Source organism: Elephas maximus, chromosome 22, assembly GCF_024166365.1.
Source record: "Elephas maximus indicus isolate mEleMax1 chromosome 22, mEleMax1 primary haplotype, whole genome shotgun sequence".
Classification (NCBI taxonomy): Eukaryota; Metazoa; Chordata; class Mammalia; order Proboscidea; family Elephantidae; genus Elephas; species Elephas maximus.
In genome coordinates this window covers 38,836,605-38,908,693 of record NC_064840.1, presented here as the reverse complement: position 1 = coordinate 38,908,693, position 72,089 = coordinate 38,836,605, and the positions used below count along the sequence as shown (strand labels likewise).

The 72,089-nt window shown below is 40.4% G+C and overlaps 1 protein-coding gene and 2 pseudogenes across 1 annotated transcript; 1 reads left to right on the top strand and 2 right to left on the bottom strand.

The window, feature by feature from the left end:
- Positions 1–3,082: 3,082 nt before the first annotated feature.
- Positions 3,083–3,570, top strand: LOC126065895 (ran-specific GTPase-activating protein-like; annotated as a pseudogene).
- Positions 3,571–25,220: 21,650 nt separating this feature from the next.
- On the bottom strand, positions 25,221–25,670 carry LOC126065465 (60S ribosomal protein L32-like; annotated as a pseudogene).
- A 19,784-nt stretch (positions 25,671–45,454) lies between these two features.
- Positions 45,455–46,377, bottom strand: DEFB136 (defensin beta 136). Its single transcript, XM_049865488.1, has 2 exons — positions 46,320–46,377; positions 45,455–45,639 (listed from the first exon to the last, which is right to left on the bottom strand). Exons 1-2 carry the CDS (start codon positions 46,375–46,377, stop codon positions 45,455–45,457), a joined length of 243 nt encoding a protein of 80 aa, XP_049721445.1.
- Positions 46,378–72,089: the final 25,712 nt, after the last annotated feature.

Sequence of the window (72,089 nt, the reverse complement as noted above, 5' to 3'; positions counted from 1 at the left end):
GGCCAGAGAGAGGACAGGTCAGGGAGGGCCAGTGGGAGGAGAATTGTTAGGGAGCCTGCTTTGCTGTCTTTAGCTCAGAACTGGCTCTGCCACGCTCTGAACCCTCTGGAGAATGCTATAGGGAGACCCCATGATCTCCTGAGGCTCATGGCACAAAATAACTGTTTCAAGGCTGTTTGTTCATGTCCCTGCCTCCTGGCTAAACAGTTGCTAGGACAAACGAATGTCTAACATGAAGACGCTGACCATGATTAATTTTTGGAAAAATACCAAGTTGCCAGCATTTCCGTCTCTGGACTTTTTCTTGTTTCATCAAATTTGAGGTATCTGTTGTCAAACTCTGTCCTATAGGGTCACTATGAGTTGGAATTGACTTGACAGCAACAGGTTTTTTACAGATTGACAAATTTTAGTGAGTGGGAAAGGAAGGGATGTGTGCATTCAGGGGCCCTTGCTGAGCATCTGAGGACCAGGGTTAATCTGCATGGTTGTTTTAAGCAGGAAGACCCAAGGCCTAAGTAAAGTGCAAACAGTGCCTGGTGATGTTTCTCAAGTTCTATAGCCTCTGACCCTGAATTGGCCACTTATGAGATTTTACCTTACTAAGCCTTCCCGGGTGCTGTAAATGGTTAGCATGCTTGGCTGCTAACCAAAAGTTTGGCAGTTCGAGCCCACCCAGAGAAACCTGGGAGAAAGGCTTGGCACCTACTCCTGAAGTATCAGCCATTGAAAACCCTACAGAGTATAGCTCTACTCTGACACACACGGGACTGCTGTAAATTGGAACCAGTTTGATAGCAACTTGTTTTTAAGCCTTCCCAGAGTGAGGTCTTTGGTAGTTCAGTGGTAGAATTCTCACCATCCATTCAGGAGAACAGGGTTCGATTCCCAGCCAATGTACCTTATGTGCAGCCACCACCTGTCTGTCAGTCGTGGCTAGTGTTGTTGCCATTACATGGAACAGGTTTTAATAGAGCTTCCAGACTAAGGCCGACTAGGAAGAAATGTCTAGTCTGCAAAATTAGCCAATGAAAGCCCTATGGATCACAGTGGTCCCATCTCCAACCAATCATGGGAATGATGCAAGACTGGGCATTGTTTTGTTCTGTTGTGCATGGGGTCACCATGAGTCAGGGCCAACTTGGCAGCACCCAACAACAACGATAAGCCTTCCTAGGACTTAAAATAAGCCACATTCACCTCAAAAAACAATGATGCCTATGTATGATCAAGGTTATATGATGGAGATCAGCTGACGGTCTTGGCCCTAGGCCTGTGCATTTCCGGGGCTGATACATAGCCAAGTAGGAAAGGTTAGGAGGTGGATTTGGAGTTGGGAGAGACTTTAGAGATTATCTACTCCACAGATGACAAAACACCTTGTATGCTATCAATCTCCCTCTTGTTCTCATATATTGCTTGTCGATTATTGGAACATTTTCTTTCTCATCTCAGAACATCCTACAGCAAGACACTATCAAAAGATTAGGGTTGGCCTGTAAGATGTAACCAATTTGCTACCCATGACCTGGTCCAACTCCCTTCCCATATTTTACAGGTGAGGGAACTGAAGCCCAGAGAGGGAAATGGCTTGTACAAGTTTACATAGCTGGTTAGTTGAGGAGCCGGGACTAGAACACAAATCTCCCAACTCTCTGCTCAGTGCTTTTCTCCATAGCCCAGCTCTCATGAGCCTTCCCTTCAGGGAAATAATTGAAAGAGATAATTTTAGGTATCATTGTTCATAATGTTGCTTTAAGTTTTGAAAAACAAAGCTCCTGTATCTTGCATGTAGACAGTTTCAAACTGCAAATGTTGGTTAACATTTCTACATTCAAAGGAATCTCAAACTTGTCATTGAGAACAGAAAACCTTATCCTTTGATGACTGGAACTTTTCTGACATCTACTGGAATATTCAGACATTGCATATTTGCATGCTAACAAGTACATTCTAATACAATACAATCTAACTTATATAAAAAATTTAAACATATGCAATTCTATATGTTATTTATGAATATATATACTTGTAGAAAAAGTATAAAATATCCATGTAAATGATAAACATAACTTCAGCATAGGGGTTACCTCTCAGAAAGGTAGGAATGGAGGGTGTGGTAAGGGTTTTAGTTGTATCTGTAACTATTTTTTTTTTCTTTGAAAAAGAGATCTCAAATAAATTTGGCAAAATATTAACATCTATTAAATCTTGGAGGTGGTCATATTGGAGGGAGTCTTTTTAATTTCATTATCTCTGTTTAAAATGGAGTCCCTGGGTGGTGCAAATGGTTAAGTGCTTGATTAGGGTTGCTGGTATAACCAAAACCAGAGTTGACTCAATGGCAAGTAACAACAAAATATTTATTATATTAAATACTTATTATATGGTATACATTTTATAAGTTATTTAATTGTATGAAAAGACAATAAAAAAAATGTAAAACCTATGAGTCCGGGTTCTTTGCTCTGATGGCAGCAAGACAGTTTAATAGCATGATCGTTCTGGCAAAAGCTCTGGGGATAAGCGCTCTAGTTCCAGGTCTGCTACTGAACAGTGTGACGTTCAGCAAGCCACTTTCTCTCATTTCTAAATGAGACTTTGAGCTAGATGATGCTAAATTTTCTTCCAGTTTTTGCTATGAGTTGAATAAAATTTTAGCAAAAGGGAAAATCCCAACATAAGCTTACTGTGAGGATTAAATGAGGTAATACAAGTACAACTCTTAGCCAGTTTCTAAGGTCTCACTACTTGTTGGCTGTAATTATTACCATTAATAGATTTACTGGAGTTGATGCCAGTAACTGAACAGCAACCAAAGATTCATGTATGGGCTATTTAGGAATGGCCTTCCTGAATAGAGGTGACAAGATGAAGATGGTAAATGCATTGACTAGTTTGTTATTGGACAGGCAAATTCACTCGCTGTTGTTGAAAAATGGTCCATTCCCTACAGGAAGATGTGGCACTGGAACATCAGAATGTTAACGGCACTGAAACTGGGTCATTAACTACCAAATTTTACTGATGAAGGGAACCCCAGGTTGAGCCAATAGTTTCCCTTCCTGGACAAGAAATTAAAATATTGGAGGAAGATGAAGAAGAACTTTTAAAAATGCAGGCAAAATTATACTGTTTTGCCCCAGAAAACAAACTCCCGGAGTGGAAGGAGTGGGGCACCAGTGACATGAAGCTTCTGAGGCCTAAGGAGAAGGGGAGAATTCACCTTCTCAAGCATAGGGACAAGACCCTGAAGATCTATGCCAACCACTACATCACACCACGTAACGCGAGCAGCAACCGGGCGTGGGTCTGGAACATCCACACCAATTTCCCCGATGAGTGCCCAAAGCCAGAGCTGCTTGCCATCCAGTTCCTAAATGCTGAAAATGCACAGAAATTCATAACAAAGTTTGAAGAGTGCAGGAAAGAGATTGAAGAGAGAGGGAAGAAAGGACTGGGCAAAAGCGAAAATGCCGAGAAAATGGCTGAAAAGCTAGAAGCTCTTTTGGTGAAGGAGGAGAGTGAGGAGGCTACTAGGCCAAGGAGAAAGCTGAAGAGAAGCAATAAACAGTCTTATATTATTTTCTTTGCCCTTTCCTTTTTCTTCATCACACCCAAGCTTTTGATTTATTTTTATTCTGTTTTGTTTACAAGGGACTTTATATAAAGCAGTTTGAACTCCAGCATCCAGATTTTTTTTTCTAAGTTTTTATCCTATTGAAGACAGTTTCAGAAAATTCATTCCCCGATCATGAAAGTGTATTGTGTTGTCTTTTCTAAAGTGTAAACACTTATTTATAGTCATCAAAAATAGAGAATAAAAACCACATTTGATAACTATAAAAAAAAAATTATTATGGTAAAATACGTGTAACATAAAATCTGCCATTTTAACTATTTTAAGGGCACAATTTAATGACATTAGTTACACTCATAGTGTTGCACAACCATAACCACTATCTATTTCCAAAACTTTTTCATCAACCCACACAGAAACTCAATACCTATTAGGCAATAACTCCTCCCATCCCTTCATCCCTAGAAGCTTGGGTGTTAATAGGCTCTCAGGGACAAGTGATGAGCCTTTAGGCCTATAAGAAACGGCAGCTGGACCTGAGATCCGTGAATTTAATCAGGGCCCTCTGAAAAGCTGCATACTCAGTGAAAACCAAAACCAAACCAAACCCATTGCCAGCAAGTAAATTCCAACTCATGGGCAGAGAACTGTCCCATAGGATTTCCGAACCTGTAAATCTTTATGGAAGCAGACTGCCACAGCTTTCTCCCTTGGAGCAGCTGGTGGGTTCGAACAGCCAAACTTTTGGTTAGCAGCTGAGCATTTGACTACTGCACCACCAGGGCTTCTTGCTCAGTGAAAGGAGCTAGAAATCCTCTACCCACTAATGAGGGTTATATAGTTTACATAAAGAGAAAATTAGCAAATGAAAATATGAACCTAACAAAACAGACACAAATTAGGTCAAGAGAAAAACAGATGAAAATATAAAAGTGAGGTTAACAGAAATGAAAAATAGGAAGTTTCAATATAGATCCGATGATATTTGTGATTCCCTGTGCTACATCCCCTTGACCCATTTGCTTTAGTGCAGCTGTGGTGGATAATTCCATACACAGTGCCAACATCCTTCCTCCACCACATGCCACATTAGATCTCTGTTCTTCTAACTCTGGGTTTTCACCAACATTGTGAAAAGCCCACCTAGCTTACACATAAAAAAAGCTGAGAAGTTGGTGGGTTTTAACACTTCCAGCAACAACCTTTAACCAATGAGGGCTGGGATTAAGTAGATAACTGTCTCAATTCAGTTGTCCTTTATTTAAACAACCCAACACATGCCCTATGAAGTTCCTCAAAGAATCCACTGCAGGATTGCACCCCAGTTATTCACGGTGGTAACCAGCTCAATAGTGCAAACTTTATTGACTTTTCTGTTTCTCACCCCCCATTTCATCATTTCTGTTCTCTAAAATCACCTTTAAAATAATCCACATGCACTTAAATCCTTCTCTAAGGCTCTGCTTTCAGGGGAACTCAAACTAAGACAAAAGGAAGGATTACAAAGATTGGGGAGAGGCAACATTTGAAGAGATAAAATGTGAGAATTTCCAGAAGTAATGAAAGGCAAATATTCTTAGATTCGATAAACACAAATCCAAAGCAGGATAATCAAATCTGTTCCCAGACACATTGTTGAACATCAACGATAAGGAGAAAAATTTCAGGAACCAGAGTGAAAGGATAGATTAATATACCATGGCTTGGCAATTAGACTGACAGCAGACTTTTGCACAGCTACCAAAAGCCAGAAAATAATGGAATAAAGTGCTAAAGGAAAATGACTGATGACCTAGAATTTTATGCCCAGCTAAATCATGATTTGACAATAAGGGTAAAATAAAGACATGTTCAGACAGACACAGAGGTTATCCATTCACAGACACTTGCTAATTCTCTTTGATGTAGATTCTCTTTGTAGCCATAAGAACAAAATTCAATCTCATTTCCTACAGGCATCCTCTTATGGTTCTGCTTTGGAAGTAGAGGGATAGGGAACAATTTCTTCTTTACAAACTATGCCTGGCCTTTTCACCCCCCCCCCCCCCCCCGGTGAGTAGAGATGTCATCTGGGGCAAGATTTTGGTGAAGAGTCAGTAAAGCTTGAGAACTTTAGTCTTCATCTTCTGGTTCTAGGCTCCCCACTCTCCCTGCTCTCTCCCACTTCCCACCACCCCAGATAGAGTTATATTTTGGATTTTGCTACCCCAAACCAAACCCATCACCGTTGAGTCAATTCTGACTCATAGCGACCCTATAGGGCAGAGTAGAACTGATCTTCCAAGGGCTTCCAAGGAGTGGCTGGTGGATTCGAACTGCCAACCTTTTGGTTAGCAGTTGAGCTCTTAACCACTGTGCCACCAGAGCTCCTGAATTATGCTAGGAGTATAATATGTGTGTCTACTCAAGTTGAAGAGCCTTGCAGAGTTTCTCCTGGGGTGGAGGAACAAACACCTTCATTGCTGTCTGCAGATTGACTTTCCCTTCTCTCCTGGCAGGAATTAAATTTTACTTTGTGTGTGATGAAGCTTTACCCCTTTAGGACTCAGTTTTTCAATCTACAAAATTAAGGGGAAAAAAAAAATAAAAGAAAGTTGGCCTAGATTGAATATTTTTCTGGATCCAACTCTCTGGAGAAAACTTTCAGCTACTCTTCTTGATTCTCTGCAGTGGTAGCTACATTCCATAACAAAACACAGGTAAAAATAAACCTCCTCCACCATGTATACTAGGTAGGCCAAGCTGTTGTCGTGATCTAGGTCACTTCTAGCTTACTCCTGGCTTCTTTCTTCACCTCACAAGAAGGATGAGACAAGGAGGATGAGAATAAAGTTAAATAACAGATTTGTCACAGAACACAAGATATACGTTTTCTTTTCTTTGCTTTTCATTTACGTCATAGGTCGGTGGAACTGAGTAAATGTATTATAGTATTGCTATTTTCTTTAAAAAATTAAAATCTATAACTAGATGAGTATAACGGAAATTCATTTCCATTGTAGAACAAATCAACACATAAAGCGAAAGATCCCCCTGGTAGCCTTTCCCCACCTTTAATTCCAGTCCCCTTCTGTAGAGGTAACCACTTTGTCATTTTGGTGTGTAAGCCCTATATTAAAAAAAAAAAAAAAAAAAGTTTACAAAATAGATACAGATAAAAGGAGCCCTGGTGGTAAATATGGTTAAGCACTCAGCCGCTAACTGAAAGGTTGGCAATTTGAAACCACCCAAAGGCTATGTGGAAGAAAGACCTGGTGCTCTGCTTCCATAAAGACTAAAAAAAAAAGACTACAGCAAAGAAAACTCTGTGGGGCAGTTCTACTGTTACATGGGGTCACTATGACTGAAAACTGAATTGAGGGCACCTGACAGGAACAATATAGGTATTTCTTTTTTGTAGCTTATAATGATACAATCTATACAAATTCCACAATTTTTTTTTTTTTTTTTTTTTTTGTGGGGGGAATCTTTCCATTTTGGTGCAAAGATTTTTATTGTTCTGGCTGCTGCATAGTATTTATGAGTATTGATGTACCAAACTATGATATACTTAAGCACTCTCCTGTTAATTTACATTTAGATTGTTTCTAATTTTTGCAACTACAATGAGCATTCTCTCACATTTCTCTTTGTGTATACCTGCAAGTGTTTCTCTTGGTAGATTTGCAAAGCAGACTTACCAGTGAAGGGAAGGCACCTTTAATATTTCAGCAGACTGTGCTCCAGAAAGAATATATTAATATACACTTTCATAGTGAATGTGTTAAAGTATTCATTTCTTCATTCTTTCACCCAAACTGATTGTTTACAATCTCTTTAATGTTTTTTTTTTTTTCTTTTAGTATCTCCTACCTCTTGTCTCCCTTCTTGCCATCTCCTTCTCTTCCTACATATCACACTTGGACACACTTTGTAGACTCATCTTCAAATTCAAATTCAAGCCATAAAATTACACAAATATATATCCATATGGTTAGAAGTCATGGAGTAAAATATAAACATATGCAAGAGTTTGTAAAATCATGAACACAGGTCTTTATATGCAAACACAGTCTTCTTTCCAGTCAAGATAAGACTACACTGCTCGGAATATTTAATTTCCCTGTTGTAGGCAACTGGATATGTAGCCTCACAGATCTGGACAATAATACAACAACTTAACAGCTTCTCTCCAGCCTTCCCACCCCTCACTGTACCAAGGAGACTCGGCTATAATGGCTGTGCTTGGGGTCAGATGTCCAAGAGAGTGTTGACAGGTCTGGGGGGTAGATGGTGACCTTAGAGGTGGTCTTTGGGAGTGGGAGGAGAATGTTAAACCCATGATTGCAGCATTGCTGGTGATATGATGGAAATGTGCTGGAGCCCAGAATTACCTGGGGGTGGTGTCAGCAAATTAGGGTAATTAAAGTAACCACAAGGGGCCCAAGTTATCATCATGACTGGGAAGAGAGGAGGGTAAAGTAGCTCAGCTTGAGGGAAGGTACCCCAAATGGGGCACATGAACCATTGGCTTGCAAACCTCCTTCCTCTCTTTTTGTCACCCCCAACACACTATGGGTGGGATGGTAATGACCTTCCATCCTCTGCTCCTGCCAAGGTTTCTCACCTTTCTCATATATCTCAGGCTTTATGCGGTGGGATTCCTTCCATAATAGTTTAGTAAGTGCATATTATGAGCCAGGTACTTTGCTAGTCCTGGAGAATACAAAGAAAAATAAGTTGCTGTTTCTGCCTTCAAAGAACTCATGGTCTGGTGAAATTATAATTCTAGACTGTAAGTCTCTCCTGCTGTGAGTCTTTTGGTGCTGTGTTTGATAGTTATGGTCTTGGTTCTGCTGATCCAGGATGCTCTTGATATCCACTATAGATAATTTCTTTTATACGTCAAGTAAATCCATGAAGGAGGGGAGCACCAGAGAGACCCACAGTGGAGGGTAGGACTCCTGCTTTCTAAAGATGGCAGACATCTCAACACTAACCTAGATCAGTGGGATAGGCTGGTCCTTGTCCCCGATTCCCCTTCAGAGTTGGTGAGGAGAGGCTGGAGTCTGCAGGACTCTGCTTGGAAGCCTGGGGACATTGGCAGGTTGTACAGAGTGTAATGGTTGCCCTCGTGGATGATCTCATTTGATCCTCACCACCAGAGAGGGAGGTGGAGCAGAACTTCTTATACCTGTTGGTGATGAAGAAACTGACCCCTAAAAAGGTGAAATGACTTGCCTAAGATTGCACAGCCAGGAAGTGAAGAACCCAGGTCTCTAGACTTGAATTCTGGCTCCCTGGCCATGGGCCATGTTCATGGGGACTTGGAAAGCCTACCCCACACAGCAGTGCCTCCTATGTGGAGAAGGCCAGACGCTCTCCAGGGCATGCTCTTGGGCCTCAGACCCCTGTCTACATCCTAAGAGAGGGGTAGACAGAGAAAGTCACATTTATACCCTACTCAGCAACTATTAAAAAAAAAAAAAAAAATTTTTTTTTTTTTTTGCAAGTATTAGGGCCTGAAAAATAAATAATTTTTTAATTTATTTTTCAGGCCCTAACAGTTGCATCTAAATGCAACATGGTTAAAAGCTGTAAAGAAACATTAAGAACAGATTTGAAGGAAGGTGGGATTTATGGGCTGTTTATAAGTACGTACAAGAAGCCCTGATAGTGCAGTGATTAAGGGCTCAGGCTGCTAACCAAAAGGTCGACAGTTCCTCGTAAACCCTATGGGGCAGTTCTACTCTGTCCTATAGGGTCGCTATGAATCAGAATCGACTCGATACCAATTGAGTTTATATGTACAAAGTCTATTTCAACACTAGTTGATGAAGCTGGCTTTTTTCCTAAATAAATGGTCTGAGCCTTTTGAGATCTGAAGTCCTCAGATTCTTTTTACTTATTTACTGAACCACTGATATCCTAATGACAGTAACAGACACATAACTGGTACCATATGTTCAGATCTGAGGGGCGCTAACCTGAGTAATGTCCTACTGGAGCGTGTCTGGACTGGGAAGAGTAGAGAGGTGGGTCCACATCAAAATTTTGTAAAAGAAATTTAGGATTCTATGTCAAGTGTAATAGGTAAAACCGAATACAAACAAGCAGGCCAGAGGTAGGACTAACACCAGGTATGGAGCCAGGGATTTTGAGTTGGCTCACGCAGAGGTTTGAGTTAGGTATGAGATTTGAGATGAGAGGAGAGGGTCAAAAATAATAGCAGAGAGGACTCCAAGGACATTGTCTTAAAGTGTTTTGAACTGTGGAGTACAAGTGCCTTCTATTTTTGCTACCCCCAGCAAAGTGTGATAGACTGGTTCTGTTGACCAGTACTGTCGCCAATACTCATTATTACCATTAAAAAAATGGTATTTTAAGAAGGATGTGGCCATTACAGGAAGCTCCTTAGGTGGTGCAGATGGTTTGCACCCAACTACTAACCTAAAGGTTGGCGGTTTAAACTTACCCAGTGGTGCTGCAGAAGAAAGGCCTTGTGATCTGCTTCTGTAAAGATTGTAGCCAAGAAAATCCTATGGAGCAGTTCTACTCTGTAATACATGGGGTTGTCATGAGTTGGAATCAACTCGATGGCAACAGGGTTTTTCTTTTTTTTTTCTGGTGGTCATTACATATGTGGTCTCACTATCTGGAGAAATGTCAGTGCCCAGGGGCAGCACCAGGGCCTGCACAGTTCTTAGCACATGATAGCACTCTGTCGATATAAGTAGGAGGCTCTGCATGGTTATCACTCCAAGCCTTATGCTCTCAGGCCTTGTGGAGACAGATTTTGGGAGCCAGTCTTATTTTTCCTTGCTTATCTGACTCCCTAAATGAGGGAGAAAGCTGCTTCTCTTTGAGTAGCCAGATTCAGGAACTGCTATCCAGAACCAGAACCAGAAGGTCCAGATCTTATTCTGGAACAAGCTGTGTTGTCTTGGGTAAGTCATTGGGTCACTCCTTTCTCGATATCCACAAATACAAAATGGGGATATAAAAATCACTCAATTTATGGAGCTACACTGGGAGAAATAAAGTATGTTAAAGTTAGGATATGGAATCATAAAAGCCTAATAAAAATGCAGGAAGCTCTTTGAGGTATTTAGAAGTAGGTGGGGATGAATGTGAAATCTAGGTAGCAAAGGGGATAGGAAATCGGTCTGAGGTCTCTTCCTGCTCTTTGGAGTTACTGTCTGACTATCTTTTACAAATCCAACCACTAAAAAAAAGATGCAGCGAATACCTTAGAGATGACTCACTGCCAAAAATAGACAGATGATGTTACTGAACTGATGTTACTGTACTGATTGTTACTGAACAGAGACACTCAGAGTCTGAATAAAGGTTTTTTGTTGTTGTTTGCCATTGAGTTAATTCTGACTCATGGTGACCTCAAGTGTGCAGAGTAAAACTGCTCCATAGTATTTTCTGGGCTGTGACCTTTTGGAAGCAGATTGCCAGACCTGCCTTTGAGGCACCTCTGGGCAAATACTCCACCCATTGGCAATCTTGGGGTGCAGGAGAGGCACAATGTAGTTCTCCCCTGATGTTCGACAAAAGTTTACTTCTTCATCCAGCTATCTCCAAAGTTGGTAGGCTGGTCAAGGAACCTGGACTCAGGGAATTGCAGTGTGTGCTGAGTCCTTTCTGTACCCAGGAAGCAGAGGAGGGTTGGGGGTGGGAGAGGAGAGGGCACACATGGGTCCTATGATCAGCGTGGAGGAGTACAGGAGCTGCTTTGGGGTCACAGAGTCCAGCAATCATACATACACCCAGAGGGTGCTGCAGTGAAACTGGTGGGGCTGAGGGAGCCAGGCTGAAGCTGAAGCCTCCACAAGACCACCAGAGACCATGCCACCAAACTGACCTAGGTAAAAAATAAATAACATTAGTTGAGTCTTACTGCATGGCAGGCATTCTGTACTAATTTAGTAATTTATTTAACCTATCTCAGGCCTCTAAGATAGGAACAATTTTGTCCCCATTGCTTAAGGGCCTTGAGTATGTCTCACCTGAATTTAGAGATCACCTTAAGAATAGATTTGACACTTTGAACACTAATGACTGAAGACCAGATGAGTATCAAGGACATCATACCTGAAGAAAGCAAAAGGTCATTAAAAACAGGAAAGACCAAAATAGATGTCAGAAGAGACTCTGAAACTTGTTCTTGAACATAGAGCAGCTAAAGTGGATGGAAGAAATGACGAAGTAAAAGAGATGAACAGAAGATTTAAAAGGATGGCTAAAGAAGACAAAGTAAAGTATTATAAAGAATCATAATGACCTCCAAAGACCTGGAGTTGGAAAACCAAAAGTGAAGAACATGCTTGGCATTTCTCAAGCTGAAAGAGCTGAAGAAAAAATTCAAGACTTGAGCTACAATATTGAAGGGTTCTATGGGCAAAATATTGAACAACTCAGGAAGCATCAAAAGAAGATGGGAGGAATACACAGAGTCACTGTACCAAAAAGAGTTGGTGGACATTCAACCATTCCAGGAGGTATCATATGATCAAGAATCTATGGTACTGAAGGAAGAAGTTCAAGCTACAGTGAAGGCATCAACGAAAAACAAGGCTTCAGGAACTGACAGAATACCAATTGAGATGTTTCAATAAATGGATGCAGCAGTGGAGGTCCTCACTCGTCTATGCCAAGAGATTTGGAAGACAGCTATCTGGCCAACCAACTGGAACAGATCCATATTTGTGCCCATTTGAAAGAAAGGTGATCCAACAGAATGTGGAAATTATTGAACAATATCATTAATACTGCATGCACGTAAAATTTTACTGAAGATAATTAAAAAACGGTTACAGTAGTACATCAACAGGGAAATGCCAGAAATTCAAGTCAGATCCAGAAGAGGACATAGAATGAGGGATATCATTGCTGATGTCTGATGGATCTTGGCTGAGAGCTGAGAATTCCAGAAAGATGTTTACCTGTGTTTTATTGACTATACAAAAGCATTTGACTGTGTGGATCATTACAAATTATGGATAACATTTTGAAGAATGGGAATTGCAGGGTACTTAATTGTGTTCATGCAGAACCTGTACATAGACCAAGAGGCATTCGTTCAAGTGAAACAAGGGGATACAGAGTGGTTTAAATCAGGAAAGGTGTGCGTCAGGGTTATATCCTTTCATCATACTTATCTGAGAAGCTGAGCTATATGAAGGAGAACTCAGCATCAGGATTGGAAGAACACTCGTTAATAACCTGTATTATGCAGATGACACAACATTTCTTGCTAAAAGTGAAGAGGACTTGAAGTACTTACCGATGAATATCAAAGACTACAGCCTTCAGTATGGATTGCACCTCAACATAAAGAAAACAAAAATCCAATAGGCATGATATGGAGGAAATATAGAAGTTGTCAAGGATTTCACTTTACTTGGAACCACAGCAGTCAAGAAATCAAACGATGGGAGAGTGGAGCCAAGATGGTGGACTAGTCAGACACACCAAGCCATCCCTCCACAACAAAGACCAGAAAACCAAGTAAAAGTGATACAGCCACCAATCCTGTAACTATGAACTTTAAACAAAAGCCACTGAGAAGAAGAAACTGATCAAAAACTGAATGAATAGAGATACGGAGTGGAGGTTCCCTGTTGACCAGCATGGCACAACGCAGCCATCTTGAGGTAAAGCCAAAAACCCCACACAAACAGCATGGAAAGACATCTTCACGGAACTCCAAAAAGATAGAGGAACAGCACTGACACGCCCAGAGAGAAGCAAGGTTCAGATTGATGGCTGCGGCTCAAGGAAGTGCCCAGACACTTACATGGTAATCGGAGGAGTATACTCCTACAACCCCCACCCTTCTGGTGAATGGTGGCAAGAACTGTCCCACCTCAGCAGCCTCGACTGTTGGGGCCCACAGTACAACCCTCCTCATTACGTCTACCTAGATGCATCCACCCCCTCCTCCCTTCCTTGTCTCTCTCTTCCCACCAGCCACACCCTGCTGCACTGCAGCCAGGTGACCCGGCCCTGTGCCCACACCCGCTCCCTCCCTGCTGGTTCTGACCCATTTCCTTGCAGCTGAGTGTCCTAGCCCAGGCCCCTCCCTACACACCAGATCCTGCTGCCCCACAGCTGGGTGACCCAGCCCGGCATTCCCTCCCTCCCTGCTGGCTCTGTGCTGCCAGGCAACTTGGCCCTGAGCCCATTCCTCCCTACCAGCTCTGCCCTGCTGCATTATAGCTAGCAAACCAGTCCTACACCACTCCCACCCTGCTGCCCCACAGCTGAGGAACCCAGACCATGCCCCTTCCTTCCTGCCACCTCTGCCCCACTATGCCACAACTGAGCAACCAGCCCCACACCACTCTCCCTTCCTCTGCCGTGTTGCGCTATAGCTGAGCCACCCAGCCTTGTCCCCCTCACCCCCACAGGCTGAGCATGTTGTACCACAGCTGAGTGACCTAGCTTTGCATCCCTGCCTCCCACCAGCCCTGTACAAATGCTGCACAGTTGGGTGTCTGGGCCCTGTGCCCCACCCAACCCACAAGCCCCACCCAGCTGCATCACAGCTGAGCAATCTGCCCTGCCAATGTGGACAAGGTGGTGGGAGCTATTGTGCCTACAGATGAGCAAACAACAAAGCATGCCCAGCCTGCCCACCCAGAGATATAAAAACAAAAAATCAGAACAAAAAACCAACTTACCATCAATACATAAAGAAAGTAATACCTGAATGTCTTGGATACAGCAGACAATATCAAAACATACAAAAAAGCAGGACAAGATGGCTCCAACAAATGACCAAAATAAAGAATCAGATGACCTTCTGGTAGAAGAAAACGCAGTGGAAATACCTGATATGAAATTCAAAAAAATGATATTTAGGGCTTTCCAAGAGATTAGGAAAGGGATTAAGGAAAACACAAACAAAACCAAAGAAAAAACAGACAAAATCAAGGAAAACACAGACAAAACAATAGAAGAATTCAGGAAAATAATGCAAAAACAAAATGTCAAAATAAACAATTAGAAATCATAGAAAAACAGCAACTAGAAATTCAAAAGATAAAAAACAAAATTTCAGAAATGGAAAACTTAACAGAAGGTTTTAGGAGCAAATTTGAAACAACAGAAGGCAGAAATAGACTGAACACAAATCCATAGACGTCACCTTGTTTGAGGAAAAATCAGAGAAAAGAATGAAGAAAATCTAAGAATTTTGTGGGACACAAAAGTGAAAATTCGCGTGTGATCAGAATTCCAGAACGGGGGGAAAATGGAAAACACAGAGAGGATTGTTGAAGATTGCTGGCAGAAAACTTCCCTAATAGCATGAAAGACGAAAAGCTGACCATCCAAGAAGCTCAATGAAAACCATATAGGATAGACTCCAAAAGAAAGTCACCAAGACATATAATCACATTTGCCAAAACTGACTATACAGGTTACATACGTCAAAACAACCTGATACTGGTACAATGACAGACACATTGACCAATGGAACAGAATTGAAAACCCAGATGTAAATCCACTCACCTATGGTTAGCTGATCTTTGACAAAGGCCCAAGCTACATTAAATGGGGGAAAAGACAGCCTTTTAAACAAATGGTGCTGGCAAAACTGGATGTCCATCTGTAAAAAATGAAATAGGACTTATCTCACACCATACACAAAACTAATTCAAAATGGATCAAAGACCTAAATATAAAACCTAAAACTATAAAGATCATGGAAGAAAAAAATAGGGACAACACTAGGAACCTATATATGGCATAAATAGGCTACAAACCATAACTAGCAATGCAGGAACACCAGAAGATAAACTAGATAAGAAGGGTCTCCTAAAAATTTAACACTTATCCTCATCAAAGGACTTCACCAAAAGAGTAAAAAGAATCCGCAGACTGGGGAAAAAATTTTGGCTATGTCATATCCAACAAGAGTCTAATCTCTAAAATCTATAAGGCACTGCAACACCATAACAATAAAAAGACAATCTAACAAATGGACAAAGGGGATGAACATACCCTTCACCAAAGGAGATATTCAGGTGGCTAACAAACACATGAGGAAATGCTTGTGATCATTAGCCATTAGAGAAATGCAAATCAAAGTCGCAATGAGATACACTCTCACTCTAACATTTCTGGCACACACACACACACACACACACACACACAAAACCAGAAAATAACACATTTTGGAGAGGTTGCGGGGAGATTGGAACTCTTGTGAACTGCTGGTGGGAATGTAAAATGGTACAACCACTATGGAAAACCATGTAGTGCTTCCTTAAAAAGCTAGAAATAGAAATGTCATGTGATCCTGCAATCCCATGCTTAGGAATATATACTAGAGAGATAAAGTTTTCACATGAATATGCACATGCACACCTGTGTTCATTGCAGCATTATTCACAATAGCAAAAAGTTGGAAAAAATATAAGTGTCCGTCAACAGATGAACGGATAAACAATGGAATACTATGCAACGATAAAGAACAATGACAAATCTTTGAAACACCTCACAACACGGGTAAGTCTGGAAGACATTATGCTGAGTGAAATAAGTCAATTACAAAAGGACGAATATTGTATGAGACCACTATTATAAAACTGAAGAAAAGGTTTACACACAGAAAGAAACAATCTTTGATGGTTACCAGGGATGGGAGAGGGGAAATTACTAACTATATAGTAGATAAGTGGTAACTTTGGTGAATGGAAAGACAGTACACATTAAAGGGGAAGTCAGCACAATGTGACCAAAGCAAAGTCATGGAAACTTCGCTGACACATCCAAATACCCTGAAGGACTGCATTACTGGGCTGAGGGCTAGGGATCACGGTTTCAGAGGACATCTAGGTCAATTGGCACACATAGTTTATTAAAAAAATGTTGTATATCCTACTTTGGTGAGTAGTGTCTGGGGTCTTAAAAGCTTGGAAGTGACCATCTAGGATATGTCTACTGGTCCTATCCTGTACGGAGCAAAGGAGAATGAAGAAAACCAAAGATACATGGGAAATGTTAGTCCAAAGGACTAATGGACCACAAGTACCAGATCCTCCACCAGCCTAAGCCCAGAACAAGTAGATTGTGCCCGGCTACCACCACTGATCTCTCTGACAGGGATCACAATTGAGCATATTGGACAGAGCCCAACAAAAATGTACAAAAAAATTCAAATTCACAGAAAAAAGACCAGACTTACTGGTCTGACAGATACTGGAGGAACCCCAAGCCTATGGCCCCCAGTTACCCTTTTAACTCAAAACTGAAGTCACTCCTGAAGTTTACCCTTCAGTCAAAGATTACACAAACAATAACACACGTGAGGAATGTGCTTCATAGCTCTATCATGCAAATGAGATCAAAGGAGCAACATCTGCCCGAAATCAATGATAAGAAGGCAGGAATGGACAGGAAAATGGGACAAATGGAAACAGGGAAACTGTAGTGGAGAAGCAGAGAGTGTTGACACCTTGTGGACATTGCAACCAATATCACAAAACAATTTGTGTATTAATTGTTGAATGCAAAACTGCTCTGTAAACTTTCACCTAAAGCATGTGTGTGCATGCACACACATGCACACACACACACACAAAAGAAATCAAGCAATGTGTTGATTTGGGCAAATGTTGCATAAGACCTCATTCAAGTGTTAATGTGCAAAGATGTCACTTTGAGGAGTAAGGTGCATCTTACTCAAGCCATGGTGTTTTCAATCACCTCATATGCGTGCGAAAGCTGAACAGTGAATAAGGAAGACAGAAGAATTTATGACTTGAAATTTTGGTGCTGGCAAAGGATACTGAATGTACCAAAAACTGCCAGAAGAACGAATAAATCTGTCTTGGAAGAAGTACACCCCCACTGTTCTTTAGAAGCGAGAATTGTGAGACTTAATTTCACGTACTTTGGAAACATTATCAGGAGGCACCAGTCCCTGGAGGAGGACATCATGCTTGGTAAGGCAGAGGGTCAGTGAAAAAGATCAAGACCCTCAACCAGATAGACTGGCACAGTGGCTGCAACAATGGGCTCAAACACAGCAACAATTTTAAGGATGGCATGGGAGCAGGCACTGTTTTGTTCTGTTGTACATAGGGTCCCTATCCTATAAGTCAGAACTGACTGGTGGGCACCGAATCACAACAACATCTTAAGGGCACAGGCTTAACGTCACTTGGCTGTGGAGAGCCAAGTGCCCAGCTCCAGAGTCTTCCTCTTGACTTATTCCCTCCTGTGGGTGGACAACACAAGCCTCATTCTGGCTGGAGGAGTAACCAGCATCCCTGAAGCTTAGGACAGACCAGACTGGATAATGATACTCTCGGTGAAGCCACCAGAGAAGTGACAGGACCTGGCAGAACATGACTGTTTCTCTGGTGAGCCATTTTCAGCATAAGCAGGTTCTCCTGTGTGCGGCAGTGCCCCTCTCCTCCACCAACAGTCCCACGGGAACACTGTAACCAAGGGGACCGAAAGGCAGAAGGGAAAAGAGACAGAAACAGGACACCTGAAACTGGACAGTGAGATCTAAATTGCTTTGCTGGAATAAAAAATGTACTCTACTGGACTGACGACAACGTGGACAAAAATAAATTGTCAGTCGTTGGCAGCGTGTGGGGTCAGGACCAGGACAGGTACTTGCCCTCAGAAGGGACGAAGTGAGCTTCCTTAGGCGCTTAGCTAAACGGTGGCTTCCAGTTCCAGCAGCCAAATGTGCAAGTGCAGCAGCCTAGGAGCGCAGGGGAGCCAGACATTGCAGCCACGAGCAGGGGACAGAGCGGGCTAGTGCGGCAGGAATTCGAAAAACAAGGCCAGGCCTTCTCTGATTTGAAGGCTGCAGTTGACACCGCACAGAACCCCAGCCTGTGCCAAAATAACCAAAGCCCGGCCAGCCGCTGCCTCCGTGCTCACACTCTGGGCCCTTATTCCCAGGGAGGCCTGCGGCCTGATAGTGAGCTGGGCCTGCAGCAGCAAATGAAGTCATCTGTTTTGGTGCCAGGGAAAGGAAGGGCTGGTGGGAGCAGGCGAAGGGGCTAGGAGGCTACCACAGCCCGAGATCTGTCTGCTTTTCCCAGGCAGGCGCCACGGTATGGAAGCCTTTTCCTTATCTGGGGAATGCCCATTGCTGAAGAGGAGCAGGAGTGGGTCCCTAGGAGGGTGGTGCCCGAGGAGCGCCTGCATACTTGTTAGGAAACTAGGAAGTGACAGTGAGGTTTTGTTGAAGTTTCAGGGGAAATTTGTAGGTCTTTTGCACATCTTGTGCAGCTGATGTTTTGAATGATTCAATCAGTGATCTGATCACTCGTCTTTGATAATGTACAGAAGAAGAAAAGAATCTAAATGACATTTGAAACTGTGAACTCTTTGCGTTGCACTAAAGGCGCTTTGGTCATTTATCACTGTCTTTGAAGGAGCCCTATGCAATATACAAGTTTTCTCTCTGGACCTCAGCAAAAGTTGGGTTTCAGGACACATGTTTATGACGGGAGATGTGGCACACTTTCTAGTGTCAAGTAAATTTTTTTTTTAATTGAACATACAAAAGATTTATAGCCTAGGAAACCCTATGGGGCAGTTCTACTCTGTCCTACAGGGTCACTATGAGTTGGAGTTGACTCGACAACACATAACAACACACAGTCTTGAGTATACAGACTGATGATTTTTTACAATGTGTAAATATCACCTAGATCCAGATATAAAATCGTCTCTCTTGAGTTTCTTCCGAATCATTATCTACCCCCCACTAGAGGCAACCACTAGCCTGACTTCTGTCATTATAGTTTTGTTTTTTCTTGAGATTTGTATGAATGAAATCATGCAGTATTATTCTCTTTTGTGTTTGACCTCTCTTTCTCCTCATTATGTCTGGGAGATTCACTCATATTGTTGTGAGTAGCAGTAGTTCATTCTTTCTCATGCTAGCGTATTCCATTTTAAGAATATCCCACAATTATTTATCTATTCAACTGTTGATAGACATTTACCGGTTTTGGCTATTAAGAATGAAGCTGCTATGAACACTCCTGTACATGTGTTTTGATGGCCATATGGACTAATTTTGGTTGGGTATATGCCTAAGAGTGGAATTGTGGGGTCTTAGGGTAAGAGAGGGTCCCTGGGTGGCACAAATGGTTAAGCACTGGACTACTAACAGAAAAGTTGGCAGTTTAAACCCACTCAAAGATGCCTTGGAATACAGGCCTGGTGATTTGCTTCTAAAAGGTCACAGCCTTGAAAACCCAAAGAGCGGTTCTACTCTGCACACTTGGAGTTGCCATGAATCAGAATCGACTCAGTGGCAACTAACAACAGCAGGGTAAGCAAAGGTCCCTGGGTAGTGCAAAAGATTTGTGATTGACTACTAACCTAAGTTTGGCACTTTGAATCCACCCGGTATTGCCTGGCTATCTGTTTCAGTAAAGATCACAGCCAAGAAAACCCTGGGGAGTAGTTCTACTCTTTAATACGTGGGGTTGCCATGAGTCACAATAGACTCTGTGGCAACAGGTAGGGTAAGTGACTATTCAGCTTTATTTTGCTAGTTTTCCTTAAAAAAAAAAAAAGTGTTTACCAAACCCACCAAACCAAACTCACTGCTGCTGAGTCTATTCCAACTCATAGCAACCCTATAGTGCAGAGTAGAAGAGACCCATAGGGTTTCTACAGCTGTAAATGTTTATGGAAGCAGGCTGCCACATCTTTCTCCTGAGGAGTGGCTAGTAGATTTGAACCGCTGGCCTTTTGGTTAGCAGCTGAGTGCTTTAACCATTGCATCATCAGGGCTGTAACCTGTTTGCCTTCCTCAAAAAATATATGAGAATTCCAGTTGTTCTGTATATCCTCAATGCTTGGTATTGTCAGTCTTTTTAATTTTAGCCATTCTGGTGGGTTTGTGTTGATACCTCACTCTAGTTTTAATTTGTCTTTCCCTAATGAATAATGGAAAACCCTTGTGGCATAGTGGTTAAGTGCTACGGCTGCTAACCAAAGGGTCAGCAGTTTGAATCTGCCAGGCATTCCTTGGAAGCTCTATGGGGCAGCTCTACTCTGTCGTATAGGCTGGCTATGAGACGGAATCGACTTGATGGCGCTGTTTTTTTTTGATGAATAATGAAGTTTGCATGTCCTTATTAGTCATTTGACTTTTGTATCTCCCAGTGTCACTTTTAAAGTTTAGGTTCTGGTTTAAATTTCCTTTGGATAAAAGAGTTTTTTAAATTCATTTTCTATAATTGTGGTAAATGTTTGTAACAAGAGTTTTCCATTTCAAGAAGAATAAAAAACTGTTAAAGGTACTTATATAAGATACAGTTGTGAAAGTAGTATTTTTTAAAAGTGGTTTAGCTATTCATATAGCCACATTTTAAAAAGGCACTAACACTTTAAAAAAAATTTTTTTACTGTGCTTTAAGTGTAAGTTTACAAATCAAGTAAGTCTCTCATACAAAATCTTATACACACCTTGCTATATACTCTTAGTTGCTCTCCCCCTAATGAGATAGCACACTCCTTCTCTCCATCCTGTTTTCCAGTGTCCATTCAGCTAGCTTCTGTTCCCCTCTGCCTTCCCATCTCCCCTCCGGACCGGAGCTGCCCACATAGTCTCATGTGTTTACTTGAGCTATCATTTTCTATCTTATAGTCCAGTCCAATCCCTGTCTGAAGAGTTGGCTTTGGGAATGGTTCCAGTCTTGGTTTAACAGATGGTCTGGAGACCATGACCTCTGGGGTCCTTCTAGTCTCAGTTAGACCATTAAGTCTGAAAAAGGCACTAACACTTTTAAAGGAATAAGAAGAGATGGGCTACAAATTGCAGGCAGCCTTCAGAATTCCACCAGCAGCTGGGAATGAAGATATTCTTTGAGGTAATAAAACAGAAAAGAATTTAAAATTGGGCTACATTTTTATTTTATTGTGCTTTAGGTGAAAGTTTACAGAGCAAATTACTTCCTCATTAAACAATTAATACACATTGTTTTGTGACATTGATTGTCAACCTCGCAATGTGTTAGCACTCTCACCTTCTCAGCCTTGGGTTCCCCATTCCCATTTGTCCAGCTATCCTGTTCTCTCCTGCATTCTCATCCTTGCCTCTGGGCTGGTGTGTTTACTGGGAGTCTCGTATACATAGTTGAACTATGTGTGTTATTGTTTGTTTTATAGGCCTGTCTAATCTTTGGCTGAAGGGTGAACCTCAGGAATGACTACAGAACTGAATTAAAAGGGTGTCCAGGGGCCATACTCTCGGGGTTTCTCCAGTGTCTGTCAGATCAGTAAGCCTGGTCTTTTTTTGTGAATTTGAATTTTGTTCTATATTTTTCTCCTGGTCTGTCCAGGACCCTCTACTGTGATTCCTGTCAGAGCAGATGGTGGTGGTAGCCAGGCACCATCTAGTTGTGCTGGACTCAGTCTGGTGGAGGCTGTGGTAGTTGTGGTCCATTGGTCCTTTGGACTAATCTTTCCCTTGTATCTTTGGTTTTCTTCATTGTCCCTTGTTCCAGATGGAGTAGATGAGTGGAGTATCTTAGATGGCCTCTCACAAGCTTTTAAGATCCAAGACACTACTCATCAAAGTAGGATGTAGAGCATTTTCTTTATAAACTTTGTTATGCCAATTGAGCTAGATGTCCTGGGCTGCATTAGTTTGAAGGCAGCTCAATTCTTGAAAGCAAAGAAAATTTCAAGGCTAGAGCTTGGTGAAGTTTTTGGCACAAATGGCAAAGGTCTTCCCCAGAGGTAACAGGATTGGTTTGTATCCAGAAGGTCATTCTGGAGTTGGCATTATGAGCTAGGTGGTTTCTCACTGGCATACTCTATTTAATGTCTTTAATTTTTTTAAACCAGTGTTTGTATATATTATCTCAACCACTGTCAAGTGTAAATCCAAGCAGGAAGGGCAGCAGAAGGGCAAGGCTGCACTGCTGGCAGGATCTGGCTCAATCCTTCTCTCCTTGAGGAGAAGGAGAAGTCTTTGATTAGTGGAGCATAAGGGAAACTGAGTCCGGCACTAGCTAAATCTCTTGGAATGTACTGAAAGGCAATCTTGGAATTCTTGGCCAGACAGAGAAAAACGTCTTCCTCGCCCTTAAGTGTGGGATACAACGTTTGAATGTACAAAGCAAAGGAGTCAGAAATAGTTGGAAGCTGAATGACACAGCAAAAACAGGTCCAGAACCCAGAGCAGCTAAAGCAAGAGCCTCATACTTTCAAAGGGGTGCCTTGGGATGTTGATCCCCTCCTCCTTGGGCTGGTCCTGGGACAGCTGGAGCTCTAACCAGTTGCCTCCTGCTGCTAGGAGCTTCCTGGGGGAACTGGGAGCAGAGTTCCATGAGGGCAAGGTGGTGGTCCTAGGGGAGCAGGTTTTTCCCCACCCTGTGAATCTGCAGAGGGAAGCGTGATGGCCCAGATTCAGTGCTCTTGCTCTGTGTGCATGTGTACAGCACAGTGGGAGAGGCACTCAAACCCAAGAGTCCTACTGCAGAGCTCATCTTCCATTACAGGCACATGGCCCATGGAGCTGCTGGGGGAAGTTGTGCTGCTGGTGGTCAAGGACCATGCTCTTCTGCCCAGGTGTGGCTGGTAGAGGAGAGGGCGGTAGAGCAAGGCTTTAGGTGGGGGAGTCCCGGCAGGGTGAAACTCTAGATAGTGGCTCTGGATTTGCCTTCATATTTTCCAGCTGCTTTTGTTCAGTTGCAGCTGATGTGCCCTTCAAGTGACATCCTAGCTAGTTGAGGGCAACTATTCTCAAATTAGAGTTTCATCATTATTTTGAAATGCTTTATATGGCCTCAAACTTGATTCTCATTATTCTAAACTATTTGAACATTGTATTTGCCAATGAAAGACGAGGAAGAGCTGTTGATTCTTTGTATGTAATTTTGATTGTTGCAAACTTACGAGGGACTGTAAAAATGGTTTAAGTTGATTTTTATTACTTACTCTTGTGAATAGAGTTTCTTATAGTTGGCTACTATTAAAAATTTGAGGTGCTCACCATTAAATTCTATTAGGAGTTGGCTATGGTTGTTTGAAGTATAAAAAGGAATATGAAAACCTTATGTTCAGAAGTAACATCAAGGTTTTTATTAAAAAATTTAGAAGATATTAATTGAAAGTTTTACTCCAACTCCTGAAGATTCAATATTTATTACCTTTCCTAATTACATTCCTAGTTTGTGCTTAAGTACTCAATGTTTTGAATTTTTGTGCAGCAATTTTTGATTTCAGGTAGTCTATTATTTTTATATGGCTTTTGCTGCTTTCAGGTAGAAAGATTACGAAATAGTTTTTCTATGTTTTCTTCTAGTACCATTATGAATTCTTCTTTTCATCTTTAAATCTTTGATCCATTTAGAATTTATCCTAGCATATCGCATAAAGTATGGGTCCAACTTTATATTTTTTCCAGGTGGCTTTCCGGTTTTCCTGACACTGTTCATTGAATACTCCTTGATTTAGATGGCCTCTTTTTCATTTCTAAATGCCCATTCATATTTGACTCTATGTCTTGACTTTAGTGATCTATCTAGTCAAATGGCATTATCACACTGTTTTAATTATTAAGACTGAATAACATGTTGAACTTCTGTAAGGGCTACTTGTCATTACTCTTTATCTTCAGAATTTTTAATAATATTTCTTACTTTTAAATATTTTCATATGATCTTTAGAGTTAGCTTGTCTGATTCTAAATGTTTTCTATGCTGTTAATGGGATCACATTCAAATCTATAGGTTGATTTAGGGATAGTTGATGTTTATCATATTGAACTTTCTTATCTAAGAACATAGTAAACCCATTTGTTCAAGTTTTGAAGTTATTTTCTTGTAGGTATTTGCACATTCTTTGTTAAATTTACTTGTATGCATTTTATTTTTTGTTTGCAGTGGTATACAGGGTCTTTTCTCTCATTATATCTTCTAACTGGTTGTTGTTCGTATTGGCCAAATCAAACCCACTGCTGTCGAATGGATTCCAACTCATAGCAACCCCATAGGGTTTCCAAGGCTGTAAATATTTATGCCACATCTTTTTCCCACCGAGCTGCTGGTGGTTTCGAACCACTGACCTTTTGGTTAGCAGTCGAGTGCTTTAACCACTGTGCAACCAGGGCTCCTTATTTGTGTTGGCAAACCTTATAAAAAATAAAGATAAATAACTATCTGGCTGTATTGTTTTAGGATTAGAAATAATATATAAGAAAGCACTTACCACATGTCTTGGAACATGTCTCTTCTAACCTCTTGTCAAATAGATTCTGAGTGTAGGCCTTACGTGTTGCTATCAATTTTTATTATCAATGAGTAGATTCAGATTCACTTAACAGCTATTGAACTTGTATGGTGTGCTAGCATTGTGCTAAGCACATCGACTTCATTTTGGTTTGTAATGCAATTATTATTTTTTCCTTTACAGATGAGTAACTGAAGTTTGGAGGAGTCCTTGAGTGGTGCAGTTAAATGCTCAACTAGTGGAAAGGTTGTGGTGTGATCCCATCCAGAAGCACCTCAGAAGACAAGCCCAGTGATTTGCTTCTGAAAGGTCACACCCTTGAAAACCCTAAGGAGTAGTTTTACTCTGTACGTATGGGGTCGCTATGAGTCGAAATTGGCTCGATGGCAACTAACAACAACTACTGAAGTTTGGAAGGCTAAGTAAATGCCTTTCTTTTCTTTCTTTTTTTGAGTTTTTATGGTTTTATTTAGCACAAATAAAATTTGCAAACAAGCTGTCAACCTGCCATTGGGATTGGTGACTCTGGTGGCCAGATGGGCTGTTCTTTCCACGATGGCTTTGTAGTTCTTGGAGAATATATTGTGAGAAATCTCAGCACAGTAAGGTTTGTTGCGCATCATCAGCACTTTCAGCTCCTTGACATTGTGGACCAGCAACCTAAGGAAGCCACTGGGTCCCACGTGCTTTGTTTTCTTGTTGTTCCCATAACCAATGCTGGGCATCAAGACCTGGCTCTTAAATCTTCTCCGCACCCTGTTGTCAATACCTCTGGGCTTGCAACAGTTAGGCTTAATTTTGACATAATGGTCTAATTGGTCCTCTTTTTGACAGTTTTTGGCTTCATCAGAGGTCTGAGGTCAGCCATGATTATAGTAGGAGACAGCTGTGACTTCTGTAGGCAGCTTTGAGGAAGAGAGAGGAAGTGCCTTTCTTAATATCACTTAGTGACAGCAATGGGCCAGAGCCCAGGTACACTGCATCTAAGTCTGTAACATCTTTCAATGCTGTACTCACTGACTCTGCTTCATATTTGCTTTTCCCTGTTTTGCTTTCCAAGTTTGTTTCTTTCCTTTTATATACACTTTTAGGTACAATTCAAGAAAACACACTCCAATTGATGTGCCTTATTACCTTATTTTTGTTAGTGATTTCCATTTTTTAAATAGTCAAAATAGATTTCCTTCACACAACTGGCATAAATATGCTCCCTCCCTCCCCACCCCAGTCACATCAACATAAAATTTCCTCTCTCTAGCTTTTTTTAGCCTCTACTGTCTGATAGATTTGTATCCAAGCTGACCCTTTTCCAGCTTTCTAAATGTCCCAAAATTTGTTAAAATATGCCTTTATAAGTGGAAAGTGGAACAAGTGGTAGTCTTGGCCCTGGGAAGACACACAGAATGGGAAACCAAGGACAAGGGAAGAGTGTGCAATTTTGTTGCCTCCCAGGGTTTCCCAGGGTGGGGAAAATAGGCAGGCTGCTCCCCCTTGTGGCGGAAATAGGAACTATAACAACTAGCCGTTTCAGCCCCAGGGATTTGGACTTCCCTCTTCCTTTCATTCTTACCTGTAAAAACTGTTTTATGTAGGGGAGGAAATCCTTGACAAGTGAGGGAGAGCTCGAACCTAGAGCTTCCAAAGACTCTCAGAGGCTTTTCAATGACTTGAGTCCCTTTTGGACTTTCATCTAACTTCATTTAATTGTGGCCCGATTTCTTTCTAGTCCTACGTAAATTTGCATGTGCCGATTTTCCAAAATAGGCAATGTCAACATGATTTTTAAATTTTTTAATTGTGGCCCACCATTTTGCAGGCTGCTTTCCTTAAATACATGTGGTATAGGGTATGAACCTCTGCGGTGCCTCTCAGAAGACCTGGAATTTAGTCTGATTTCTGGCTTCGCTAGTAATATGATCTTGGGCAAACCTTTTCCCATCTCAACCTCAGTTTTCTCATCTGCAGAGGTGATCCCTAAGGGTCTTTCCAGATCCAGGCATGTGTGTGTTTATGTGTGTGCGTATTTGCTGATGAGGGATCTGCCTTGGGCGGCAGGTTTTCTTGGCTGCTGCCTCACTGGCCTACTTGGGGCTGCTTTCCTTAGGTCAGACCCAGCAGTGGTAGGAGTGTCCCCTTGGTATAGCCCCACTCAGCTCTGTGTCCTGTTTCAAACCCCCCCTCCCCCATTAGGAGATTCACTGCTGTTCTTGAATTATTTTGTGCCCTCTGACTCCCACTTGCTATGTGGTTAAGGCCACTGCTTTAACTTCTCTCTATATTTATTTCTGTAAGTGGCCATGTTCTGTAAATGCAAGTTAGAGAACATTCCGGAGAGTGGGCGGTATTGTGCAGAAAGCGTAGCACAGAAGGACTCTGCCTTTATTAATATTTCATTTTTTTTATTGATTGCCAATTTTGTGCTCAGCTTTGTGTTGGTCTTCGGGACCTCAAAGGAAAGGATTATTAAGTAGGACTTTAGAAAAGATGTAGACTCTGAGCAGAAGCGCTAAGGCTGCAGGAAGGTAGAAAAAAGGGCCACAAATTCACCAGCTGCTCCTTGGAATCTCTATGCAGTTCTACTGTGTCCTATAGGGTTGCTATGAGTTGGAATCCACTCTGACGGCAAGGGGTTTGGTTTTTGATTTGTGCCACTTGGTGGTAGCAAAGAGTCATAATCCATAAGGGATGTTTTATGCAGCGCCCACAAAAGAAGCAGGCGCTGGGTTTGGGCTGGTGAGAATATTTAAACTGGTGGCACAGTGGTAAAGAGCTCAGCTGCTAACCAAGAAGTCAGCAGTTCAAATCCACCAGCCACCCCTTGGAAACCCTGTGGGGCAGTTTTACTCTGTTTTTTTTTTTTTTTTTTAATAGGGTCACTCTGTGTCAGAATTGACTTGATGGCAATAGGTTTGGTTTTTTGGTTTATATGGTAGTTTATGGTAATTTATTTATTTTTGTGGTTATTTTAAAATAGTCCTGGATTAGTTTTGCTTTGTCTTTTTTTTCACTTTCCTTGTTTTATTTTATTTTTTAAAATAATTTTTATTGTGCTTTAAGTGAAAATTTACAAATCAAGTCAGTCTCTCACACAAAAAAACCCATATACACCTTGCTACACACTTCCAATTACTCTCCCCCCAATTAGCGCTTCTGCTCAGCGTCTACATCTTTTCTCCCTCCACTCTCTCTTTTCATGTCTTTTCCGCAAGCTTCTAAACCCCTCCCCCCTCTCATCTCCCCTCCAGGCAGGAGATGCCAACATAGTCTCAAGTGTCCACCTGATCCAAGAAGCTCACTCCTCACCAGCATCCCTCTCCATCCCATTGTCCAGTGCAATCCATGTCTGAAGAGTTGGCTTCAGGAATGGTTCCTGTCCTGGGGCAACAGAAGGTTTGGGGGCCATGACCACCATGGTCCTTCCAGTCTCAGTCAGACCATCAAGTCTGGTCTTATGAGAATTTAGGGTCTGCATCCCACTGCTCTCCTGCTCCCTCAGGGGTTCTCTGTTGTGTTCCCTGTCAGGGCAGTCATCGGTTGTAGCCGGGCACCATCTAGCTCTTCTGGTCTCAGGATGATGTAGTCGCTGGTTCATGCAGCCCTTTCTGTCTCTTGGGCTCATAATTACCTTATGTCCTTGGTGTTCTTCATTCTCCTTTGATCAAACTGGTGCATCTTAGATGGCTGCTTGCTAGCGTTTAAGACCCCAGATGCCACTCTTCAAAGTGGGATGCAGAATGTTTTCTTAATAGATTTTTTTATGCCAATTGACTTAGATGTCCCCTGAAACCATGGTCCCCAGACCCCTGCCCCTGCTACGCTGGCCTTCGAAGCATTCAGTTTATTCAGGAAACTTCTTTGCTTTTGGTTTAGTCCAATGGTGCTGACCTCCCCTGTACTGTGTGCTGTCTTTCACTTCACCTAAAGTAGTTCTTATCGACTATCTAATTAGTGAATACCCCTCTCCCACCCTCCCTCCCTCCACCCTCTCGTAACCACAAACAAGTGTATTCTTCTCAGTTTAAACTATTTCTCAAGTTCTTATAATAGTGGTCTTATACAATATTTGTCCTTTTGCAACTGACTAATTTCACTAAGCATAATGCCTTCCAGATTCCTCTATGTTATGAAATGTTTCACAGATTCCTCACTGCTCTTTATCGATGCGTAGTATTTCATTGTGTGAAAATACCGTAATTTATTTATCCATTCATCCATTGATGGGCACCTTGGTTGCTTCCATCTTTTTGCTATTGTAAACAGTGCTGCAATGAACATGGGTGTGCATATATCTGTTTGTGTAAAGGCTCTTATTTCTCTAGGATATATTGCAAGAAGTGGGATTGCTGGATAGTATGGTAGTTCTATTTCTAGCTTTTTAAGGAAGCGCCAAATCAATTTCCAAAGTGGTTGTACCATTTGACATTCCCACCAGCAGTGTAGAAGTGTTCTAATCTCTCCACAGCCTCTCCAACATTTATTATTTTGTGTTTTTTGGATTAATGCCAGCCTTGTTGGAGTGGGATGAAATCTCATTGTAGTTTTGATCTGCATTTCTCTAATGGCTAATGATCGTGAACATTTCCTCATACTGTTAGCTACCCGAATGTCTTCTTTATTGAAGTGTCTATTCATATCTTTTGCTCATTTTTTAATTGGGTCATTTGTCTTTTTGCAGTTGAGTTTTGCAGTATCATGTAGATTTTAGAGATCAGGCACTGATCAGAAATGTCATAGCTAAAAACTTTTTCCCAGTCTGTAGGTAGTCTTTTTACTCTTTTGCTGAAGTCTTTGGATGAGCATAGGTGTTTGATTTTTAGGAGCTCCCAGTTATCGAGTTTTTCTTCTACCTTCTTTACAATGTTTTGTATACTGTTTATGCCATGTATTAGGGCTCCTAACATTGTCCCTATTTTTTCGTCCATGATCTTTATCGTTTTAGATTTTATATTTAGGTCTTCTATCCATTTTGAGTTAGTTTTTGTGCATGGAGTGAGGTATGGGTCTTGTTTCATTTTTTTGCAGATGGATATCCAGTTATGCCAGCACCATTTGTTAAAAAGACTGTCTTTTCTCCATTTAACTGTTTTGGGGCCTTTGTCAAATATCAACTGCTCGTATGTGGATGGATTTATGTCTGGATTCTCAATTCTATTCCATTGATCCATGTATCTGTTGTTGTACCAGTACCAGGCTGTTTTGACTACTGTGGTGGTATAAAAAAATGTGGTGGTATAATAGGTTCTAAAATCAGTTAAAGTAAAGTCTCCCACTTTGTTCTTCTTTTTCAGTAATGCCTTATTTATTCGGGGCCTCTTTCCCTTCCATATGAAACTGGTGATTTGTTTCTCCATCTCATTAAAGAATGTCCTTGGGATTTGGATCAGAATTGCATTAAATGTACAGGTTGCTTTTGGTAGAATAGACATTTTTATAATGTTAAGTCTTCCTATCCATGAGTAAGGTACGTTCTTCCATTTATGTAAGTCTCTTTTGGTTTCTTGCAGAAGTGTACTGTAGTTTTCTTTGTCTTTTACATCTCTGGTAAGATTTATTCCTAAGTATTTTATCTTCTTGGGGGCTACTGCAGATGGCATTGATTTGGTGATTTCCTCTTCGATGTTTGTTTTGTTGGTGTAGAGGAATCCAACTGATTTTTGTATGTTTATCTTGTATCCCGATACTCTGCTGAACTCTTCTATTAGTTTCAGTAGTTTTCTGGAGGATTCCTTAGGGTTTTCCGTGTATAAGATCATGTCATCTGCAAATAGAGTTACTTTAACTTCTTCCTTGCCAGTCTGGATGCCCTTTCTTTATCTAGCCCATTTGCTCTGGCTAGGACTTCCAGCACAATGTTGAATAAGAGTGGTGATAAAGGGCATCCTTGTCTGGTTCCCGATCTCAGTGGGAATGTTTTCAGGCTCTCTCCATTTAGGGTGATGTTGGCTGTTGGCTTTGTATAAATGCCCTATATTATGTTGAGCAATTTTCCTTCTATTCCTATTTTGCTGAGAGTTTTTATCATGAATGAGTGTTGAACTTTGTCAAATGCCTTTTCTGCAGCAATTGATAAAATCATGTGATTCTTCTCTTTTGTTTTCTTTATGTGGTGGATTACATTAATTGTTTTTCTAATGTTGGACCATCCCTGCATACCTGGCATGAATCCCACTTGGTCATGGTGAATTATTTTTTTGATATCTTGTTGAATCCCATTGGCTAGAACTTTGTTGAGGACTTTTGCATCTACATTCGTGAGGGATATAGGTCTGTAATTTTCTTTTCTTGTGGTGTCTTTACCTGGTTTTGGTGTCAGGGATATGGTGGCTTCATAGAATGAGTTTGGTAGTATTCCGTCCTTTTCTGTGCTCTGAAATACCTTTAGTAGTAGTGGTGTTAACTCTTCTCTGAAAGTTTGGCAGAACTCTGCAGTGAAGCCGTCCGGACCAGGGCTTTTTTTTTTGTTGGGAGTTTTTTGATTACCTTTTCAATCTCTTCTTTTGCTGTGGGTCTATTTAGTTGTTCTACCTCTGTTTGTGTGAGTTTAGTTAGGTAGTGTGTTTCTAGGAATTCATCCATTTCTTCTAGGTTTTCAAATTTGAGCATAGTTTTTCATAATAATCTGATATGATTCTTTTCATTTCAGTTGGGTCTGTTGTAATATCTCCCATCTCATTTCTTATTCGGGTTATTTGCTTCCTTTCCTGTTTTTCTTTTGTCAGTTTGGCCAATGGTTTATCAATTTTGTTAGTTTTTCAAAAAATCAGCTTTTGGTCTTGTTAATTCTTTCAATTGTTTTTCTCTTTTCTATTTCATTTAGTTCAGCTCTAATTTTTATTATTTGTTTTCTTCTGGTGCCTGTGGGTTTCTTTTGTTGCTCTCTTTCTATTTGTTCAAGTTGTAGGGATAGTTCTTTGATTTTGGCCCTTTCTTCTTTTTGGATGTGTGCATTTATTGATATAAATTGGCCTCTGAGCACTGCTTTTGCTGTGTCCCAAAGGTTCTGATACGAAGTGTTTTCATTCTCATTGGATTCTATGAATTTCTTTATTCCATCCTGAATGTCTTCTATAATCCAGTCTTTTTTGAGCAGGGTATTGTTCTGTTTCCAAGTGTTTGATTTCTTTTCCCTGCTTTTCCTGTTGTTGATTTCCACTTTTATGGCCTTATGGTCAGAGAAGATGCTTTGTAATATTTCAATGTTTTGGATTCTGCTGAGGCTTGCTTTATGACCTAATATGTGGTCTATTGTAGAGAATGTTCCATGTGCACTAGAAAGAAAGTATAGATGGTAGCTGTTGGGTTGCTTTGTCTTTTTTATGTTGTTGTTGTCTTGTTTGCTACAATAGTTTTGAAAATTTTTTGGCTAGAGAATAAAATGTTGTTTTTTTTGATTCTTGGGGTCTTAAAGTTTTGCCTCATTGCTTCTATGAAAAGAACCAAGAAAGACCCAGCCTAGAAGACAAAGGATGTCCCCCCTCTTTTGGCAAATACCTTACCCCTCTCTATTTTCCCTTTCAAAGTGACACAGATGAGAGAAATACTTCCTGAGGCATAAAGTATTGTTTAATTTGAGCAGGCATATTTGTTTTGATGGTCATTTGCTTTGTGACAATTTGATTTCATGTTATCAAATACTCTAAGGGTAGATTAATTTATTTTAATAAGAATAAAAAATTTAAAGTTGCCAGATGAGGCTACCTTTCACTTTAACAATTCATAGACCACCACTTGTAAGCATCAAACTGATCACTGATATGTGCAGCATATTTGACTTAATTGGTTTTGTGTAATTTTCAAGTTTAGTAGTGTTTCATCTCATATTAACCTTTTATAATACAAAAAAAAGGCTTTATCAAAATTAAGAGACTCTATAAAAAATTTTTTTTATGAACAAATTACTGTGCTCTGGTGGCTCAAACAGTTAAGCGCTCCACTGGTAACTGAAAGGTTGGCTGTTTGAACCCACCCAGCAGCTCTGAAGGAGAAAGACCTGGCGATCTGCTTTTGTAAAAATTATAGTCAAGAAAACCCTATGGTGGGGTCTTAAATGCTTGTGAGCAGTCATTTAAAATACTCCACTGGTCTCACCCCATCTGGAGCAAAGGAGAATAAAGAAAATCAAAGACACAAAGGAAAGATTAGTCCAAAGGACTAATGGACCACAGCTACCTCAGCCTCCACCAGACTGAGTCCAGCACAACTAGATAGTGCTTGGCTACCACCAATGATAGCTGAGACAGGGATTGCAATAGAGGGTCCCAGACAGACCTGGAGAAAAATGTAGAACAAAATTCTAACTCACAAAAAAGGATCAGACTTACTGGTCTGACAGAGACTGGAGAAACCCCAAGACTATGGCCCCCAGACACACTTACAGCTCAGTAATGAAGTCATTCCTGAGGTTCACCCTTCAGCCAAAGATTCCAAAAAGACATACCCATAAAATAAAACGAGACTAAATGGGCACAACAGTCCAGGGGCAAGGGTGAGAAGGCAGGAGGCAACAGGAAAGCTGGCAATGGGGAACCAACGGTTGACAAAGGGTGAGTGTTGACATGTCGTGGGATTGGCAACCAATGTCACAAAACAATATGTGTATTAATTGTTTAATGAGAAACTAATTTGCTCTGTAAACCTTCATCTAAAGTACAATAATAAAAAACAAAACAAACCCTATGGGGTTGTTTTACTCCGTCACATGGGGTCTCTATGAGTGAGAACTAACTCGAAGGTACCCAACAACAACAATAACATGAACAAATTTGGGCCCAATTTGCCTCAGTTCATTGGCTCCAGAAGTGATATTCCTGGCTCCCTAGGTTTTGACTTAGATAAAATATGTTTTATAAGAAATATAATATTTATTACTGTTTATCAACAAGGTGGAAACCCTGGTGGCATAGTGGTTAAGTGCTAAGGCTGCTAACCAAAGGGTCAGCAGTTCAAGTCTGCCAGGTGCTCCTTACAAACTCTATGGGGCAGTTCTACTCTGTCCTACAGGATAACTATGAATCGGAATTGACTCGATGGCACTGAGTTTGGTTTTTTTTTGGTTTTTTGATCAACAAGGTGGTACATTTAGGACATCTGTGTTCTTAACACTGGGCCTCTTGTCGGAATTATGCTATAATCTCTTAACAGGTCAGTCTGTGTTTACTATTCACCCCTTACAATATATTGTCAACAAAAAAGCCAGAGTGATCCTTTAAAGACATGTCAGATCATGTTGCTTTGTAACTGGTCCCCATCAGAGTAAAAGCCAAACTCCTGACCATGTGTTGCACAGTAGAACTGCTCCATAGGGTTTTCTTTAAATCTTTACAGAAATAGATCACCAGGCCTTTCTTCTGTGGTGCCACTGGGTGGGTTTGAACCACCAACCTTTAGGTTAGTAGTCAAGGGCAAGCCATTTGTGCCACACAGGGTCAAAGGTTGGCAGGAAAGCACAAATCTAACAAAAAAAATTCAGACTGGAATAAGTGTAAGGGTGTGTCCTTAGATTAAAAAGAAAAAAATAAATGCCATAAGTATCTATTTTGGGAGGATAAAGAGTAATTATAGCATCTGAGAAAAAGAGTTAGTGGCTTTTGTAGACGGAAAATTCATATTATTAATCAATGATGTGATTCTCACAAAATGAATTTGATTTCAGGCTACTGTAATGGAATTTTGGAATCTGCAACCGGCGAGATGAGGATCCTGCTTTCTGTGTGCTGGACAAGAAGGCCTGTGATATTATGCTCAGGACACTATGCTTTAACACAACTTAGAGTACAGCAGAAAAGAGGAAAACCCTCAATGAGATGGATTGACAAAGTGGCTGCAACAATGATTTTAAGGATGGCTCAGGACCGGGCAGCGTTTCGTTCTGTTGGACATGGGGTGCTATGGGTCGGAACCAACTCAACTGCATCTGACAACAACAACAGAGTACAGCAGGGAAGGACCTCTGGTGGTGCAGTGGTTAATAGCTTGGCTGCTAACTGAAAAGTCAGTGATTTGAACCCAACAGCCCCTCCACAGGAGAAAAGACCTGACGCTCTGCTCCTGTAAAGATTTCAACCTTGGAAACCTTATGGGGCAATTCTACTGTGTCCTGTAGGGTTGCTATGGGTCAGAATTAACTCCAGGACACACAGTAATAAGAACAAGAGACCAGAGACTGTGTATCTAGGGTGATGGTGTATCAAAGTGAGGTCAGTGGGACTGTGGAAGTGGTCTTCCCCTCTCACCCCCAGGGTATTTTATCACTGACATTGTTTAGATACTGGCATGTGGTGATAATATAAAGTACACTGAATTTTAGTTGATCTTATGATTGTTTTTAAATTCTCTTCAGACAACGTACCCCCTTATTGCCTGCCCACAGAGCAGACTGCTCCTTCTTCCCCTCTCCCCTCTACAGGACACTGGCCCAGGGGCACTGTATGTACCTGTGGAGCCTCCAAGCTAGTCATGAACTAGTGCTGTCTAGACTGTCTTCAGGCTGTTTTTAAGACATTGTCCTCAACTGGGAGAACCATGGCACATCCAGTCCTACTTCTTCATTTTGCAGAGAGTTGAAGTGATGTGCCCAGGGTGATGGAGATGGTCAGTGGGTGGGTGGGGGAAAACACAGCTTCCAGGCTCTCAGGCCAGAGATTTGCTTGTGAGTCATGTGGCTTCCTTGAAGGAGGGGTGCATTCATGGCTCAAGGAGACATGCCATCTATGGGATTCATCTCCCCAGCATCATCTCCCCAGTAGCTGGACCACAAAGCTCTCCTCTCCAGTGATCCGTAACTCTAGGGGTAGAGTGCAAATCTGCGTCTAGGGGGGTTCTGGAAGCACTGGACCTCGATCCATTGCTGTGGTGCAGTGAGAACACTTCACAAGAATCAGGAGGCAACAGGTTAGTTCCAACATTAACAGTAGCAACAACAATAATAATGATTACTACTTATTGAGTACTTGCTGTTGTTAGTCACCATTGAGTTGGCTCCTACTCATGGCTACTCCACGTACAACAGAATGAAATGTTGCTCCATCTTGTGCCATCTTCATGATCATTGGTATGCTCTGGTCCATTTCTGTGGCCACTGTGTATTTTGAGTACCTTCCAACCTACGGGGCTCATGTTCCAGCACTATGTCAGACAATATTGTGTTGTGATCCATAGGGTTTTCATTGGCTAAATTTTCAGAAGTAGATCACCAGGCCTTTCTTCCTAGTCTATCTTAGTCTGGAAGCTCCACTGAAACCTGCTCACTGTGGGTGACTCAGAAGTTATTTGAAGTCCCAGTGGCCTATATCCCAGCCTCATAGCAACATGCAAACCACCACAGTATAACAAACTGACAGATGATGGTGGATTGAGTGCTTACTTATTGGTTAATACTTACTGAGTTCTTACTATATATACAAGCTCCATGTTAGGCATTTTTTAGCTCACTCAAGCCTCCCAACAATCCTATGTAGTGATTTCTCTTATTATGCTCATTTTAAGGAAGATCAAATTGAGGCTGAGAGAGATTAACTAACTTGTCAAGTTCACTCAACTAACGAGTGGTTCAGGAAGGGCTGGGATTTAAATCCAGGCTATATGACCCCAAGGCCCTCTTTTTTTTTTTTTATAATTTTTATTGTGCTTTAAGTGAAAGTTTACAAATCAAGTCAGTCTGTCACGTATAAGCTTATATGCACCTTACTACATACTCCCATTTACTCTCCCCCTAATGAGTCAGCCCGCTCCCTCCTTCCAGTCTCTCCTTCTGTGACCATTTTGCCAGTTTCTAACCCTCTCTACCCTCCCATGTCCCCTTCAGACAGGAGATGCCAACACAGTCTCAAGTGTCCACCTGATACAAGTAGCTCACTCTTCATCAGCATCTCTCTCCAACCCATCATCCAGTCCCTTCCATGTCTGATGAGTTGTCTTCGGGAATGGTTCCTGTCCTGGCCAAGGCCCTCTTTTAACTAATATGCAGGTTGTCCTTGGTCCTGGATGGCATCACAGGCCTCTGTTCCCCCAAGCCAGTCATCCAGGGGTCACTAGGAGCTCTGTGAGTTCCTTGCTCCATGAACTGCTGCCACTGCCTCTAATGCATCCTGTCACCAAACATTTCTTAAGTCCCACATCATGTGTTCTGCAGTCACAGATAGGGCATCAGCTATGCAAAGATGGGGGAGAAGCAAACTTTGTCCTTAGAGAACTCACCACGGGCTGGAGAAGAAAGGCAAGGTATGACAATGATATCCCAGAAGATCAGCTCTAGGGCAAGACATTCCCTTTAGCTAACCTGGGGCCATCAGAACCCAGTATTTATTAATAATTACTTTCTTTGTATTCTCCAAAGATTCTGCTTTACCTTAGAGAGGATGGGCCAAGAGAGGAAGGAGAATCTTCATTCCTGGAACGAGAAGGCTTTAAGCACTCACCTGAGCAGGCCTTCATTTATAGATGTGAAGGGGAAACAAGATGTTCTCCTTCAGTTAAGGCTTGTAGGATTGAATTATTTTCCATCTTCCTTTGAAGGACATGGAGAGCAAAGTAAAATGACTTTGGTTGAAATTAATCTCTTGCTCTTTTTCAGAATGACCAAGGCTTTTAAACTTGTAGCAGGAAATTACACAACTGAGAGGAATTTTGTGTTCCTCTAATTCCATACAGAATGGAGCAAGGAGGAAGAAAACCACAGGCGTGCTCAGACAATCTTAGGTGGATCTCCTGAGGGGCTCTTCATGGTCCTCAGGATTTGAAGTAAAATTAACCCAGCAAATAGAACTTCAGAAAGTTGATTTGACTAGTTTCCCCCAAAGCAATTAGGTTGTAGTGATCAACGTCCCAAGATATTTGCTTGCAAAGTCAGAAAGCTAATTTATTTCTTGTGTGTGGGGGGTCTATAAAGAATATTGCTCAGTGGCAGGAGGCCAATTGTAGATGGCAGGGCCTTGTGAATACAGATGGAGAATAAAAGAGGATTTGGATATTCTCCAAGGGATGTTCTGTCAAATCTAATAAATGCCATTCTCCAATCAAGGGAAGTTTTGGTTTATAGAACCAGCAATGCTATTGGATAGTCCTTGGAACACCAGGAAATTCATACTCTTGCTTGCCTTTCTCCAGGCTTATCAAGGGCCATCAAAATATTGTTCATACCTGTCAGGACTCTAGGGGTAGCAGGCTAAGCATAAAAGGGTCAGGGGAAGGGGAAGCCCCTTCAGAGGTAGCCCAAAGACCAATTTTTTATCCCTCTGGAATGATCTATGGAGTCCCTGGGTGGTACAAGTGGTACCAAAATTTGGTTGTTCAATCTACCCAGAGATGCCTATGAAGAAAGGCCTGTCAATCTACTTCCAAAAGATCACAGCCTTTGAAAACCCTATGGCAGCTCTACTCTGCACATATGTGGTTGCCATGAGTCAGGATCCACTGAATGGCAACTGGTTTGGTTTGTTTTAGTTTTGGTAATGACCTAACCCCAGGTCAGTCAATGGAAGGGTCAGGTTTTTTTTTTTTTTAACTTCTCTTTCTTCTCTTATCTAGCCTGCAAGCCTGAGGAGAATTAAGGTACGAGCTTATGGGGAAATTCAAGCAGAAGCTGGAAATTGCCTGCCCTGGATACTGTGAAAGGAATTTTTTGGACTCAGTTTAAACTGTAAGATCCTTTCAAAATTCCAGTCTATGGGTTTAAGTGTCTGTACCTTGCGATCTTATTTGAGAGGTCCCAATTCATGTTTTTAAAATCTGATCCCACTTTCTGAAACTTCAGGTTAGCCCTTCCACTTCTAGGGTTAGCAGGGGCCTGGGAGAGCCCAAGTGCTTCATTTTACAGACCATGAGACAGCGATAGAGTGGCTATACCAGTCATTGGAAATCCTGGTGGTGTAGTGGTTAAATGCTATGGCTGCTAACCAGGAGGTCAGCAGTTCAAATCTACCAGGTGTTCCTGGAAACTCTATGGGGAAGTTCTACTCTGTCCTACAAGGTTGCTATGAGTCAGAATCGACTCAACAGCAACAGGTGTGTGTGTGTGTGTGTGTGTGTGTGTGTGTACACCAGCCATTTACTAGTGGTGTGGTCTTGGGAAAATTTCTAAACTACTCTGAGAGTTATCTTCTACACTTGCACTTTAGGCCTTGAAATATTTTAGAATATCAGGGCTTTTACTTCAAATTTTGAGAATATAACTGGAAGGGCCAGGGATCCTTGTGAACGCTGAAGTTCATAATCAATTCCTCCTTGTATTCCCCACTGGCACTGGATCTGGTCTGAGTTTAGAGGTCATGACTCACAGGAGCCTGAGATCTGAAAGAGTCAAATCGCTGCTACTTTGGCATGTGGCTGTCGGCATTGCCTGCTGATTTCTAGGGGTAGTGCTACTTATGAAATGTGCTGCATTTGGGGGTGGTTGTTTTTGGAGGGAGTCCCTGGCTAGTGTAAATGGTTAACAGCTTCATGGCTAACCGAAAGGTTGGAGGTTCAAGTCAACCCAGAGGCACCTTGGAAGAAAGGTCTGGCGATCTACTGTGGGTAAAGAACAGAGAACACTAACTTGTTCTTAGAAAGACACCACAGATTCAACCAACCATTGAAAACACCATGAAGCACAGTTCTACTCTGACACACATGGAGTTACCATCAATTGGAATCAACTCCATGGCAACTGGTTGCTGGTTAATTTTTGGAGGGAGGGTAAGGAACTGCCACCCCTACCAGCTCTGTGATGGTGCAATTGCTGTTGTCCTTAGAAGTCTTAGATCTTACAGATGCCTGGGCTGTGTAAGATGAGCTTTAATTTCTTGTTATTTGAAGGAAAAAACACTTCTCCTCCCCAAACCAAACCACTAACAGATATAGAAGACACTATTGTTTGAACACATTGATTTAAAACTACTTCATGTTTTATGGAGTCAAAACCTCTCTGCTGGTGACTTGTGGAGAAGACCTAAGCAATGGAGGCTGCCGCTGAGCTTTGTAGGTGTCAGACCACACCTGGACCTGTAAAGTTTATGCCTAGCAGACCTAGGTAGAACTCATTTCTGCACTCTGTGGTAACTCTGGAGGGGAAAGGAAGCAGGGAAGCCTCTGTCCTGCTGTGGCTGACTGTACTTTCCAACAGGCCAGGCTTGAACTTTGGGGTCTGCTTGTGGCCCACCAGCCATGTGACATTCAGTTCAGTCTTCTGGGATGTTTGGTCATGCACCCAGCATTATTGTGGAGATGTGTGGCTCCCTGCCAAAGGCTTGTCTGGGGAAACTTAGGAGGCTTCTGCTCTTATGCTGGAATTCTGAGCATCCAAGAGTAGGGAGTAGCTAGCTTTGTAATAGACTTCTTTCTTTCTCAGAGCCGGACACAATCTCAGTGATGGCTGACATCAAAATGATCTCAGGAGAGACAACATGGCCCTGTTCTGTTGTGCAGAGTTCTGGTTCCATGATCTGATTGTTCCTACCAGTTCCCAGACCCATCACATGGCCTTCTTAGAAGGACATGAGTCGTTGGATTGAAGGTCCACACTACTTTTGTATGACCCTATCTTTACTGTGGGTAAAAAAGACAGAACACTAATAGGTTCCTAGAAGGATACCATAGATATAATGCTTAATGCAAGAATGTTCCCTATCTTCTCTCCTCTCCTCTCTGACCTCCACTCACCCATCCCACTAAGACCACTTTTTGTCAGCCTGGATTTTGGTGGTTTTGAGATGCAAAATTGGAATTGGGTGGTAAGAAAAGATGGGAAGAGTCGGGAAGGTTAAGTTAAGCTGGGAATGATAGCCAAGAGAAAGGTCTCTGTTGGTTGGCCTGAGGAAAGGAGTCTAAAATTTTAGGTACAAAGTCTGAGCTACTTTTGCATATGTTAACATTGAAAGGTGGAAAAACTGATTTTGGCCAGAGTTGCTATGGCTCAAGCTCTTTAGTGCAATTTGAGAGACATGGAGTTGGATTCCTCTGTGAGTATTATTTGGCAGTTGATTGCACTCTTTTTAAATATGTGACTTGTGTAGAGACTGGGCTAAGTGGGAGCTCAGAATTGGTGGATGTGACGCTTTCTGCTTTCTTTCCATTTGGCTGACTGTTCCAATGGACTAATTTTCCTATAATTTTCTTGATGCTTCCACTCAAAGCAGACCAGATTTGCAATGTACCCCACATCTCACCTCCACCTTGAACTCAGAATCCACTTCCCCATGAACAATTATAATATCTGTCAGATTGTGTTGTAACTTTTTTTGGTTTGGTTTGCTCTTCAAATGCTCTCCGATCATCTTGAATTTAGTGACCACCTTATATTTCTTTGGATGTGCTCCAATGGGAGTCTGGGGAATGCCCAGTAGCCAGAAAAATGTTAGTGTTCACAGAAAAGATTGGTTCATTTGAAAATCTTCTCCTGGGCTTGGAACTCCTCATTGTGTATAAGACGATGTGGATAAAGAAGATACCCTGCGTCCCAAGAGGAAATGAAACTTGCTTATTTATAGCCTGTGCTAGGTTGAATAGTGTCCCCTCAAAATTCAGGTCTACCCAAAACCTTAGATTATGACCTTATTGAGAAGTAGGGTCTTTGTAGATGTAATTAGTTAAGATGAAGTCATACTGAATAGGGTTGGCCTTAAATCCAATGACTTGTGTCCTTATAAGAAGGTCATGTGAAGACACAGAGATACACAAAAACAGGGAAGAAGGTAACGTGAAGATGGAGGCAGAGATTGGAGCGATGCTCCTTCAATTCAAGAAATGCTAAGAATTGCTGGCAGCCACAAGAAGCTAAGAAGAGACAAAAAAAGGATTCTTCCCTAGATCATGGCCCTGTTGACACCTTGATTTGGGACTTCTTGGGTCCAGAACTGTGAGAGAATAAAATTTTGCTGTTTTAAGCCACCCAATTTGTGGTAATATGTTATGGTAGACCTTGAAAACTAATACATAGCCAAAGCCTTAAACCTCAAAGTTTGTGTCTGGGGGTGGTAATCTGAGTCTGATTCTGTCCCTGAGATCTGCTTTCCCTTTGTATGTGTGGATGACTCTTCTGATTCCTACTGTCACCACTGTCTGGCTTCATAGTTCGCTGTTTGTCATTAATACTTTTCCCCAAAGGCAGAAATAATCCTTCCTTTTCCGTCCTGGAACCTAGCTAACACAAAGCCAGAACATCTAAGCCAGATGACACGGAGCCAAGCATATTACATACCATTGTCTCATAGATTCTGTATTTAATCCTAATATGAATGTATGATATCAGTAAGAGTTTTCAATATCATTCAGATTTCCTGGTTTCAAATAACAGACATCAATTTGGATATTTTAAGCCTCATAAAGCTTTTTTTTTTTTTTTTTGAAGCTTGGAATGTGGTCATAAACCAAGGGATCTTAGAAGTGCCATGTTGCCTGAAGTGTCATGGTCCTGAAACATTCTGCTTCACTGGATGACTAGGTTCTCCAATGGCACCCATGTAGTGGTGTCATTCTCTCAAGTCAAATTTCTTGGGAGAGATGTGTGATAAGCCTAACTCATGGACTTTCCCCATGGCTGCTCTGGGATATGGCGAGCAAGGACTGGCCTCTTTGGCTCCCTCAGAGGGAGTGGCCACTACCTTTAAGGTTACACCCAATGGAACCACAAGCTGAATATCAATATATGATGGCTTTTATGTGTGGTAATTTAGTACTTTTATTTGCTTTGTTTTTCTTATTTTGATTTACTTGGATCTACAATCAACACCTATGGACACAGCAGTCAAAAAATCAAATGACTTATTGCATTGGGCAAATCTGCTGCAAAAAACCTCTTTGAAGTGTTAAAAAGCAAAGATATTGCTTTGAGGACTAAGGTGTGCCTGTCCCAAGCCATGGTATTTTCAATCACCTCATATGCATGCGAAAGCTGGATAACGAATAAGAAAGACTGAAAAATTGATGCCTTTGAATTATGGTGTTGGCGAAGAATATTGAATACACCGTGGACTGCCAAAGGGACAAATAAACCTGTCTTACAAGAAGTACACTCAGAATGCTCCTTAGAAGTGAGGATGGCAAGACTTCATCTCACATAGTTTGGACATGCTATCAGGAGGGACCAGAAGGACATGTTGTCAGAAGGACATCATGCTTGGTAGAGGGTCAGTGAAAAAGAGGAAGATAATCAATGAGAGGGACTGACACAGTGGCTGCAACAATAGGCTCAAACACAGCAATGATTGTGAGGATGGAGCAGGACCAGACAGTGTGTCATTTTGTTGTACCTATGTACAACAGGGTCGCTATGAGTTGAAACTAACTTGATGGCACCTAACAACATTTGTTTTGTATATGGGTTGTCAGCAAAAATAATTTTGGATGGCTGAGCTGTGCTGAAGAAAGTCAAAGATAGTGTCATGTGTCTATGCCCCATTTTAAAATTTAGACCAGCACCTCACCTAAGGCCAATGCAATCAGTAAGGAAAGAGTAGTGATTTTTAGCCTTTTTTGGGTTGTGGACCCTTGGGAGAATCTGATTAAAGATTTTCCTCCAGAAACACTCTCATGCATAGGCATACACAGGCATATCCATTTTGAGGACCCACTTAAGGCCATCCATGGACTCATTGGAGTACATAAACTCCAGTTAAGAGCTCCTTTTAATGGGGAAAGTGAATCTCAGTCATTGAGTCAGAACCACAAGCCTCAGCCTTCTTCTTCTCCTTGAAAGTTTTCTTACAGTGCTAATTTTAATGATTCTGCTTTCTATTTTTCTGGAGAAAGTGCCAGTTTTCTTGGATGGGGAGCATGAGGTAGAGACACAGGAGTCAAGCATGTGTTTTACTTACAACTTGAGGGTAGCTAACTAGTGTGTTTATCTGTTTTCTTTCTGGCTCTTTCCTTTCATTCTCCCTCCTTAAGAAATAAATATGGGGAGCCTGAACGGAGGAGACTAAGTTAGTCTGTCTTGAAAGACTAGCGTGTCCTGGAGTACACTGAGATTCATAGTAGTCCTGATGGTCATCTTTAATACTGGCAAAATATAAAGAATCCATTTTGTTTCCTCTATTTTTTAGTGCTCCAGGAAAAACTACAAAACATATTAACTCCTTCCCTGACCCCTTCCCTCCTTCACTGATCCAGAACACTCAGATAGGCTTTCATCATGTAAAGTTCTGCCTTTCCTTCTTTTTCTCTTTTGCCCTGCCAATTCAGAAGGTGCTCCAAAGCTGACCTTTCTCAGGTTGATGGTGATAATGTAATTGGTACAATGGTTCCAGTGCCTAATGGGGGATTTTAATCCCAATGAGAGAATTATTAATTAAGATGAATTCCCCAACTTGGAATATGGGGAGGAAGACTTCTGCCTATGTGTTAATCCTAGAGGAAAATCATGAGTTAGGAAGGATGGTGACAGCCAGGGAAATAAACAGCTAAGTTTAGTTAGTAATGTAGTGTTATTGTTCTCTGAGAAAGAATAAACTAGGAAAGGCACGCTTCAGGCTTTTCCCACTCTTATCAGAGTGAATTCCCATAGCATCTTCATTGTCAATTTCTGCATTAGGGTAGATTAGGCTGTAGTAACAAACAGACCCAAACATGTAGTGGCTCAACAAAATAGTTTACTTATTTTTTTTCACTTAATATCCAGGGAGGTCCCAGGTTAGTGGGGGATATGTACTCCACACAGTGATTCAGGAACCCAGGCTGGGTAGTTCTGCCATCGTCAACTTTTGGCATCCAAAGTTTGATTGTGGAGGAGCACACCTGGGATATTTTTGTGGACCAGGCCTGGAATCCATCACTTCTTCTCACACTCCACTGGAAAGAACTAAATGACATGTCTATACCTAACACCATCCTTTCCACTAGTAGTTGAGTGCTTAACCCTTTGCACCTCCCAGGGACTCCATAGCTTAACACTAAAGACATTGGATCAAGACTGCCTGGTTTCAAACCCAATACTAGCTAAGTTTTATGAGCTATGTGACCTTGAAAAAGTTTCTCAATCTGAAAAATAGGGGAAATAATAGATTTGTTGTGAGGATTAAATTATTTAATTTATTTAAACCACTTTAAGAGTGGCTGGCACATGGTAAGCTATTGTTATTCTGCTCACAATGCACTACACCCTCTGGCCTGTGGACTTGAATCAGTTGAATTTGAGGTTGAAATAGGAATCAGTGGTTGAAGACAGGAGCCCAGTAGCACAGTGGTTAAGTGCTATGGCTGTTAACCAAAAGGTCAACAGTTTGAATCCACCAGCTTCTCCTTAGAAACCCTATGGGGCGGTTCTACTCTGTCCTATATGGTAGCTATGAGTTGGAATTGACTGAATGGCAATGGGCTTTTTTTTTTTTTTTTTTTGGAAGATGGGAGGGCAGAAAAAAGAATAAGTGATGCATTTCACCACAGCGCTCCCTTTCCAAAATACTTATGGAGTTTTGTCAGTAAATTAGTTAGAATCTGGCTATTCACTACCTAAGGGGAAAAAAGAATCAAACTCGTTGCCATCAAGTCGATTCCAACTCATAGCGACCCTATAGGACAGAGTAGAATTGTCCCATAGGGTTTCCAAGGAGCAGCTGGTGGATTTGAATTGCTGACCTTTTGGTTAGCAGCCGAGCTCTTAACCACTGTGCTACCAGGACTGAGCTCTCAGACCCTCACAAACAGATTGAAAATTGTCCTTTTAGCCATTCACATATCCTTTTAATTGGCCCACCACATTTCATTGACATGGGGGGGGATATTTTCTGTCTTTTTCACACAACAAGATAATACATTGTGACAGAATGCAACCCATTTCCAACCAGGTTTGCAACCGAAGAAACATAAGCCCTTACGTGTAGTACAAGCGCGAAATTCTACTCCATCATTTCCAAATAAACCATTCCCTGAAAGGAAAAAATAAAAACAAACAAAAACAAAACAAAACAAAAAAACATGGAAAAGAAAAATCAGTATTCAACAGCCTGGGAGAAATCCTAGCTCTGGCCTTTCTCCCTGGTGGATGACTTGTTATTTTATGGCTTATCTTCTGTGCCTCAACCTCTCATCTCCTATCTCATCACAGTGAAGGTGATTGAGTCTAAGTTTAATCAGAGGAACCCGAAGTAATTTGAATGGCTGAATAGTAATATGTGTATCATAAAGTTGGCTCCCCTTTCTCAAGCTTTGCCAGGGAATTCAGACCTTCAAGATGTAGCAGCAGATGAGCAAGAAAGGGGCAGAAGACTTCTCACCTACGGCCCATCCCTAGCCTGCTGGTCCATCTCATATTGGTGTCTCCTTCACTGAACTTGTACTCACAGGGCTTGGAGTCCATGGGTGGTGCAGAGGGTTAAATGCTCAACCACTAGCCGAAAGGTTGGAGCTTCAAACACACCCAGAAGCTCCTCAGAAGACAGACCTGGATATCTGTTTCTGAAAGGCCACAGCCTTGAAAACCCTATGGAGTAGTTCTATTCTGCACACATAGGGTCATCATGAGTCTGAATTAACTCTATGACAACTGACAACAACAGTCCTTGGGGGACTAACATTTTCCTGTTCGGACCTATGTCTTCCATCTTACCTGAAGGAAAAGAGATCATCAGGAGGAAGAGTGCTAATCCAGAAAGACAGAGCTTCATCACTGAGGAAGACACAGAGTCTGGAACTTTCTGGGGATGGTTGTCAGGGAGGCTCCTTTATAGAGCTGCACTAAGATGGGTGGGGCCTAGACAATGGCTTCACTGTGCCTGGAAGGGCAGATAGTGGAGATCACAGGGTTAGAGGAAGAAGAGTCTCTGGGTGTCAATCAATTCTATCTCCTTTTCTACAAACCATGGGAGATGAAGGGACTTGGCCAAGGCTAAAAATGTGCCATTGGCAGAACAGGACTAAAGACCAAGCATCCTCATTTGGAGGCCTGAACACTTTCTTCTATAACTTCAAATGTATTTTATATATAAAAATGGCTGAAAAAGAGTCTGCTGTGTTTTTCCTTTCCTTCGGAGGTCCACTGAGAGAACAGGAGCACAGAGACTACGTTATAAAACACAGGCTTAATTCAAGGCTGGAAACTTTTCAATAGGTTATAAGCAAGAACTTCTTGAAACATTCCAAGAAACAAAGGGATTCAAGGTGTCAACTGTTTGCCTGACCAAGAGTAGATAAGTGCTCAGAAGTAGTTGAGAAGGGATAGCTTCCTCTTCCAGGGGCCAACTTATTCACTGTGGCTGAAGGCAGATGTTGCCGGGAATGGTTTATCCAGAAAAGTTCACCGATTGGCTTTGTTTTTCAAATGGCTGATGCAAAAAGTGGGCCAGAGTTTGAGACTTTGAGGGCTGTGGGAGAGGTTCTGTGTTAGGAAGGGGTGGGTGGTAACTGGCCCCTGGTCTCAGGAGAAGAGCCAGGTCAGTGCTGATTCAAGGTTGGATGCCCCGGTGTCATTAGTGGAGCTGAACGATGCTTCCCTGGGGGCCTACAGGGAGACAGTTCTTGGGAAGGGTCATTAGGCCTGTCCCCCTTGGGGTAGTGGTGGAGGACTGAGGGTGGAGAAGACACTAACTTTGGTTTTACCCTGACCCTTGAGGCAGGCTTTTACCCAAATGGTCCATGACCAACAGATCCTGAGGCTGTAATGGGGCAGTAGAACATAGTTTTGGTGGTTACACCCTGCTTTACAGTCATGCACTCTTGAATAAATTATTTAGAATCTCTAGCCTTAGCTTCTTCTTCTGAAAAACTGGATTGTAAGAGGATTGTTTGAGGATAAAATGAGATAAAGCACTAATCCTGGCATATATTAAATAGCTGTTATTATTATTAAATTGCATCGTTATAGCTGTTTTTTTCTCTTTTACAGCTCCTCTCCAAATGCCTTCTTAGTGAATGTAAAATATTGGTGGGAGAGTTTTATTCTGCATTCCAACAATGTTTCAACTGCTATGGGTTGGAATGGGGGTGAAGCAGAGATGATGGGATATTAGATATTATTCAGGGTTAGGTCAAGTCTGAAGATTTCCATAAATGACTCAATGGAAGGTTCCCAGGAAACTCTGCATTGGACATGTGATTCACGTCCATAGAGCTCAGACCTTATCCTGACCACCTGTTACTGTCAATGTGACATGGGGCTCAATGGGGTCACCTCATTCTTTTGGAGTTGGAGACATCAAGGCTCAGAGAGAAAAATGAGCTTGCACAAAGAAAGAAGCAAGCTCTGGACTGTGCTGGGTCCAGTATTCGGGCCTCTTGATTCTGAGTCCAAAACTCTCTCCATATATTTTAAGTTGTTCCATCATGTATTGGGAATATGGGAAGTATGCACTTAATATTTTCTAAATGAGTTGGAGCCCCTTCTTGTACATAATTCTAGGAAGGCAAATCTAAAATGTGGTTGGAGGTCAGTATGCGTTCAGGACAGATCAGTTCCTTTCCACCCATGTATGTCCTTGTTGGTGACCCACTGACCCATCTTCTTAGCAGGAATTTCTCTTAACTGTGCTGAATGTTCCCAATACTTGCTGAGGTTTTATTGGGAAAAGCTGCACAGAAACAAAAACTGCTTCATGTTCTTCCCTTTAGTGTTGCTCTGTTGTTGCTCTCTTCCTTTATCTTTAGTTTCCTAGAATTCTTATGCTCTTTTAATTATGTGTAACTTCAAGAAAAAACATTCAATACAAATGATCTACTATGCTAGTGAATCACCTTGTTGAAGGAGAATCCCCCTTTTTGTCTTTTTTTTTCTTTTTTGTGCTTTAGGTGAAACTTTACAGCTCAAGTTAATTTCTCATTCAAAAATCTATACACAGATTGATTTGTGACATTGGTTACAATCCCTACAATGTGACAACATGCTCCCCTTTCCACCCCGGCTTCCCTGTGTCCATTCATCCAGTTTCTGTCCCTTCCTGCCTTTGTATCTTGCTTTTGGACAAGAGTTGCCCATTTTGTCTGGTATATTTGACTGAACTAAGAAGCACAAACTTGCTTGCTGAAAGTGAAAAGGACTTGAAGTACTTAATGATGAAGATCAAAGACCACAACCTTCAGTATGGATTATACCTCAACATAAAGAAAACAAAAATCCTCACAACTGGACCAATAAGCAACATCATGATAAATGGAGAAAAGATAGACATTGTCAAGGATTTCATTTTACTTGGATCCACAGTCAAGGCCCATGGAAGTAGCAGTCGAGAAATCAAACCATGCATTGCACTGAGCAAATCTGCTGCAAAAGATCTCTTTAAAGTGTTAAAAAGCAAAGATGACACTTTAAGGACTAAGATGTGCTTGGCCAAGCTGTGGTGTTTTCAATCGCCTCATATATATGTGAAAGCTGGACAATGAATAAAGAAGGCTGAAAAGAATTGATGCCTTTGAATTATGGTGTTGGTGAAGAATATTGAATATACCTGGGACTGCCAGAGAAACAAACAAATCTGTCTTGGAAGAAGTACGGCCAGAATGCTCCTTAAAAACAAGGATGACAAGACTTCATCTCACGTACTTTGAACACGTTATCAGGAGTCGCTAGTGAAGGAGATCATGCTTTGTAAGGAGAGGGTCAGTGAAAAAGAGGAAGGCCCTCAAAGAGATGGATTGACACAGTAGCTGCAACAATGGGCTCAAGCACAACGACGATTGTGGGGATGGCACTGGACCAGGCAGTGTTTCATTCTGTTGTACATAGGGTTGCCACGAGTCAGAACTGACTCCACGGCACCTAACAACAACAACAAGAACACATTCCTCACATGTGTTATTTACATCCACTAGTCTGATAGTTTCTCGAGTGCATTGAATTTATCTTTTGTTTTTTTCATGTGCGATTGTGCCTGGCTTTTATTTCACTTTTAAAATTAAATCAGTAATAAAATCTAAAACTTAATACACATAAAGAAAAATCAAAACATTGTATATATAGCTTAATGGTTCTTTTTTTGAACACTATTGTTGTTTAGGTGAAAGTTCCCCCATGTGTCTGTCAGTTTGTCTTACTGTGGGGGCCTGTGTGTTGCTCTGATGCTGGAAGCTATGCCACCAGTATTCAAATACCAGAAGGGTCACCCTGCTCAGGTTTCAAATGAGCTTCTAGACTAAGACAGACTAGGAAGAAGGGAACGGTGGTCTACTGCTGAAAAGAATTAACCAGTGAAAAGCTTATGAATAGCAGCAGAACATTGTCTGATATAGTGCCAGATGATGAACCCCCCAGGTTGGAAGGCACTGAAAAGATGCCTGGGAAAGAACTGCCTCCATAAAGTAGAGTTGACCTTAAAAATGTGGATGGAGTCAAGCTTTTGGGACTTTCATTTGCTGATGTGGCATGACTCAAAATGAGAAAAAACAGCTGCAAGCATCCATTAATAACTGGAATGTGGAATGTATGAAGTATGAATCTAGGAAAATTGGAAATTGTCAAAAATGAAATGGAATGCATAAACTTCAATATCCTAGGCAATAGGGAGCTGAAATGGACTGGTACTGGCCATTTTGAATCAAGCAATCCTATGGGCTACTGTGCTGGGAATGACAAATCGAAGAGGAATAGCGTTGCATTCATCATCAAAAAGGACATTTCAAGATCTATCCTGAAGTACAATGCTGTCGGTTACAGAATGATATCCATACACCTACAAGGAAGACCAGTTACTCTGACTATTATTTAGATTTATGCACAAACCACTAAGGACAAAGATGAATAGAAGACTTTTACCAACTTCTGCAGTCAGAAATTGATCAAACATGCAATCAGGATGTGTTGATAATTACTGGTGATTGGAATACAAAAGTTGGAGACAAAGAAGACAGATTGATAGTTGGAAAATATGGCCTTGGTGATAGAAATGATGGCGGAGATCGCATGATAGAATTTTGCAAGACCACTGACTTCTTCACTGCAAATACCTTTTTTCATCAACATGAACTGTGACTGTACATGTGGGCCTTGCCAGATGGAATACACAGGAATCAAATCAACTACATCTGTGGAAAGAGACGACGGAAAAGCTCAATATTATCAGTCAGAACAAGGCCGGGGCTGACTGTGGAACAGATCATCAATTACTCATATGCAAGTTCAAGCTGAAACTGAAGAAAATTAGAACAATTCAAAGAGAGTCAAAGTACAACCTCGAGCATATCCCATCTGAATTTAGGGACCATCTCAAGAATAGATTTGACACATTGAACACTAACGACCAAAGACCAGATGAGTTGTGGAACGACATCAAGGACATTATACATGAAGAAAGCAAGAGGTCATTAAAAATGCAGAAAGAAAGAAAAGACCAAAACGGATGTCAGAAGAGACCCTGAATCTTGCTCTTGAATATCGAGTAGCTAAAGCGAAAGAAATAAATGAAGAAGTAAAAGAACTGAATGGAAAATTTCAAAGGCCTGCTTGAGAAGACAAAGAAAAGTATTATAATTACATGAGCAAAGATCTGGAGGTAGAAAACCAAAAGAGAAGAACACGCTTGGCATTTCTCAAGCTGAAAGAACTGAAGAAAAAATTCAAGCCTTGAGTTACAGTTTTAAGGATTCTTGGGGGAAAATATTAAATGATGCAAAAAACCAAACAACAACAACAACAAAAAACAAACAAAAAACCATTGCTGTTGAGTCGATTCCTACTCATAGTGACCCTGTAGGATGGAGAACTGCCCCATAGAGTTTCTAAGGAGTGCCTCGTGGGTTCAAATTGCTGACCGTAACCGCTACATCAACAGGGTTCCCAATGAAGCGGGCAGCACTAAAAGAAGGTGGAAGGAATACACAGAGTCCCTATGCCAAAAAGAACCGGTTGACATTCAACCCTTTCAGGAGGTAGCATATGATTAGGAACCCATGGTACTGAAGGAAGAAGTCCAAGCTGCACTGAAAAAAAAAAATTTTTTTTCTGAAGGCATTGGCAAAACAAGGCACCAGGAATTGACGGAATACCAATTGAGATGTTTCGACAAACGAATGCAGCACTGGAAGTACTCACTCATCTATGCCAAGAAATTTGGAAGACAACTACCTGGCTAACTGACTGCAAGAGATCCATATTTATGCCTATTCCTAAGAAAGGTGATCCAACCGAATGTGGAAATTATTGAACAATATCATTAATATTGCACACAAGTAAAATTTTGCTGAAGATCATTCAAAAACAGCTGCAGAAGTATATCAACAGGGAACTGCCAGAAATTCGAGCCATGTTCAGAAGAGGACGTGGACCCAGAGACATCATTGCTGATGTCAGATGGATCCTGGCTGAACGCAGAGATGTTTACCTGTGTTTCATTGACTATGCAAAGGCGTTCGACTGTGTGGATCATAACAAATTATGGATAACATTGCAAAGAATGGGGATTCCAGAACACTTAATTGTGCTCATGAGGAACCTATACATAGATCAAGAGGCAGTTGTTTCCACAGAACAAGGGTAAAGGTGTGCATCAGGGTTGTGTCCTTCCACCATACTTATTCAATCTGTATGCTAAGCAAATACTCTAAGGTGGACTATATGAAGAAGAAAGGGGCATCAGGATTGAAGGAAGACTCATTAACAACCTGCATTATGCAGATGACACAATCTTGCTTGCTCATAGTGAAGAGGACTTGAAGCACTTACTAATGAAGATCAAAGACCACAGCGTTCAGTATGGATTACACCTCAACATAAAGAAATAAAAAATCTTCACAACTGGACCAAAAAGCAACATCATGATAAATGGAGAAAAGTTTGAAGTTGTCAAGGATTTCATTTTGCTTGGATCCACAATCAATGCCCATGAAAGCAGCAGTCAAGAAATCAAAAGATGCATTTCTTTGAGCAAATCTGCTGCAAAAGACCTCTTTAAAGTGTTGAAAAGCAAAAATGTCACCTTGAAGACTAAGGTGCTCCTCACCCAAGCCGTGGTGTTTTCGGTTGCCTCGTATGCATGCAAAAGCTGGTTTGATGAATAAGGAAGACTGAAGAATTGATGGCTTTGAATTGTGGTGTTGGCAAAGAATGTTGAATATTCCATGGACTGCTAAAAGAATAAACAAATCTCCCTTGGAAAAAATACAACCAGAAGGCTCCTTAGAAGCAAGGATGGCGAGACTACGTCTCACATACTTTGGACATGTTATTGGGAGGAATCAGTTCCTGGAGATGGACATCATGCTTTGTAAGGTAGAGGGCCAGGGAGAGGAAGACCTTCAACAAGATGGATTGGCACAGTGGCTGCAACCATGGGCTCAAGCATAACGATTGTAAGGGTGGACCAGAATCAGGCAGTGTTTTGTCCTGTTGTACACAGGGCTGTTATGAATTGGAATTGACTTGATGGCACTGAACAGCAATAACAACAGGTGAAAGTTTACAAAGCAAATTAGTTTCCCATTCAAGAATTTATACACAGCTTGTGTTGTGACACTGCTTATAAACCCCTGAATATGTCAGCCCTCTCTCCACTTCCTCTCTGGGTTCCCTGTGTCCTTACGCCCAGCTTTCCTGCTCCTACCTTCCTTCTGAACTTTGCTTTTGGGCAAATGCTACCCTTTAGGTCTCATATAGTTGATTGTTCTGAGTATACATTCCTCACTGGTGTTATTGTTCAATCTATAGACCTCCCCCTCCCCCCCATTGTATGGCTCTAATGTGATCCCCAGGAGTGATTTCATTTCCAAGTTTGAAGGGTATCTAAGGGCCATAGTCTCAGGGGTTCCAGCAGTCTCTGTTAGACCAGTAAATCTGGTCTTGTTTATGAGTTTGAATTTTGTTCTACATTTCTCTCCCACTCTTTATATGACCTACTATTATGGTCCTGGTCAGAGCAGTAGGTAGTGGTAGCTGAGTAACATCTAGTTCTTCTGGTCTCAGCCTAGTGGATGCTGTGGTTCATGTGGTCCATTAGTCCTTTGGACTAATTGTTTCCTTAAGTCTTTGGTTTTCTTCACTCTTCTTTACTCTGAATGGGAAGAGACCAATTGTTTTATCTTAGAAGGCTGCTTGCAAGCTTTTAAGACCTCATTTGCTATTCAACCAGGTAGGACATAGAACATTGTCTATATGGATTAAAAAAAAATGATATGCCAAATGACCTAGGTGTCCCCGGAGACTATGGTCCTTAGCCCTCAAGCTAGTATCTCAGTCCCAGGAAGTGTATGGTTACTGCTAAGAAGTTTTTATGACTTTGTCCCCTGTGCACACTATTGCATACATGGGTATATTTGCAACATGTACATGTATATATGTACATAGGTGTACTTCCATATGTCCTTCATTCCCTGTTCAGCTTACACATCTACCTTTGTATATACTTGTACATTATTGTTATTACTGTTGCAGGATTGTATATATATCAGTATTTACTGTTGTTTCCTGTTGTTCTTGGGTACCTTTCAGTGTCTTCTTTACCTTGATTATGTTGTGCTGACTTCTCCCATATTGTGTATTATCTTTCCCTTCACCAAAGTTATTACGTTTCTACTACCTAGTTGGTGGTTTTCCCTCTCTTTCTCTCTCGTTCCTGGTAACATCAAAGAATATTTCTGTCTGTGTGAAAATCTTTTCTTGACTTTTTATAATAGTGGCCTCGCACAATATTTGTCCTTTGTGATTGACTTATTTTACTCAGCATAATGTCCTCCTGGCTCATACATGTTGTGAGATTTTTTGTTGATTCACCATTATTCTTTAAATTTCATAATATTCCATTGTGTGTATGTACCACAGTTTGATTATCCATTCATCAATTGATGGACACTTAGGCTGTTTCTGTCTTTTTGCTGTTGTAAATAATGCTGCAATAAACATGGGTGTGCATATGTCTATTCATGTGATGGCTCTTATTTCCCTAGGATATATACCTACCCAAATATATACCTAGGAGTGGGATTATTAGATCATATGGTATTTCCATTCCTAGCTTTTAGAGGAAGTGCCATATCATTTTCCATAGTGGTTGTACCATTTTTACATTCCCACCAGCAGTGTTTGAGGGTTTCAATCCCATCACAGCCTCTCTAGCATTTGTTTTTTTTCTTTTTTTTGATCAGTGCCCTTATTTCCAGTGTGAGATGGTATCTCATTTTAGTTTTGATTTACTTCTCTCTAATGGCTAATGATAGAGGGCCTCTCTTCATGTATTTGTTGGCTGCTTGGCTGTCTTTTTCGATGAAGTGCCTGTTCATGCCTTTTGCCCATTTTTTAAAATAGGGTTGTTTGCCTTTGTGTTGTTGAGTTGTTGGAGTTTTCTATAAATTTTAGAGATTAAACACTTGTCAGATATGTTGTAGCCAAAATTTTTTCCCTGTCTGTGGGCTCTCTTTTTACTCTCTTGGAAAAGTCTTGATGAGCATAAGTATTTGATTTTTAGGAGGTTCCAATCATCTAGTTTATCTCCTGCTATTTGTGCTTTTTATGTTTGGTAGTCTATTTATGCCATAAGTTAGGACTCCTAGATTTGCGCCTATATTTTCTTCTATGATCTTTATAATTTCAGGTTTTACATTTAGGTCTTTGATCCATCTTGAGTTAGTTTTTTTGTATGGTGTGAGTCCTGTTTCAATTTTTTACAGATGGATATTTAGTTTTGCCAGCACCATTTGTTAAAGAGACTGTCTCCTCCCCCATTTAATGGATTTCAAGCCTTTGTTAAAGATTAACTGTCCATAGGTTGATAGATTTATTTCTGGGTTCTCAATTCTGTTCCATTGGTCTATGTGTCTTTTGTTGTACCAGTACCAGGCTGTTTTAACTATCATGCTGTATAGTAGGTTCTGAGATCAAGGAGTGTGAGGCCTCCTACTTTGTTCTTCTTCTTCAGTAATGCTTTACTTATGTGGGGCCTCTTTCCTTTCCGTATAACGTTGGTGATTAGCTTTTCTATATCGTTAAACAATGTTGTTGGAATTTGGAGCTGGATTGCATTATATCTGTAGATCACTTTGAGTATAATTAACACTTTCACAGTGTTGAGTCTTCCTATCCATGAGCATGGTATGTTTTCGATTTATGTTAGGTGTGTTTTGGTTTCTTGCATTAGTGCTTGGTAGTTTTCTTTGTATTAGTCTTTTATGTCCCTAGTTAGGTTTTTTTCCCAAATATTTTATCTTTTGGGGGGCTACTGTAAATGGTATTGTTTTCCTGATTTCCTTTTCAGAGTTCTCTTGGTTAATGTAGAGGAATCCGACTGATTTTCATATGTTAATCTTGTACCCCACCACTTTGCTAAACCCTTCTATTAGTTCTAGTAGCTTTCTGGTAAAGTCTCTGAAATTTTCTATGTATAGGATCATGTTATCTGCAGATAAGAATATTTTACTTTTTCTTACCAATTTGGATGTCTTTTATTTCCCACCTTACCTTATTGCTATTGAATAAAAGTGGTGATAAAGGGCATCCTTGTCTAGTTCCTGTTCTCAAGGGGAATGCTTTCAGTCTCTCTCCATGAGAATAATGCTGACTGTTTGTTTTGTGTATATGCCCTTAATTATGTTTAGAAATTTCTCTTCTATTCCTACTTTGCCGAGAGTTTTTATCAAGAATGGGTGTTGGACTTTATCAAATGTCTTTTCTGCATTGATTGAGATGATCATGTGATTCTTTGCCTTTATTTTATTTATGTGGTGAATTACATTGATGAGTTTTTTAATATTAAACCATCTTTGCATACCTCGTATGAATCTCACTTGGTCATCTCACCTGATATGCCATTGAATTCTATAGGCTAATATTTGGTTGAGAATTTTTGCATCTATGTTCATGAGGGATCCAAACCCAAAACCTGTTGCTATCGAGTCAATTCCAACTCATAGTGACCTTATAGGATGGAGTAGAACTGCTCCATAGGATTTCCAGGAGCACCTGGTGGGTTCAAACTGCCGACTTTTTGGTTAGCAGCTGAAACTTAACCGCTGTGCCACCAGGCTCCTCATGAGGGATACTGGTCTGTAATTTTCTTTTTTAGTGTTGTCTTTGGCTGGCTTTGGTATCACGGTTATGCTGACTGCATAGAATGAATTTGGGAGTACTCCTTCCTTTTCTGTGTTCTGGAATAGTTTGAGTACAATTGCTATCAACTCATGGCTGAATGCTTGGTGGAGTTCTTCAGTGAGGCTGTCTGGTCTGGAGCTTTTTTTGGGGGGGAGGAGTTTAAAATTTTTTTTCTTATGGTCTTCAATTTCTTCTTTTGTTATGGGTCTGTTTAAATCTTTTTCTTCAGTTTGCATTAGTTTAGGTAGGTAGTGTGTTTTTAGAAATTTGTCCATTTCTTCTAGGTTTTCAAATTTGTCAGAGGACACTTTTTTTGTAGTATTCTGTTACGATGCTTTTTATCTCAGTTGGTTCTGCTGTAATGTCACTCATTTCATTTGTTATTTTGGTTATTTGCATCTTTCATTCTTTTCCTTTGTCAGTTAGGCCAATGGTGTCTATTTTATTGATCCTCTCAAAGAACCAACTTCTAGTCTTGTGGATTCTTTCTATTGTTTTTCTGTTTTCTATTTCCTTTATTTATTTATGACTATGGGCTTCATTTGCTGCTCTTTTTCTATTTGTTTGAGTTGTAGGATTAGCTATTTATTTTGGCCTTTTCTTCTTTTTTGATGTGTGCATTTAGTGCTATTAATTCTCCTCTGAGCACTGCTTTTTCTGTGTGCCACAGATTTTGGTATGTTGTGTTTTCATTCTTATTTGAATCTAGAGTTTTTTTTTTATTTCATTTTAAATTTCTTCTATTACCCAGTGGTTTTTAAGCAAGGTGTTATTCAGTTTCCATGTATTTGATCCCCCATGCCCATTCTGTTTTTGATTTCTAGTTTTATATTCAAGATTGGAGGAAGACTTGTTAACAACCCGCATTACGCAGATGACACAACCTTGCTTGCTGAAAGTGAAAAGGACTTGAAGCACTTACTAATGAAGATCGAAGACCACAGCGTTCAGTATGGATTACACCTCAACATAAAGAAAACAAAAATCCTCACAACTGGACAAATAAGCAACATCATGATAAACAGAGAAAAGACTGAAGTTGTCAAGGATTTCTTTTTACTTGGATCCACAATCAACAGCCATGGAAGCAGCAGCCAGGAAATCAAAAGATACATTGCACTGGGTAAATCTGCTGCAAAGGACCTCTTGAAAGTGTTGAAGAGCAAAGATGTCACCTTGAAGACTAACGTGTGCCTGACCCAAGCCATGGTATTTTCAATCACATCATATGCATGTGAACGCTGGACAATGAATAAGGAAGACTGAAGAATTGATGCCTCTGAATTGCGGTGTTGGCGAAGAATATTGAATATACCATGGACTGCCAAAAGAACGAACAGATCTGTCTTGGAAGAAGTATAACCAGAATGCTCCTTAGAAGCAAGGATGGCGAGACTGCATCTTACATACTTTGGACATGTTGTCAGGAGGGATCAGTCCCTGGAGAAGGACATCATGCTTGGCAAGGTATAGGTCAGCAGAAAAGAGGAAGACCCTCAACGAGGTGGAGTGACACAGTGGCTGCAACAATGAGCTCAAGCATAACAATGATTGTAAAGGTGGCTCAGGATCAGGCAGTGTTTCATTCTGTTTTGCATAGGGTCGCTATGAGTTGAACCTGACTTGATGGCACCTAACAACCTAACAAGTTTTATATATATATATATATATATTTTTTTTTTAACAACCTAACAAGTTTTATATAGCATTGTGGTCAGAGAAGATGCACTGTATTATTTTGATGTTTTTGAATTTATAGAGGTTTGCTTTATGACCTAAACTATGGCCAGTGCTGGAGAATGATCCGTGTATGCTGGAGAAGAATATATACTCTCCTGCTGCTTGGTGAAATGTTCTGTATATGTCAATGAGGTCAAGTTGTTTTATTGTGTTATTTATAAATTCTGTATTTTTGTTGAGTTTCTTTTTATTCTGTCCATCAAAAATGGTGTGTTAAAGTCTCCTACTATTATTGTGGAACTGTCAATTTCTCTTAACTCTTTTAGAGTTTGTTTTATGTGTTTTGGAGCTCTGTCACTGGATGTGTTGATATTTATGGATGTGTTGATATTTATTATAATTATGTCTTCTTGGTGGATTGTCCCTTTAATCATTATATGATGCTCCCCTCCCCCCACCCCTTGTCTCTTGTCATGGATTTGATTTAAAGTCTTTTATCCGAGATCAATATTGCCACTCCTTTTTTTTTGGTTACTGTTTGCATGATATATTTTGATTTTTAACCTATGTATGTCTTTGTGTCTCTTATAGGCAACATATTCACTAGTCATTTTTTAAAAATTTTTATTGTGCTTTAAGTGAAAGTTTAAAAATCAAGTCAGTCTCTCATACAAAAATTTATGTGCACCTTGCTATATACTCCTAATTTTTTTTTTAATGATACAGCACACTCCTCCCCTCCACTGCCTCTTTTCGTGTCCACTTGATCAGCTTCTGACCCCCTCCCCCTCCCATCCCCTCTCCAGACAAGAGATGCCAACATAGACTCATGTGTCTATTTGATTCAAGAGGCTCACTCTTTACCAGTATCATTTTCTATCCCATTGCCAAGTCCAATCCCTATCTGAAGAGTTGGCTTTGAGAATGGTTCCTGTCTTAGGCTAACAGTAGGTCTGGTGACAATGACCTCTGGGGTCCTTCTAGTCTCAATCAGATCATTAAGTTTGGTCTTTTTATGAGAATTTGAGGTCTGCATCCCACTGCTCTCCTGCCACTTCAGAGGTTCTCTGTTGTGTTCCCTGTCAGGGCAGTCATTGGTTGTAGCTGGACACCATCTAGTTTTTCTGGTCTCAGGCTGATGTAGTCTCTGGTTTATGTGGCCCTTTCTGTCTCTTGGGCTCATAATTACCTTGTGTCTTTGGTGTTCTTCATTCTCCTTTGCTCCAGGTGGGTTGAGATCAATTGATGCATCTTAGATGGCCACTCGCTAGCATTTAAGACCCCAGATGCCACTCTCCAAAGTGGGATGCAGAATGTTTTCTTAATAGATTTTATTATACCAATTGACTTAGTCGTCCCTGAAACCATGGTCCCCAAACCCCCACCCCTGCTACGCTAGCCTTCAAAGCATTCAGTTTATTTAGGAGACTTCTTTGCTTTTGATTTAGTCCAGTTCTGCTGACCTCTCCTGAATTCTGTGTTGTCTTTCGCCTCACCTAAGATAGTTCTTATCTACTATCTCATTAGTGAAAACTCCTCTCTCTCTCTCCCCCATCTCATAACCATCAAAGAATATTTTCTTCTCTGTTTAAACTCTTTCTCGAGTTCTTATAATAATGGTCTTATACAATATTTGTCCTTTTGCAACTGACTAATTTCACTCTACATAACGCCTTCCAGATTCCTCCATGTTATGAAATATTCTATGGATTCATCATTGCTCTTCATCGATCCATAGTATTCCATTGTGTGAATATACCATTATTTATCCATTCATCTGTTGATGGGCATCTTGGTGGCTTCCATCTTTTTACTATTGTAAACAGCGCTGCAATGAACATGGGTGAGCATATATCTGTTTGTGTAAAAGCTCTTATTTCTCTAGAATATATTCCAAGGAGCAGGATTGCTGGATTGTATGGTAGTTCTATTTCTAGCTTTTCAAGGAAGCGCCAAATCGATTTCCAAAATGGTTGTATGATTTTACATTCCCACCAGGTGTGTACAAGTGTTCTAGTCTCTCCACAACCTCTCCAACATTTATTATTTTTTGTGTTTTGGATTAATGTCAGCTTTGTTGGCATGAGATGGAATCTCATTGTCGTTTTTATTCGCATTTCTCAAATAGCTAATGATCCTGACCATTTCCTCATGTATTTGTTCGGCCCCTGAATGTCTTCTTTAGTGAAGTGTCTGTTCATGTCCTTTGCCCATTTTTTAATTGGGTTGTCCTTTTGTAGTTGAGTTTTTGTAGTATCATGTAGATTTTAGAGATCAGGCGCTGATCGGAAATGTCATAGCTAAAAACTTTTTCCCAGTCTGTAGGTAATCTTTTTACTCTTTTGTTGAAGTCTTTGGATGAGCATTGGTGTTTGATTTTTAGGAACTCCCAGTTATCTAGTTTTTCTTCTGTATTGTTAGCAATGTTTTGTATACTGTTTATGTGATGTATTAGGGTTCCTAACATTGTCCCTATTTTTTCTTCCATGGTCTTTAATATTTTAGATTTTATATTTAGGTCTTCTATCCATTTTGAGCTGGTTTTTGTGCATGGAGTGAGGTATGGGTCTTGTTTCATTCTTTTGCAGGTAGATATCCAGTTATGCCAGCAGCATTTGTTAAAAAGACTGTCTTTTCCCCATTTAACTGACTTTGGGACTTTGTCAAATATCAGCTGCTCATATGTGGATGGATTTATGTCTAGATTCTCAATTCTCTTCCATTGGTCTTTGTATCTGTTGTTGTACCATCACCAGGCTGTTTTGACTACTGTAGCTGTATAAAATGTTCTAAAATCAGACCTCCCAGTTGGTTCTTTTTCAGTAGTGCTTTACTTATCCGGGGCCTCTTTCCTTTCCATATGAAGTTGGTGATTTGTTTCTCCATCTCATTGAAAAATGTTGTTGAAATTTGGATTGGAATTGCATTGTATGTATAGATGGCTTTTGGTAGAATAGACGTTTTTACAATGTTAAGTCTTCTTATCCATGAGCAAGGTATGTTTTTCCACTTATGTATGTCTTTTTCAGTTTCTTGCAATAGCGTCTTGTAGTTTTCTTTGTATAGGTCTTTTACATCTCTGGTAAGATTGATTCCTAAGCATTTTATCTTCTTGGGGGCTACTGTAAATATTGATTTGGTGATTTCCTCTTCGATGTTCTTTTTATTGGTGTAGAGGAATCCAACTGATTTTTTATGTTTATCTTGTATCCCAATACTCTGCTGAACCCTTCAGCTAGTTTCAGTAGTTTTCTTGAGGATTCTTTAGGGTTTTCTGTGTATAAGATCATGTCATCTGCAAATACAGATACTTTTACTTCTTCCTTATCAATCTGGGTGCCTTTTATTTCTTTATCTAATGTAATTCCTCTGGCTAGGACCTCCAGCACAATGTTGAATAAGAGTGGTGATAAAGGGCATCCTTGTCTGGCTCCTGATCTCAAGGGGAATGCTTTCAGTCTCTGCTTTCAGGATGATGTTGGCTGTTGCCTTTGTATAAATCCCCTTATTATGTTGAGGAATTTTCCTTCTATTCCTATTTTGCTGAGAGTTTTTATCATGAATGGGTGTTGAACTTTGTCAAATACCTTTTTGCATCAATTTATAAAATGATGTGGTTTTTCTCTTTTATTTGTATAATGGATTACATTAATTGTTTTTCTAATGCTGAACCATCCCTGCATAAAAGTAAACCTGGTATGAATCCCACTTGGTCATAGTGAATTTATTTTTTTGATATATGTTGAATTCTATTCACAAGAATTTTGTTGGGGATTTTTGCACCTAAGTTCATGAGGGATATAGGTCTGTAGCTTTCTTTTTCTGTGGTGTCTTTATCTGCTTTTTGTTATCGGGGATATGCTGGCTGCATAGAATGAGTTTGAGAGTATTCTGTCCTTTTCTATTCTTTGAAATACCTTTAGTAATAGTGGTGTTAACTGTTCTCTGAGAGTTTGGTAGAACTCTGCTGTGAAGCCTTCCAGGCCAAGGCTTTTTTTTGGGGGGGGGGAGGGGTTTGATTACCTTTTCAATCTCTTCTTTTTATGGGTCTACTTAGTTGTTGTACCTCTGTTTGTGTTAGTTTAGGTAGGTGGTGTGTTTCTAGAAATTCTTCCATTTCTTTTAGGTTTTCAGATTTGTTAGCAATATTTTGTAGTAATCTGATATGGTTCTTTTAATTTCGGCTGGGTCTGTTGTAATATCGTGCATTTCATTTCTTATTCAGGTTATTTGCTTCCTCTTCTGTTTTTCTTTTGTCATTTTGGTGAATGGTTTATCAATTTTGTTAATTTTTTCAAAGAACCAGCTTTTGGTCTTGTTAATTCTTTCAATTGTTTTTCTGTTTTCTATGTCATTTAGTTCTGCTCTAGTTTTGATTATTTTTTTTATTTTTTTTTTGCTGCCTGAGGGTTTCTTTTGTTGCTCTCTTTCTATTTGTTCAAGTTGTAGGCATAATTCTTTGATTTTGGCCCTTTCTTCTTTTTGTATGTGTCCATTTATTGATATAAATTGACCTTTGAGCACTGCTTTTGCTGTGTCCCAAAGGTTCTGATAGGAAGTGTTTTCATTCTCATTGAATTCTATGAATTTCTTTATTCTATCCTTAATGTCTCCTATAATGCGGTTTTTTTCAAACGGGTATTGTTCTGTTTCCAAGTGTTTGATTTCTTTTCCCTGATTTTTCTGTTATTGATTTCTTCTTTTATGGCATTATGGTCCAAGAAGATGCTTTGTAATATTTCAGTGTTTTGGATTCTGCTAAGGCTTGCTTTATGACCTAATATGAGGTCTATTCTAGAGAATGTCCCATGTGCACTAGAAAAGAAAGTATACTTAGCTGCTGCTGGGTGGAGTGTTCTGTATATGTCTGTGAGGTCAAGTTCTTTGTTTGTGGCATTTAGATCTTCCGTGTCTTTATAGAGCTTCTTTCTCGATGTTCTGTCCTTCACCGAAAGTGGTGTGTTGAAGTCTCCTACTATAGTTGAGGAGCTGTCTATCTCATTTTTCAATGCTGTTAGAGTTTGTTTTATGTGTCTTGCAGCCCTGTCATTGGGTGCATGAATATTTAATGTAGTTATATCCTCATGGTATATTGTCCCTTTAATCGTTATGTAGTGTCTTTCCCTATCCTTTTTGGTGCATTTACCTTTAAACTCTACTTTGTCAAAAATTAATATTGCCACTCCTGCTCTTTTTTGATTGTTGTTTGCTGGATATATTTTCCTCCCATCCTTTGAGTTTTAGTTTGTGTCTCTAAGTCTAAGGTGTGTCTGTTGTAGGCATCATATATACAGATCGTGGTCTTTAATCCTTTCTGCCACTCTCCGTCTCTTTATTGGTGTGTTTAGTCCATTTACATTCAGTGTAATTATGGATAGGTGTGAGTTTAGCAGTGGGTGATGTCTTTTTTTGTGTGTTGTTGACAGTTTCTTTTTCCCACTTAATTTTTTTGTGCCGAGTAGTTTATCTTTATATATTGTCTTTACCTCATTGTTGTTGGTTTTGTTTTTGCAGGGTCTCTATTTCTTTCTTGTGTTCTATTTTTGTAAGTTGGATAGTTAGTCTCCTTTGTGGTTATGTTAATATTTACCCCGATTTTTTTAAGTTTAAAACTAACTTTTATTTCTTTATATCGCCTTGTCTTCCTCTCTATTTGAATGATCTATGACCATATTCTTTAGCCCCTCTTTCTTGTTTTAATGTTTTCTTCTTTTACAGAATAACATTGCTGTTTTCTTTTTTTTTAAATATTGATTTATTTTTGTGATTTCCCTGTCTGGGTTGACCTCTGATTGCTCTGTGCAGTGCTCTAAACTTGATTGATACCTAATATTGATTTTCTAATCAAAGAACACCCTTTAGCATTTCTTATAGTTTTACTTTGGTTTTCATGAATTCTCTAAACTTCTGTTTTTCTGGAAATGTCCTAATTTCACCTTCAAATTTGAAAGGCAGCTTTGCTAGAAATATGATTCTTGGTTGGCAATTTTTTTCCTTCAGTGCTGTATATAAGTCATCCCACTGCCTTCTTGCCTGTATGATTTGTGCTGAGTAGTGCTAGCTTATTCTTATTGACTCTCCTTTGTAGGTGACTTTTCATTTACCCATAGTTACGCTCTTAAAATTCTCTCTTTATCTTTGGTTTTGGCAAGTTTGATTATAATATATATATGTCTTGGTGACTTTCTTTTAAAGTCTACCTTATGTGGAGTTCAATGAGCATCTTGGATAGATATCTTCTCATCTTTCACCGTATCAGGGAAGTTTTCTGCCAACAAATCTTCAACAATTCTCTCTGTATTTTCTGTTATCCCTCCTTGTTCTGGTACTCAAAACACTTGTAGGTTATTTCTCTTGATAGAGTCCCACATGAGTCTTAAGGTTTCTTTATTTTTTTAAATTCTTTTATCTGATTTTTCTTCAAATATATTGGTGCCATGTGCTTTACATTCAAGCTCACCAATTCTGCCTTCCAGTTGCTCAATTCTGCTCCTCTGACTTTCTATCGAGTTGTCTGATTCTGTAATCCTACTGTTAATCTTCCGAATTTCTGATTGCTGTCTCTCTATGGATTCTTGCAGCTTATTAAAATTTTCATTATGTTCTTGAATAACCTTTTTAATTTCTTCAGCTGTTTTATCTGTGTGTTCCTTGGCTTGTTCTGCATATTGCCTGATCTCCTTCCTGATGTTTTGAAGGAGTCTGAATATTAATCTTTTGTATTCTGCATCTGGTAATTCCAGGAAGGCACTTTCATCTAGAAGATCTCTTGATTCTTTGTTTTGAGAGCTTGTTGAAGTGATCATGGTCTCTTTCTTTATGTGATTTGATATTGACTGTTGTCTCTGAGCCATCTGTAAGTTATTGTATTAGTTTATTTTGTTTGTTTACTGTATCCTACCTTCTTGCTTTGTTTTGTTTTGATATGCCAAAATCAGTTGTTTGAGTGAGCTATCTTGATTATTTTCTCCTTTGAAGCTCTGATGTCCTGTCACGAGATGGTTAGAGTTGTTATCAGGTATATCAGTCTAAGAGTCCATTCACTTTTCTTGTATGGATTCAGCCCAGGTGTCCAGGTAGCTGGTCATCAAGTGTGTGGTACAGGCTCTGTCCTACAGTCTTACAGGGGGAGCAGTGATTAGTGTAGGTACCAACATCTGATTGCAGCAGGTGGTCATGCTCTGAACAAGGCAGGGGGCTGAGAATCGTTCCCCAGGTGTCTCTGAGGAAAGCCTGTCCCTCTTCCCTAGAGCACACAGGTGGGTAAGTTCTGCAGACGGACCGTGGGCACCCAATGCTTTTGGTCATAAGGACTGGAAGGTACCAGTTATCCTTGGACCCCTGTCACAGGTGGCTTGGTGCCCTGAGTGGAGCCACCAGTCCTTAAGCCCCTGACGTGGGTAGGTGAGGACCCTCTTTAATAGGCAAAGTTGTGTCAATCATCAAATATCCACCTCTCCACCACACACCTGAAACAGTTGCAGCCTGCCAACAAGGGCCCATTCTCCTAAAATAGGCCCACATAGGTCCATGCAGGGGGGGAAGTATTCAAAGCCCACGGACCATTTATGCCTGGACTGGATCTTCTTCTGTCCGGAGCTCCCGGTTAGGAGGGCTGGCAAATTATCTTTTCCCCCAATTGTGAATTGATTCCTTCTCCAAGGCCAGGAGAATGGCTTCAGACACTCAACAGGACCTATCTCAGGTCCAGGGAAATCAACAGCCCCTGAAGCTGGCTTGGGGGCAGGGGGTGGGTGGTAAAATATATGCAAGTACTTACCTTTTGCCAAGAGCTCCTTTCTTCTCTGGTTCCGGAGGTGCGAGTAGGCTATGCAGCTGGCTGCTTCTCCCTGAGGAAACTGTGGCCAAAGGCTACTACCAGCCCACTGCAGCCGCTCCCAGGAATGGTGTCTGAGGGATCCTGGCAATTCAGGTCCAGCAACTCCTTTCCAATTTTGAACTGTCTCTCCCTCCCCCTGCCACTCAGTCTGTTTTCTAAATTTGCCTTTGATGTTCAGGGCTCCTAGACTGTCATAAATATAATGTTTCACTTTTTTTTTAGGTCTTTGTTGTAAGAGGGATCACCACAGGGGTCTGGCTATTCTGCCATCTTGACCGCACATCCTCATGTTCATGAATTTGAAGACTCAATATTGATAGTTTGTTAATTTTTCCCAAAATTCATTTATTGGTTCAATCCAATGCAAATAATAATCTCAGCAGTCTTTTTTATTGATGATTTTAAAATTTATATAGAAATGTGACAAAACTAGAATAAACAAAAGAATCTTTAAAGAGAAAAACAAAGCTGGAAAACAATCTGATGTCAAGGCTTATAATAAAGCTATAGTAAACTAGACAGTGTGATATTGGCATAACGATAAACCAGTAAATGAATGGAACAGAATAAAGTCTCACACACGTAGCCAATTAATTTTTTTACCAAAATTCCAAAGCAATTCAGTGGGGAAAGTCTTTTCAACAGATATTCCTGGAAAAACTGCATATGCATATGAATAAAAGGAATCTTGGTTCAAATATCCAAAACGTAATAGAAATACACCAAAAAAAGAAATACCCACTGCCGTCTAGTTGATTCCAACCTGTTACTGTCAAATCAACTCCAACTTATGGTGACCCCATGCATGTCAGAGTAGAACTGTGCTCCATAGGGCTTTCAATCGCTAATTTTTCAGAAGTGAATCACCAAGTCTTTCTTCCGAGGCAACCCTGGGTGGACTTGAACCTCCAACCTTTCAGTTAGGAGCCAAGCATGTCCGTTAACCGCGCCATCTAAGGACTCCAAGAGAAGTATACATAAATCTAAAAATACGAAACTTTTGGAAGGAAACAAGAAAATATCTTCATGATCTGAGGGGTACAAAAAATATTTTAGACAGGACATAGAAAGCAATTATCATAACAGGAATTTCTGATAAAAACTTAAGCTCATCAAAAAACTCAATTAAGAGTAGACAAGCCATGGACTAAAAGAAATTATTTGCAATACACTTCTCTGATGAAGGATATTATCCAGAATATTTGAAGAACCCCTGCAACTCAAGAAAAAGATAAACAAATAAAGATTGGACAACAGGCTTGAACAAACACCTCATAATAGAATAAGTATAAATGGCCAAAAGGCACATGAAAAGATTCTCAACATCGTAAGTCATCAGGGAAATGCAAATGAAAATCAATGAGTTTATTTCACTCCTACTAGAATGACTAAAGTCAACAAGACTGCCATATCAAGTACTGGTGAGAATAAAATAGTGCAACCACTTTGGAAACATAAGGCAGGATTTATAAAATTAAACATACCCTTATCATATGACCCAACAATTACACTCTTGTTACCCAAGAGGAATGAATATACATGTCCATTAAAACACTTATACATGAATGTTCATAGCAGCATTATTCATAATAGCCAAAAACTGGGAACAACTCAAGTGTCCATCAGCGTTTCTGTTATATTCATACAATGGAACATTACTCAACGACAAGGAAGAACAAACTACAGATTCATGCAACAAAGTGGATGAATCTCACAGACATTGCACTGAGTGGGAAAAAAGCTGGACACAAAAGAATGCATATTGTATAATTTTGTTAATATGAAATCCTGGAACAGACAAAAGTAATTGGTAGTGATAGAAATCAGTTCAGTGGTTGCTTGCAGCAAGGGGTAAAAGGGAGACTGACTGCTAAGCGACAAAAGGAAACTTTCTGGGTAGATTAAAACATCTCGTATCTTGACTAAAAACGGTGGTTCATATGGGTGAATATACATGTCAAAGGCACTGAGGTGGCACCCAGATGTTGAATTTCAAATATTATTCTACACTGAAAAGAATCACGAGTCCTCAGAGAATTGGCTGATTCAGGCCTGGGGCAGGGGAAAATCTTGTTGTCCAAGAAAATAAGGAAATGCCCAAGGAATAATTGACTGTTGTTGAATTAATTCCAACCCACAGTGAGTTATAGGACAGAGTAGAACTGCTCCATAGGGCTTCCAAGGCTGTAATCTTTATGGCAGAAGACCTCCACATCTTTCTCTTGTGGAGCAGCTGGTGGGTTCCAACAACTGACCTTTTGGTTAGCAGCTGAGCATTTAACGACTGTACCACTGGGCTCCTCCCAAAGACTAAAGGGGACATATCAAATGGACACAGAAGCCAGTTTGAAGTGGGTGCCCCAGCCAAATCTGGAACAATTTGTACATCAAACTGAATAATTACAGTAGCATTATAATCCACAGAATAAAATGAGAATACTAAGTAAATTTGTTGTTGTTTGCTGTTTTATGCCATGGAGTTGATTCGGACTCATAGTGACCCTATAGGACAGAGTTAAACTTCCCCATAGGGTTTCCAAGGCTGTAATCTTTATGGAAGCTGACTGCCACATCTCTCTCCTGCAGAGCAGCCAGTGGGTTCAGCAGCAGGGCGTTTAAACACTGCACCACCAAGACTCCTTAAATACACAGATAAAATTACTACTTATATTAAAATATCAATTAATGAATGTAGAAAGAGTGATGAAATTAAAAAATCATCATTTGGCGAACACCAAAGTTATAATTATTCAGTCAAGAATCATCAATGGATGCTAAAACTAGTTGGTGAAAATTTGGTGAGAAATAGGAAATTTATATAGCCTCAATGTATCTCCTCACAAACTACTTGTTAATTACAAAGAAAACAATAGTTGCTTTATAGTAGAGAAATTTGGAAGATACCACTTTAATCACATGACCAAAGTTAATACGACCAGTAGTAGAATGAACAGAGGGCACGTGCCTACTAGTATAATGCACTGAGGATACATCACTTCTGTGAAATTCTTCCCAAAAAACTCATAAACTAACCATAAACAAACATCAAACAAACCAAAATCAAAGGACGTTCTAAAAAATAAATCATCTGGACTCTTTAACAATGCTAAGTTCATGAAAGACAAAGAAAGACTAAAGAAATGCTCCAGATCACAAAGGAGACTAAAAGTTTGTTTTGTTTTGTTTGATATCAAAGACATTAATTGGACAATTGAAGAAATTTGAATAAGGTCTGTAGAATTAAATAATACCAAAAACCAAACCAAATCCATTGCCATCGAGTTTTGACTCATGATGACCCCATGAGTTACAGAGTAGAACTGTCCCGTGGGATTTTCTTGCCTATAATCTTTACGGAAGCAGCTCTCCAGGCCTTTCTTCCACGGTGCTGCTGATTGGGTTTGAAAAAACTGTTTGCAGCACCAAAAGACCTCAGATTAAATAACAGTATTTTATAAATACTGGAGCCCTTGGTGGTGCAGGGGTTAAGTGTTCAGCTATTAACCAAAAGCCTGGCAGTTCGAATCCACCAGCCACTCCTTGCAAACCATATGGGACAATTCTACTCTGTCCTATGAGGTCATTATGAGTCAGAATCGACTCAACACCAATGGGTTTGGGGTTGTGTGTGTGTGTTTGTGTGTATAAAAATTAATATATTTATTTTAATAATTAAAATGTGATTGTTGTGTTTATTTAAATATAGCTTGGACTTTTTCATACAATTTATTTCTTGGCTCATTACTCCATTCTATCACTCTATTTCTACACAAGGACCATACTATATTCATTACTAATACATTTATTCCTTCACCCCCAGTGCAAGACTTATCTTTTGCCTAGATTCCTGCAATAAGTTTCATACTGGACTAACTCAATGCTCTCTCCCCTGTAACAATTCTCCAAGCTGCTACCAGAGCCACAAGAGATGTTAAATGGTCTGGCCCATGCTCACGTCTCTATCATCCTTTCCATGAACCCCAAAGTCATAGTCTAAACTCTAATAATGGAAAATTACTTGAAATTTGGCATGATTTGCCTCATTTCTGTACCTTCAACATGCTGTCCCTCTACCTAGAATGCTCTTCACCTCCCCGTTTTCTTGGCTAAATCCTATATAACATTCAAAACACAGCCCCGTGTCATGTATCCTTGGAGACCTTTCCAGACTCCTCCAGTTTTAGTTCATGCCCCTGACTCTGTGCTTCCACATGTTATTATCATTTCTTTAGATTTCTGTGTTTTCAAGGAAAGGAGCCTCTTGAAGATAAGGACTACATTTTTGTATCTTTGCATCTCCAGTGTTTAACACTGTGTGCCACATCGTGTATACTCAAAAATTACTTGATAATCAGTCAATTACTATAGCAATTGCTTTGGAGTTAATCTAATAACCTCATTTTTCTAGGTATGACTGTTCTGATCCATCCGAAAAAAAAAGCAAAGATCATCACTAAGACTCCTCCCACTCTGGATTTCATTGATTCTGTAGATTGTTCTGGTTTCTTCTGATGTCTATCCATTTTAGTGTATGTGTGTCTTATATACTCAAGTAAACTGTAAATGCGTTGAAGGCAGAGATTATAAATATGGCCTCTTTTCTATTGGATCTCTGACAGACAAAAAAGGAGGTATTAAAGAACTTCAATATCAGTATCAGCTCAAAGACTCAACTACCCCCCAAAAATAAAAAAATATCTCTCTACTCTTTCTTCTCTCTCTCCCCTCTTTTTCTCTCCGTATCTCTCTGTCTCTCTGTTTCTCCCTCCTTCCCTCCAACTCATACAGATACACATAAGCACACAGAAAAAAAAGTAAATTCCTCGAACAAGCAGGAAGTCATTTATAGACAAGGCTTGAAGTTCTTTAAAAAAAAAAAAGTCTTTGTTCATGTATTATCTGGCATTGTGCTAAAAATCAGTAATACGAAGTTAAAGAATCCACTGTCAGGAGGACGACCATTTGCAATGATGGGAAACTCGGTAATGACTAGAGAATTTGGAGAAATCCTGTCCTAGCTGTCTAGTGCTGCTATAATAGAAATACCACCAGTGGATGGTTTTAACAAAGAGATATTTATTTTCTCACAGTCTAGTAGGCTAGAAGTCCAAATTCAGGGTGTCAACTCCAGGGAAAGCATTTCTCTCTGTGTTGGCTCTGGAGGAAGGTCCTTCTACCAATCTTTCCCTGGACTAGGAGCTTCTCTGTGCAGGCACCCTGGGTCTAAAGGACACGATCTCCTCCCGGTGCTGCTTTCTTGGTGGTATGAGGTCCTTTTGTCTCTTTGCTCGCTTCTCTCTTTTATACCTCAAAAAAGATTGGTTCAAGACAAAATCCAATGTAGTAGATTGAGTCTTGCCTCATTAACAAGACTTCTGCCTATCCCACCTTGTTAACATCATAGAGGTAGAATTTACAACACATAGGAAAATCACATCAGATGACAAAATGGTGGAAATCACACAATACTGGGAGTCATGGCCTCCTAGCCAAATTGATATGCATATTTTGTGGGGACACGATTCAATACATGACAAATCCATTCACTGAAGAATTACCGAAAAACTAGGGAAAATTGTGTTTTAAAACATCTTAAAAGCAGCAAAGGTTGTTGCTTTAAGTCTGTCACCCTCGAGGTGGTGAAAGTGAAGGCAGAAGAGCTGGATCAACTCTGAAGACTACTGGATCTCTACACAAGCCCACCCCCCCCCCCCCAAGACCTAGGTGTCACTCTGCTCCAGAAATATGAACGCTACAAGCAGGGGGCACAGGCTCAACTTAACATTAGATTTTGAAAAGTCAGGGATATATGTTGTAATGTCTAAGATAAAGAAATATATATATATATATACTAGTTT

Excerpts from the sequence above, each read along its gene's own strand:
- DEFB136 (XM_049865488.1), bottom strand. The coding sequence starts at position 46,377 with ATGAAGCTCTGTCTTTCTGGATTAGCACTCTTCCTCCTGATGATCTCT. Across the intron at positions 45,640-46,319 it reads GATGATCTCTTTTCCTTCAG|GGAATGGTTTATTTGGAAAT; the intron begins GTAAGATGGAAG and ends TTTTCCTTTCAG.